This window comes from Chiloscyllium punctatum, chromosome 3 (genome assembly GCF_047496795.1).
Source record: "Chiloscyllium punctatum isolate Juve2018m chromosome 3, sChiPun1.3, whole genome shotgun sequence".
In the NCBI taxonomy this organism is placed as follows: Eukaryota; Metazoa; Chordata; class Chondrichthyes; order Orectolobiformes; family Hemiscylliidae; genus Chiloscyllium; species Chiloscyllium punctatum.
This window is the reverse complement of record NC_092741.1, coordinates 27,480,426-27,552,514: the sequence shown is the minus strand read 5'-3', so window position 1 is coordinate 27,552,514 and position 72,089 is coordinate 27,480,426. Positions and strand designations below refer to the sequence as shown.

The window sequence follows — 72,089 nt, the reverse complement described above, 5'->3', positions numbered from 1 at the left end:
GTCGATTTTACTGCTCCTCGGATGCTGCCTGAACTGCTGTGCTTTTCCAGCACCACTAATCCAGGCCTGTAATACAGCCCCAACAATGTAACTGCACCCTTCTTGTTTCTCAGCTCCACCCATAATGCCTCACTACTCAAGCCCTCCATAGTGTCCTCTTTAGCACATCCACCCTTGGCCAGCAATGCAACTCCTCCCCTCTTTTACTTCCCTCCCTGAACTGTCTGAAGTGTCTATATCCTGAAACATTTAGTTGCCAGTCAAGCCCTTCCTTAAACCAAGTCTCTGTGATTGCAATAATGTCATACTCCCAGGCACCAATCCAAGCCCTAAGTTCATCTGCCTTACCCACTATATTCCTTGCATTAAAGTATATGCACTTCAGGCCACCAGTTCTTTTGCGTGTTCTTACAGTCTCCAGTTTCCACCTTGCTGCCTACTTGTCTTCTCTTCTGGTTCCCAGTCCCCTGCCACATTAGTTTAAAACCTTCCCAACAGCAGTAGCAAAAACTCTCCCAAGGACATTAATTCCAGTCTCGTTCAGGTGTAGACCATCCAATTTGTAATAGCCCCACCTTCCCCAAAACCGGTCCCAATGTCCAACAAATCTGAACCCCTCCCTCCTACACCATCCCTCAAGCCACGTGTTCATCCTGCCTGTTCTTTCATTTCTACACTGGCTAGCACGTGGCACTGGTAGGAACCCTGAGATCACTATCTTTGAGGCCCTCCTTTTTAACTTCTCTCCTAGTTCCCTGAATTCTGCTTTCAGGACCTCATCTCATTTTTATTTATATCGTTGGTGCCCATATGCACCAAGACAACTGGCTGTTCACCCTCCCCCTTTTAGAATGCTCTGTAGTCGATCAGTGAAATCTCTGACCTGAGAACCTGGGAGGCAACATATCATCCGGGAGTCCCGTTTTCAGCCACAAAACTGCCTATCTACTCCCCTCACAATAGAATCCCCTATGACTACGGCCGATCGAGTCTTTTTCCCACCCTTCTGAACAGCAGTGCCTGCCACGGTGCCATGATCTTGGCAACTGCTGCCCTCCCTGGGTATCTTCCCTCTCAGTATCCAAAGCCACATACTTGTTTTGGAGGGAGGTGACCACAGGGGACACCTGCACTGCCTTCCTACTCTTTTTCTGCCTTTTGGTCACCTATTCACTGTCTCCCTCAGCAAATCTAAACTGTGGTGTGACCAGTTCGCAAAACATGCTCTCCACGACCTCCTCAGCATTGCGGATGCTCCACAGTGAGTCCATCTGCAGCTCCAGAGTCGTCATGCAGTCAAACAAGAGCTGCAGCTGGATACACTTCTTGCAAGTGCGAGAGTCAGGAAAAGCAGCCAAATTGTGAGGCGAGTGGTGTGCCAATAGGTTTTGCATCTTTACCGGTTGGAGGGGAAGGTATTGGGGTGTGGGTGGGGGCAGGGGAGGGAGATGTTGGGGAAAGTGGTGTAAAACAACAATCTGCTCTCCCAGTGTTTCCAGTACAATGACACACTCTGGTGTTGCACTGTTTCAGATAAAAATTAATTCCAGTCACAAGAACCAGACATTAACCACAGCTTGTATCTCAAGACCTTGACCTTATTAACATTGAACCCTTTTGTCAAAGGGAACAATCCCTGTGGAAGGCAGAGAGGAAGGGGGAGGGGAAGATATTCTTGGTGATGGGGTCCAGTTGAAGCTGGCAGAAGTGTTTAAGGATGATGTGTAGATGCAGAGACTGGGTAGGTGGTTTCGAGCAGTGTAGTGGGGAATGTGGGTGGTGTGGTGGAGGGCTGTCTGGATGACAGAAGGAGGAAAGGCACCGGGTTTGGAAGAGGTGGACATCTGGGATGTTCGTGAGTGGAATGTCTCCTCGTCTGAGCAGATGCAGTGGAGGCAGAGGAATTGGGAGAATGGGATGGAGTTCTTGCAGGATACTGGGTGGGAGGAGGTGTAGTCCAGGTAGTTATGGGAGTGTGTGGGTTTGTAGTAAACGTCTCTCTGGAGACTGTCACCGGAGATGGAAATGGTTGGGTCAAAAATGGAGAGGGAGGTGTCCGAGATGGACCAAGTGAATTTGAGAGCGGGGTGGAAGTTGTGGGTGAAGTCGGTGAACTGTTCCAGTTCAGCCTGGGAGCAGGACGCAACACCAATTCAGTCATCAGTCGTAATGGCGGAAGAGTTAGAGCACAGTGCCTGTGTACGTTCTGAGGATAGACTGTTCAACATAGCCAACAAAAAGGCAGGCATAGCTGGGGCCCATCTGGGTACCCATGGCCAACCCCTGGAGTTTGGAGGAAATGGGAGAATTGACGGAAAAGTTGTTGAGGGTGAGGCGGAGCAGGGTGTTGGTGGAGGGAGACTGGATGAGTCTGTGGGAGAGGAAGAAGAAGAGGGCCTCAAGGCCATTCTCGTGGGGAATGGAAGCGTATAAGGACTTGAGTGGTCTGGTGTAGTCCATAACAGATTAGGGGCTCTTTCTCAAATTTTAAACAGCGAGCATTCGACGCTAGTGTCTTTATTCCTGGTGGTGGTTTGGTTGGGGAGACACAGCTTGGGATAGTAATGGCTCTTTCAGTCGCCAAAGGTTTTCTGGATGTGGATGTGGGGACTTTGGAAGTTTTGCGAAAGGTGAATAAGACCAAGCCGCAGGAATTTGCAGACAAGAAAATACAATTGTGAACCAGTACGAATTCTGAAAGTTCAGAGGGGAGGGGAATAAGGAAATAACTGAAGCGAAGAGGAATTATAAGAAGACCAGTAACTAACATGAAGGAGAATCCCAAAGTATTCTGTAGACATATAAATAATAACTGAGTGATTCAAGGAGGAGCAGGACTGATTAGGGACCGACAAGGGGATGTACACGGAAACATCTGTCTTTACAAACGAGGAGGATGCTGCCCAGGCCCTGGTGACAGAGGAGGGAACACGGTCACAAATGGGTTCAATGTTAATAAGGTCATGGTCTTGAGATACAAGCTGTGGTTAATGTCTGGTTCTTGTGATTGGAATTTTTATCTGAAGCAGTACAAACACCAGAGGGTGCCATTGTATTGGAAAGACTGGGAGAGCAGATTAAACCATCGAGAAGTGCTGCATTAAAGTGAGATTGACAGGGACAGAGTTTGCTTTACAGAAACAGTGAGAACCCTGTGGGTACAAAAGGAGTTATTTTTAATTCACTCCAAGGATGTGGGTTTGGCTGGCTGGGAGAGCATTTATTGCCCTTTCCTTGTTGCCGTTGAGAAGGTGAACTTCCTTCTTAAAGTGTTTGTAACCTAAAATGGCTGATCAGGGAAGTTTCTGATGCATGCTGGGAAGGAGAATGGCCAACTGAAGCAAACTCAAAACAACTGAAAGAAATCTGAACTGGTTCCGTTGTAAACAGTTCACAACAACAGAACTCTGTAAAGAGATCAGCCATTCAAGGCAGTCGACAGGTTCGAAGGCAATGGACGTGATAAACAGTTTATCCTGCTTCCCACAGAACTCATATCTTGTGAAAACACAGCATTAAATTGCTCAAAGACAGTCAGATCAGTGACAAAAATACTAGTGAGCCCCATGGATGACTTCACAGCTGGAGGGGACACTATTACAGTCACAGAGGTGTACAGTGTGGAAATAGACCCTTCCGTCCAACTCTTCCATGCCAGCCAGATATCCTAAACTAATATCATCCCATTTGCCAACATTTGGCCCATTTCCCTTGTCACAAAGCAGGTTCCTTTTTCCTAAAAGCTGTTCCTTTTCTCAAGGATTCTATGTCCTTGGTTTTTTAAAGAGGGGCCGTAAATGCTCCTGGTGCTGATTAGACTGGTTTGGTACAGAGATTAAATGGTATTGAAAGGCCTTTTTGTTTATATACAAACAGGTGAGACTTCAGGCCAAAGGGGTCATGTTTCAGAAGTGACCTGTATAATGGAAGGAGAGTGGTCAGCTCTGTAACTGAGCAGAGTCAAGAGTGTGGTGCTGGAAAAGCACAGTAGGCCCTCAGGCAGCATCTGAGGAGCAGGAAAATCGACATTTTGGGCAAACGCTCTTAATCAGGAATGGGCTTCCTCTCACTGAGCAGTTGAGATCAGTCCAGAACTAGTTGGGATCTCAGCAGGGGACTGTGTGAACAGGCTGTCTCTTTTTCTGCCCTTCGAACTTCAACCTGTAAGTATCTGTTCCTTTCTTGAACTGTGTTTTAAAGGGGTTTGCTTATTGGGACTGTTGTGTATATTGGGAGCCGCATAATTAAGTCTAGTTTGGATAGACTGAGTTCTGTAGGGGTTCTTTATTCTAATTTTTGTGAATCTTGTGATAAATTTTTGGCTGTATTAAAACCTGATAGTCAACCGAGCTACCTCACACTGGGTAACTTTCACTATACACCTACCAAAACAAATTGCAAAGTTATGGTCTGGGCTGCCTGCTTCAGAATGTTTTGAGTGGTCTGGTGTAGTCCATAATAGATTAGGGGCACTTTGTGGGATTTTAAACAGCGAGCAGTCGACGCTAGTGTCTTTATTCCTGGTGGTGGTTTAGTTGGGGAGACACAGCTTGGGATAGTAATGGCTCTTTCAGTCGCCAAAGGTTTTCTGGATGTGAATGTGGGGACTTTGGAAGTTTTGCAAAAGGTGAATAAGACCAAGCCGCAGGAATTCGCAGACAAGCTGGAATTGGAACTGCCTGCTTCTGTGAGGAAAGGAGAGAGAATTACAGCAGTAGCTCAGAACTTAAACTTGCTGGAGGAACCATCAGAATCTATAGAGATGGCCAGAATTCAATTGCAAATGAAGCAGATTGAGCAAGAGGCAAGAGATAAGGAAAGGGCAGCAGATATGGGACAGTTTGAGTTATGATTAACAGCAGAACAGAGAGAAAAAGAGAGAGCAGCAGAAGAGAGGGAAAAAGAGAGAGCAGAGACAGAAAAAGAGAGAGCTTTTGAACTTCAAAAATTGATACTTAAAAAGTAAAGTCAGCTTAAAAGGCTGGAGATAAAGGCTGAGGGTAGGCTCAGTGAGGAAGAGAGTGAGGAGGAACAAGCCCCTGGTGGTCAGAAGCCCAGTAAGAAAACATTTAAGTCTGTTCAAGCATTGGTTAAATTTGATGAGAAGGCTATGGAAAAAGTGCCTAAACAAATGCAGTGGCCAGTGGCAATGTGGGTTTTGTTGATCCAAATGAAACATGTAGGTAGAGGATGTGAGGTATTCACAACACGATCAGAGGAGGTACCTGGGGAGTATAAGGAGGTGAAAAAAGCCATTTTAACTGCATCTGTGCTTGTACCAGAAGCCTATAGACAACGTTTCAGGAATCTAAGGAGGGACCCTGGTCAAACCTATATTGAGTTTGAAAGGATCAAACAGAGTAATTTTAATAGATGGATAAGACCTTTAAATATCGAGCAAACCGATGGTACCCTGAGGGAGGTAATTATTTTGAAGTATGCAAACTCATGTGGAAGAGCAGAGAGTTAAAATGGTAAGGTTAGCAGCTGAAGTGGCTGATGATTATGAGCTGCTTCATAAAACTCAGTTTGGCTTCCAGAATCAATTTCAGTCCATGATGGATAGAAACTGGGACAAAAAGAAATCCACATGTGGAAAGGGAAAGGTAGATCTCCGTGAAGATCATAAGGATAACTTACCACAGGGTAAAAAAGAAATCCTTGAAGGGGACAAAGAAGTATAAAAGCTCTGGTGTTTTCATTGTAATGAAGTGGGCCGCACAAAATCACAGAGTTGGTGGGCGAGGAGAAAGCCAGATGTAGGAAAACCAGACAAGCCTGGGAGTTTTGTTGGACTAGTAACAAAAAGCACAAGGGAAGTTAGACAACTGCCTCAGAGTGGACAAGATGATCAGAGGAGAATTAAGGAGGAAGTGCCAGCTCTGCTTAAAAAATATACATGCAAGGGTAAAGTTTATTCACATAGGACAGGAGCAGTAGGTTAGGAGGTGACAATATTAAGGAACACAGGATCCTCTCAGTCTGACCCATCACAACCCAGTAATGCTCTCCTACAACCTCTTCTACAGGCAGAAGGTACAGAAGCTTAAATACAGGCACCAGCCGGATCAGGAGCAGCATCTGCACTGCCGTTATTAGACTGATGAACGGATTCTCTCACTTCAAATGATGCAGAACTTGCTAATGTTAATCTTGCCTGGCGCACACCCTGTGTCATGTAACCTGTATACTTCTATCCAAGATTTTTTTCACCCAATGATCTGTATGTCCTTGCTTATTATGATCTGTCTGTATGGCTCGTAAACAAAACATTTCACTGTACTCAGGTACATGTGATAATAAATAAGTCAAATCAAATTCAAATGCTCCCCCACTGACACCTCAGTCACCTGCCCTGCCTTATTTCCCAAAATAAGGTCAAGTTTTGCTCCTTCTCTAGTGGATTCATTCACGTACTGAATCAGAAATTTTTCTTGTTCACACTCAACAAATTCCTCTCCATTCAAACTCTCATCACTCTGGCAGTCCCAGTCTACGTTTGGAAAGTTAAAATCCCCTACTATTACCACTCCAATATTCTTACAGATAACTGATATCTCCTTACAAATTTGTTCCTCAATTTTCCGCTAATTATTGGAGGGTCTAAGGAGATCATCCCTTTCTTATTTCTCAGTTCCACCCAAATAACTTCCCTGGACGTATACCTAGGAATATCCTCCCAAAGGACAGCGTAATATTATCCCGAATCAAAAATGCCACTCCCCCTCCTCTCTTGGCCCCCCCTTTCTATCCTTCCCAAAGATTTGTATCCTGGAACATTAAGCTGCCAGTCCTATCCATCCCTCAGCCACGTCTCTGTAATTGCTATGATATCCCAGTCCCATGATTCTAACCACGCCCTGAGTTCATCAGCCTTAGGCCACTTGCATTGAAATAAATGCTGTTTAATTTATCAGTCCTACCTCATTTTCTGTTTTGTTCCTGCCTGTCCTGTCTGTTTGACTCACTCCTTTGCCCAACTGCACCAATCTGCTTTCTCACGATCTCCCTTGGTTCCATGTGACCCCACTTTACTCCTCCCGAGCAGCTCTAGCAAGTCTCCCCCCAATATATTAGTCTCCTTCTAATTCAGGTGCAATCTGTCCTTCCGACACTCTATCCCAGAAAAAATTACAATGATCCAAAAATATGAACCCTTCTCCCCTGCACCAGTTCCTCAGCCATGCTATTCCTTCTCTCACTAGGGTGTGGCACCAGGAGTATCCAGATATTACTACCCTCAAGGCCCTATGTTTTAAATTCCTGCCTAATTTCCTATATTCTCTCCTCAGAATCTCGACTATTTGTCTTCCTATGTTGTTAGTTCCAATGTGTACAATGACCCCCTGCTGGTCTCTCTCTCTCTCTCCTTTGAGAATATCCTGCCCCTTCTCTGAGATATCCTTGATCCTGGCACCAGGGAGGCAACTGATGTCTCTATCTTGGCCACAGAAATGTCTGGCTATGCCTCTGACTGGAGAGTCCCCGATCACAATCGATCATTTGGAACCTGACGTACCCCTCATTACATGCGAGCCAGTCTCGGTACCAGAAACCTGGCTGTTCATGCTACATTCTACTGTGAGTCTGTCACCCCTGACTTTTTCAACAACAGCATTTGTGTTTGAGATGGAACTAGCTACAGGAGACTTCTGCACTACCTGCCTTCCTCTCCTACCTTTCCTGGAGGTAACCCATCTACGTAACTGTATCTGTGATTTTTTTCTCCCTTCCTATAACTACTATCCATCCCACCTCCGAGCTCCTGTAAATTCCTCATTGCCTCTAACTGCTGCTCCAGTTGATCCATGTGATCTGATAGGATTTGTAACCAAACACATTTCCTGCAGACATAACCATGGAACTGGGGAAGATATTTCTGAAAAATCATCCAGTGAAATTATATGAGTAGAAATTGAAAATAAAAATGGAAAGATCACTTTGATGGGATTGTACTGTAGGCTCCCCCAATATTAAAACAGAAATTGAAAAATGAATATGTAGGGAGATCTCAGATAAATGTATGCATCATAAGGTTGCAATAATGGGGAGTTTTAATTTTCCAAATATTGATGGGGTCTACCACGGTGTTAAAGGACTGGATGGTGAAGAATTTTCTTCATAAATATGCAGTTGCTCCTACGAGAGAAGGAGCAAAATTGGAGCTTCTTTTGGGCAATACGGCTGGGCAGGAAACTGAAGTAAAAGTGGGGGAACACTTTGGGTCGAGCCATCACAATTCTATTAGTTTCAAAATGGTTATGGAGAAGGCTAAGCCTTCCATAAAGGTTAAAGTTTTGAATTGGAGTGAGGCAAATTTTAATGCTAAGAGATAAGAACTTTCAAAAGTTGATTGGAATAGACTGTTGACAGGTGAAAGGATGACTGACAAGTGACAGGCATTCAAGAGGGTGATGATGAAAGTTTAGAGACATTTTGTACCTGTGAGAGTGAAGAGTAAGGCGGGTAAGATGAAGGAACAATGTACGAATAAAGGTATTGAGGTTCTCGTCAAGAATAAAAGAGAATCTTATTTTAGATAAGGACAACTTGGTTCAACTGAATCTCTTAATCAATATAAAGAGTCATGGGGCATTCTTAAGAGAGAAGTCAGGAAGGCAAAGAGAGGATATGAGATAACATTAGCAGATAAGGTTAAGGATTGTCCGAAGAGATTCTACAAATACATTAAGAGCAAGAGGGTAACTGCAGAGAGGGTCCGGCTTCTTAAAGATCAAGGAGGTTTTCTTTGTGCTGAATCCCAGGAAATAGGAAGGATAATAAATGAATATTTTGCATCAGTTTTTGCTGTGGAGAAAGAAATAGAGATTGCAGAGAAATAAACTTTGACGCTTTTAAAACTGCAGAATTTCTCTGCATTCTCTAGATTCCATTTCTTCAGTTCCTGGAGGTAGTTAGAGAGGTCACGAGGTCACCAGGGAGCAGCGGAGCCTGTTGGGATACGTGAGTGTACAGTTTAAATTTCTTTATCGTTTCGGTTTTCTTCAGTTCCTGGAGGCAGTCAGGGAGGTCACGAGGTTACATATTTGGGCTGTTGCTTTACCCGAAACACTACCTGGGTAGTGTCTCCGACCCATCCTTCTCCTCTAACCAAAATAATAGTTCTGTGTGTCAGTGTGTACGGTGGTAAGTGTTTTTGATCATGTTACATGTTTTTTTTCAGCGGTCTATTTGGGAATTTAGAATATCGGGAATGGAGGTTTGGGCAGTTGAATGTTCCTCCTGCAGTATGTGGGAGGTAAGGGTCACCTCTAGTGTCTCCGCTGACTTCAATTGTGGGAAGTGCACCCAACACCAGCTCCTCGCGAACCATGTTAGGGAACTGGAGCTGGAGAAACTTCGGATCATTCGCAAAGAGGGTTATTGAGAGTTGTTACAGGGAGATAGTTACTCCACAGCCACGAGAAGAAGGTAAATGGGTTACTATCAGGGATAGGAAAGGGAACTGGCAGCCATCCTGTGGTGGTTCCCCTCAACAACAAGTATACCATTTTGGATACTGTTGAGGGGGGACTACTTACCATGGATGAACAATGGGGTACAGGTCTCTGGCACAAAGTCTGTCCCTGTTGCTCAGAGGGGAAGGGGGAACAAGAGCAGAGCCTTAGTCATTAGGGACTCCATAGTTAGGGGGACAGAGAAGAGGTTTTGTGGGAACAAGAGCGATTCCCGATTGGTGTGTCGCTTCCCAGGTCCCAGGGTTTGTGATGTCTCTGATCGTGTTTTCAGGATTCTTGAGGGGGAGAGGGCACAGCCCCAAGTTGTGGTCCACACAGGCACTAGTGACATAGGTAGGAGGAAAGGTGGGGATCGAAGGTAGAAATTCAGGGAGTTAGGGTGGAAGCTCAGAGCTAGAACAAACAGAGTTGTTAGCTCTGATTTGTTGCCTATACCCACGTGCTAGTGAAGGGAGGAACAGGGAGAGCGCGGAGCTGAACACTTGGCTGCATGAATGGTGCAGGAGGGAGGGTTTTGGATTCTTGGATAATTGGAGCTCTTTCTGGGGAAGGTGGGACCTCTACACACATGATGGTCTCCACCTAATATCCTAGGGGAGGGAAATTTGCTAATGCTCTCCGGGGGTGGAGGGTGGAGGGGCAGGGAATTAAACTAACGGAGCAGAGGGATGGGAACCTGAATTGTAGTTCCAGTGTACAGGAGGTTGAGGGTAGTGAGGTCACGGGCAGGTTTACAAGATCGCAAGAGGGTGCCAGCAAGCAGTATGTTGGTTTGAAATGTGTGTGCTTCAATGCCAGGAGCATCCGGAATAAGGTGGGTGACCTTGCAACATGGGTTGGTACCTGGGATTTCGACGTTGTGGCCATTTCAGAGACATGGTAGAGGAGGACCAGGAATGGTTGTTGCAGAGTCCAGGATTTAGATGTTTCAGCAAGATCAAAGAAGATGGTAAAAGAGGCGGGGGTGTGGCATTGTTAATCAAGGGTAGTATTACAGCAGCTGAGATAACGTTTGAGGACTCATCCACTGAGGTAGTTTGGGCTGAGGTTAGAAACAGGAAAGGAGGTCACCCTGTTGGGAGTTTTCTACAGGCCTCCAAATTGTTCCAGGGATGTAGAGGAAAGGATAGCAAAGATGATTCTCAATAGGAGCGAGAGTTACAGGGTAGTTGTTTTGGGGGGTCTTTAACTTCCCCAATATTGACTGGGAATACTATAGCTGAAAATGCGTTGCTGGAAAAGCGCAGCAGGTCAGGCAGCATCCAAGGAGCAGGAGAATCGACGTTTCAGGAATGAGGAAAGTGTGTCAAGCAGGCTAAGATAAAAGGTAGGGAGGAGGGACCTGGGGGAGGGGCGTTGGAAACGCAATAGGTGGAAGGAGGTCAAGGTGAGGGTGATAGGCCGGAGTGGGGGAGGGGGCGGAGAGGTCAGGAAGAAGATTGCAGGTTAGGAAGGCGGTGCTGATTTCAAGGGATTTGACTGAGACAAGGTGGGGGGAGGGGAAATGAGGAAACTGGAGAAATCTGAGTTCATCCCTTGTGGTTGGAGGGTTCCCAGGCGGAAGATGAGGTGCTCTTCCTCCAGCCGTCGTGTTGCTATGGTCTGGCGATGGAGGAGTCCAAGGACCTGCATGTCCTTGGTGGAGTGGGAGGGGGAGTTGAAGTGTTGAGCCACGGGGTGGTTGGGTTGGTTGGCCTGGGTGTCCCACAGGTGATCTCTGAAATGTTCCGCAAGTAGGCGGCCTGTCTCCCCAATATAGAGGAGGCCACATCGGGTGCAGCGTATGCAATAAATGATGTGTGTGGAGGTGCAGGTGAATTTGTGGTGGATATGAAAGGATCCCTTGGAACCTTGGAGGGACGTTCGGGACACCACCCACGCCCTCCACCTCCTCCATGATTTTCGCTTCCCCGGTCCCCAACGCCTTATCTTCACCATGGACATCCAGTCCCTGTACACCTCCATCCTCCATTACGAAGGACTCAAAGCCCTCCGCTTCTTCCTTTCCCGCCGGACCAACCAGTACCCTTCCACTGACACCCTCCTTCGACTGACTGAACTGGTCCTCACCCTGAACAACTTCTCTTTCCAATCCTCCCACTTCCTCCAAACCAAAGGAGTAGCCATGGGCACCCGCATGGGCCCCAGCTATGCCTGCCTCTTCGTAGGATATGTGGAACAGTCCATCTTCTGCAGCTACATTGACACCACCCCCACCCGCCTTTTCCCCCGCTACATCAATGACTGTATCGGCGCTGCCTCGTGCTCCCACGAGGAGGTTGAACAGTTTATCCACTTTACCAACACCTTCCACCCCGACCTTAAATTTACCGGGACTGTCTCAGACTCCTCCCTCCCCTTCCTAGACCTTTCCATTTCTATCTCGGGCGACCAAATCGACACGGACATTTATGATAAACCGACCGGCTCCCACAGCTACCTAGACTACACCTCCTCCCACCCTGCCATCCTATTCTCCCAATTCCTTCGTCCCCGCCGCAACTGTGCCCAGGAGGACCAGTTCCAATACCGCACAACCCAGATGGCCTCCTTCTTCAAAGACCGCAATTTTCCCCCAGACGTGATTGACGATGCTCTCCACCGCATCTCCTCCACTTCCCGCTCCTCCGCCCTTGAGCCCCGCCCATCCAATCGCCACCAGGACAGAACCCCACTGGTCCTCACCTACCACCCCACCAATCTCCGTATACATCGTATCATCCGTTGTCATTTCCGCCACCTCCAAACGGACCCCACCACCAGGGATATATTTCCCTCCCCTCCCCTATCAGTGTTCTGAAAAGACCACTTCCTCCGTGACTCCCTCATCAGGTCCACACCCCCCACCAACCCAACCTCCACTCCCGGCACCTTCCCCTGCAACCGCAAGAAATGCAAAACTTGCGCCCACACTTCCCCCCTTTACTTCCCTCCAAGGCCCCAAGGGATCCTTCCATATCTGCCACAAATTCACCTGCACCTCCACACACATCATTTACTGCATCCGCTGCACCCGATGTGGCCTCCTCTATATTGGGGGAGACAGGATGCCTCCTTGCGGAATGTTTCAGAGAACACCTCTGGGACACTCCGACCAGCCAACCCAACCACCCCTTGGCTCAACACTTCAACTCCCCCTCCCACTGCACCAAGGACATGCAGGTCCTTGGACTCCTCCATCGCCAGACCATAGCAACACGACGGCTGGAGGAAGAGCACCTCATCTTCCGCCTAGGAACCCTCCAACCACAAGGGATGAACTCAGATTTCTCCAGTTTCCTCATTTCCCCTCCCCCGACCTTGTCTCAGTCCCAACCCTCGAACTCAGCACCACCTTCTTGACCTGCAATCTTTTTCCTGACCTCTCCACCCCCACCCCCACCCACACTCCGGCCTATCACCCTCACCTTAACCTCCTTCTACCTATCGCATTTCCAACGCCCCTCCCCCAAGTCCATCCTCCCTACCTTTTATCTTAGCCTGCTGGGCACACTTCCCTCATTCCTGAAGAAGTGCTCATGCCCAAAATGTTGATTCTCCTGTTCCTTTGATGCTGCCTGACCTGCTGCGCTTTTCCAGCAACACATTTTCTGCCCTCAAAGATCAGCAAAGTGGCCTTTGCATGGAGCCGCAGGAGATGGGGGTGATACTAAATGAGTATTTTGCATCAGTATTTACTATGGAGAAGGAGAAGAAAGATATAGAATGTGAGGAAATAGATGGTGACATCTTGAAAAATGTCAACTTAAAGAGTGAAAGTGCTGGACGTCTTGAAATTCATCAAGGTAGTTAAATCCCCAGGACCTGATCAGGTGTACCCAAGAACTCTGTGGAAAGCTAGGGAAGTGATTGCTGGCATATTTGTTTCATCGATAGTCACAAGTGAGGTGCCAGAAGACTGGAGGTTGGCTAACGTGGTGCCACTATTAAGAAGGGTGGTAAGGACAAGCCAGGGAACTATAGACCAGCGAGCCTGACGTCAGTGGTGGGCACATTGTTGGAGGAAATCCTGAGGGACAGGATGTACATGTATTTGGAAAGGCAAGGACTGATTAGGGATAGTCAACATGACTCTGTGCATAGGAAATCATGTCTCACGACTGTCATTGAGTTTCCTGAAAAGGTAGCCAAGAGGATTGATGAGGGCAGAGAGGTAGACGTGATTGATATGTACTTCAATAAGGCATTCAACAAGGTTCCCATGGGAGACTGGTTAGCAAGGTGAGATCTCATGGAATACAGTGAGAACTAGCCATTTGGATACAGAACTGGCTCAAAGGTAGAAGACAGAGGGTGAGGTGGTGCTGGAGGGTTGTTTTTTAGGTGGGAGGCTTGTGACCAGTGGAGTGTCATAAGGATCAGTGCTGGGTCCATTACTTTTCATCATTTATATAAATGATTTGGATGTGAGCATAAGTGGTATAGTTAGTAAGTTTGCAGATGACACCAAAATTGGAGGTGTAGCGGACAGCGAAGAAGGTTACCTCAGATTACTATGGGATTTTGATCAGATGGGCCAATGGGCTGAGAAGTGGCAGATGGAGTTTAATTCAGACAAATGTGAGGTGCTGCATTTTGGGAAAGCAATCTTAGCAGGACTTATACACTTAACGGTAAGGTCCTAGGGAGTGTTGCTGAACAAAGAGACCTTGGAGTGCAGGTTCATAGCTCCTTGAAAGTGGAGTCACAGGTAAATAGGATAGTGAAGAAGGCGTTTGGTATGCTTTCCTTTATTGGTCAGAGTATTGAGTACTGGAGTTGAGAGATAACGTTGTGGCTGGACAGGACATTGTTTAGGCACGTTTGGAATATTGTGCAATTCTGGTCTCCTTCCTATCGGAAGGATGTTGTGAAACTTGAAAGGGTTCAGAAAAGATTTACAAGGATGTTGCCAGGGTTGGAGGATTTGAGCTACTGGGAGAGGCTGAATAGGCTTGGGATGTTTTCCCTGGAGTGTCGGAGACTGAGGGGTGACCACATTGAGGTTTATAAAACCATGAGGGGCCTGGATAGGATAAATAGACATAGTCTTTTCCCCGGGGTTGGAGAATCCAGAACTAGAGGGTATAGGTTACGGGTGAAAGAGGAAAGATATAAAAGAGACTTAAGGGGCAACGTTTTCACGCAGAGGGTGGTCCGTGTATGGAATGAGCTGCCAGAGGAAGTGGTGGAGGTGAGGCATCTGGATGGGTATGTGAATAGGAAGGGTTTAGAGGGATATGGGCCTGGCAAGTGGGACTAGATTAGGTTGGAATATCTGGTCTGCATGGGCGAGTTAGACTGAAGGGTCTGTTTCTGTGTTGTACATCTCTATGTCTCTGTGACTACCAGTTCTTCAATTTCCTTGTTTACAATGAGGAATCACAGGTTTCTAAAGATCAATTGGTACATTTGTTCAGACATTTCATTTTTAAAATATTCCAAATTCAAATATGTTCCCTTTGATACTTGTCAGCACTCTGGAATTCCCACTGTGTGGAATCATTTGAGCTCTGAACAAAATATTTGATACTTAATGAATTTCTCAGCAGCCCCCTTCCCTGTTTAGTCAATTTACAAACACTTTGTCTCTGAAGATAACACATGTCTTGGCTGGATAAGGTCAGGTCTCAAAAATGCAAATCCTGATGGGATGTCTTAAATATGCAAAACCGCACAGCTCAAGGTTCGATTTGACTTATTGTTGTCACATGTACCTAAGTACAGTGAAAAGTTTTGTTTTGCTGAGGAATAAGAGGTGATATTGTGCCTTCTTAACCGTCACATCTACGTGGGAGGTCCAGGACAGATTGTTGCTTATTGTCACTCCAAGGGACTTGCTGCTCTCGACCCTCTCCACCTCAGCTCTGTCGAGGTCGATAGGGCATGTCCGCCTCCTTTCTTCCTGAAGTCAAGAATCAGTTCTTCTGTTTTGCCGACGTTGAGAGAGAGGCTGTTATCATTGCACCACAACACAAAGCACTCTATCTCCTTCCTATATTCCCACTTATCATTGTTTGATATCTGATCTATCTGGTAGTGTTGTCAGCAAACCTGTCGAGGGTGTTTATTTGGAATTTGGCCACACAGTGGTGGGTGTACAGAGTGTACAGCAGGGGACTGAGTATGCATCCTGACTGGGCACCAGTGTTGAGGATTAGTGTGGAGGAGGTGCTGTTGTCTATCTTCACTGATTGCGGTCTCTGGGTCAGGAAGCTGAGTATCCAGTTGCAGCGGGCCGAGCAGAGACCTAGGACTTGGGGTTTTGAGATTAGTTTGGTTGGGATTATAGTGTTGAAGGCAGAGCTGTATTGGATAAGTAGGAGCCTGATGTAGGCCATCACTAACCTCTCAAAGCTCTTCATGATTGTGGAGGTCAGAGCCACCAGGCGGTAATCATTCGGGCATATTGCTTGTGTTTTCGCTGGTACTGGGGTCATGCTGGTGGGGACTTCAGATTGTAGCAAGGAGAGATTACAACTGTCAGTGAATACTTCCACCAGCTGGTCTGCACAGGATCTGAGTTCACAGCCGAGGACGCCGTCTGGGCCAGTTGCTTTCCTCGGGTTTACTCTGAAGAAAGCCAACCTAACATCTGCAGTGGTGACTGAGGGGACAGGTGCATCCAGGGCTGTCGGGACAGGTGACACTGCACCATGAGCATTCTGTTTGAACCGAGTACAGAAAGCATTAAGTGCATCACGAGGTATGGGTTTTATCTCCTATTTTGTTCTGCTTCATTTTGTATTCCGTTCTGTCATGTAGGCCTTGCCACAGGTGGTGAGTGTCTGGTTGGTTAGTTTGGGCTCATAGCGTGGTCTGGTACTATCTCTTGACATCTCTAATAAATTGAATTGAGTTGAATTGAATTAAATTGAAATGACTGTCACATGTACCGAGGCACAGTGAAAAGCTTTGTCTTGCAAGTAATACAGGCAGATCACAGAGTTAAGTAGCATAGATAAGTAAATCATAGGTATACAGCGGTAAGAACAAAAACACAGGTACAGGCGAACGTTAAGAGTTTGTGAGTCCATTCAGTATTTGAACAACAGTAGGGATAAAAATGTTTCGAAACCGGCTGGTGCGTATGTTTAGGCTTTTGTATCTTCTCCCCGGTGGTCGAGGTTGTAGAAAAACATTGCCAGGGCAGGATGGATCTTTGAGAATGCTGTGGGCCTTTCCTTGACAGCAGGCCAGGTAGATGGATTCTGTAGTTGGGAGGTTGGCCTTTGTGATTATCTGGGCTGAATTCACCACTCTCTGTAACCGTCTCTGATCTTGAATGGTACAGTTGCCTAACCAGGTAGTGATACATCCAGACAGAATGTTCTCGATGGCACACCTATAAAAGTTGGCAGGGATATTCACCATCATGCCAAATTTCCTCAGCTACCTGAGGAAGAAGAGACGTTGTTGGGCCTTTGTAATCAGTGCGTCTACATGAATGGCCTTGTGGAGGTCACATCTGGATTTCCTGTAAAGTTCTGGATCGCCTGAATTGAATGCCGCATGCCTGGTCTTCAGGAGGCAGTGGATCTCCTGGTTCATGCAAGGTTCCTGGTTGGGAAACACCTGGATTGGCTTCTTTGACACGCAGTCCAACACGCACTTGCTAATGAAGCCTGCGATGGTGATGGTGTGCTGGTCTAGGTTGTCTGCTGAATTCTTGAACATGGCCCAGTCCACTGATTTCAAGCAGTCTCAGGAAAGTTCTTCTGCTGCCTCAGAACGTCACTCTAATCCTTTCTGTGATGAGTCCTCTCGTTTCTACTTCTGCTTGTGTGCTGGGAGGAGGAACACGGCGCTGTGAACAGATTTTACAAAGTGTGGATGGCGGGGTGGGGGGGAGCGATAGGCATTTTTGATGGTTGTGTCTCAGTGATCAATGATATTCGGTCCTCCGGTTGGGGCAGGGGATGTGATGGGATTTTTAGGTCGTGCCATTTTGAGGGTTGGCCTGGTTGAAGTCACTGGCCACAATGAATAAGGCTTCGGGGAATTTCATCTGGAGTGCATTTGTAAACTTCATCCAGAGCATTCTTCACATCTGAAAGGGGGAGTATGTAGACTGATTAGATTAGATTACTTACAGTGTGGAAACAGGCCCTTCGGCCCAACAAGTCCACACTGACCCGTCGAAGCGCAACCCACCCGGACCCATTCCCCTACATTTACCCCTTCACCTAACACTACGGGCAATTTAGCATGGCCAATTCACCTAACCCACACTGTCCAAAGATGTGCAGGTTAGGTGAATTAGACATGCCAAATTGCCCGTAGTGTTAGGTGAAGGGGTAAATGTAGGGGAATGTGTCTGGGTGGGTTGCGCTTCAGCAGGTCGGTGTGGACTTGTTGGGCCAAAGGGCCTGTTTCCACACTATAAGTAATCTAATCTAATCACACATTTTTGGACTGTGGGAGGAAACCCACCCAGACACGGGGAGAATGTGAAAACTCCACACAGTCAGTCGCCTGAGGCGGGAATTGAACCCGGGTCTCTGGTACTGTGAGGCAGCAGTGCTAACCACTGTGCCACCGTGCCGCCCACTGCTGTCAGGATGGTGGAGGTAAACTCACGCAGCAGGTAGTAGGGACAGCATTTCACTGTGAAATATTCTAGGTCTGGGGAGCAGTATCTTGCTGGGGTCACTACATCTAAGCACCAAGGAGGTGTTGGTGAGAAAGCAATCCCCTCCATCCCTTGACTTACTCGAGAATGCTGTGTGGTCCATACGATGCATGGAGAAACCGTTCAGCTGCCAAGGCACAGTCAGGTGGAGCAGGAGTAGGCCATGTCTCTGTAAAGCAGAGCACACAGCAGTCTCTCAGTTCCCCAAGATGGATCTGAGTTCATCCATTTTGTTTTCAATAGCTTGGAGTCTTCTGGAGAGGGGGGACTTGAAACCGCATAATTTCAGTCTCACCTGCAGGCCGGTACCACTTCCATGTTGATATAGAATGATAAATATATAACAATATGGAAGGTGTCTGGGGAAATTAGAAGGAAGCTGCTAGCAGAAAGAGTTAACTCACCGTGAGTCTGAGACAGGGGGTGGTGGGGCCCAAGTCACTGAGTGATTTTGTTGTAATTTTACTTTGTTCAGGAAAACTGCTGAAATCTGCTGTTCATTTTCAAACTGACCTTATGGATTTGATAATCCTTTCTTTAGTTTTACAATTTGCCTTCAATTGTCTCCAATCCCTTTTACATTTTTAAGATCACCTTCACAGGAGACGCATTTATTTCTCACCTTTACATTTTCTATGTTTCTCTTAAACATTTTTCAAAAGCTGAGTTCAGTTTGAAATTTGCCAAATGACAGTTTATTTAGATTGTGAGACAATGCAGAGGGTGTATAGCACAAAAATGTGATTTTAATTAGAATTTAAAAAAACAGTTCACTCCACTCCCAAAGATTTGAAATTCATTATTAATCCAATTTTGAATCTTTGATGTTGTGTCTGAACAACACCCTAATTTTCAGTGAGCCCTCTTTAACTATGGGGTGAGTTCCCACCTTCGTGCAGTGTAGTGAGGTACACAGCTGTGATTCAGTATACGGGGTGTCCCTGTCTACTGCCCATTTTTCAGCTGTTTCTACCTTATCCTCATCGACACCTGCTGCAGCCACTGACTCACCGTTTCTTCTTGTATTAGTATTAACTCATCTACACAACTGTAAATATAAAATGGCAATGATCACTTCCCCTTTCTGACCTTTATCATTCTTCAAACCAACCTTGAACATTTTCCCCTGGGGATGTGGTGCCCTGTGGGTTGAGCCTATCTCTCAGCATTCCCTTCGTCAATTTTGACTGTTGTTCTGCTGTAAACCCGGTGATGGAGCCCTCTGACATTTAATCAAAGTTTACAGCCTTTCCCTCATTCCCCTCCCTGACTTCATTTTTACACATTCTATAATGATACTTTTCCCCTTCAGATGTGATTTTAACCATTGGAAGAGGCACTGAGACTGTGACTCCTCTTGTGAGATCTGTCAGCACAAACCTGACGTGGTTTTGCATTTTGTTTAGAAGAAGCCCAGTTAAATATAAGGCTGTAATGTTTTGAAATATTTTTTCTGGGTAAAAATAGCAGAATAGAGTATTCAACCCCTCGAGACTGTCCCTCCATTCCCATCCTGTGGTCTTAGCTATTTGAAAATGGAGTCACAGGTAGATAGGACAGCGAAGAAGGCGTTAGGTATGCTTTCCTTTATTGGTCAGAGTATTGAGTACAGGAGTTGGGAGGTCATGTTGCAGCTGTTGCACGCAATTCTGGTCTCCTTCCCATCAGAAAGATGTTGTGGAACTTGAAAGGGTTCAGAATAGATTTACAAGGATGTTGCCAGGATTGGAGGATTTGAGCTCTGTAGAGCGGCTGAACAGGCTGGAGCTGTTTTCCCTGGAGCGTCGAAGGCTGAGGTGTGACCTTACAGAGGTTTACAAACTTATTAGAGGTATGGAGAGGATAAATAGACAAAGTCTTTTCCCAGGAGTCGGGGAGTCCAGAACTAGAGAGCATAGATTTAGGGTGAGAGGGTAAAGATATAAAAGAGACCTAAGGGGCAACTTTTTCACTCAGAGGGTGGTATGTGTATGGAATGAGCTGCCAGAGGAAGTGGTGGAGGCTGGTACAATTGCAACATTTAAAATGGCACAGTGGCTCTGTGGTTAGAACTGCTGCCTCACAGCGCCAGGGACCTGGGTTCACTCCCTGACTCGGGCAACTGTCTGTGTGGAGTTTGCACATTCTCCCCATGTCTGTATGGGTTTCCTCTGGGTGCTCTGGTTTCCTCCCACAGTCCAAAGACGTGCAGGTTAGGTGAATTGGCCATGCTAAGTTCCCAGTAGTGTTGAGCACATTAGTAATGGGGTGAATGTAGGGGGGTGGGTTGCTCTTCGGAGGGTCGGTGTGGACTTGTTGGGCCGAAGAGCCTGTTTCCAAACTGTAGGTAATTTAATCTCATCTAAAAAGGCATTTGGATGGGTATATGAACAAGAAGGGTTGGAGGGATATGGGCCAGGTGCTGGCAGGTGGGACGAGATTGGGTTGGGATACCTGGTCAGCATGGACTGGTTGGACCGAAGGGTCTGTTTCCGTGCTGTACATCTCTATGACTCTATGATCATGACACTCCAGCTCCCACTCCCATCTCTTCACCACTCCCGACTCCAGGCTTCTCTTCCACACCCCCAGTGGCAATCTATTCCAGACCTTTTCCTGGACCACTTTCCCGATGCCAGGGATCATTCCCTCCAGTCTCAGGTGGTGTCCCCATGCTGTGTGGTATCACTCTCCCACCCACCACCCACCTCCTATTTCCTGCTTGGTTCAGGTTTTACCACAAAGTTTGTCACTGTTCCAGGGAGTAAAGAGCCTGGGGGAATTGCAGGTACATTTTGTGTCTCATGTTGTAAAATCTGCATTTAGTCAAATTCAGGGATTTGGATGGTCCAGGTGTGGGTGAAGTCAGTTTAGGGCTCGGAATTATGTTTTTCTGCATTGCTCATGATTCAACATTAAAATGTTCGATCACCATGGAGACGTTAATGAGAAACTTGGCCAAATGGTGACTTGCGTGTCTCGTTAGGCAAAGTAATAAAGTTAGCTCAGTATCTCGCTCATGAACAGCAATGGTGTAAATGTTGGTCAAATCTGAACCACCCAATATTCACTGAAGTAAAGTCAAACTCAAAAGGCAGACCTGAAGCTAAATTCCACACGTCCATCAGACATTTACAGGGTCTGCATTTCAGAGCAATGGCTGGAGCTGATGTTCATCTTTAGAAGTAGGTCAGGTGTTCTTCATTTACATCAAAAAAATGAAGCTGGAAAACACTTGAACTAAAACATGATTGGTTTAGGAATTTCACATTGCAGACACACAGTGTTGTTTGTTCCTTCTTGGGGTGTGGGAGATTCTGACAAGATTGTTGTTTATTGCCCATTCCTTGATGCCCAAAGATGGTGGTCAGTCCTCTGTTTGAATTGCTGTCGTCCAACTGGGACTGCCACAGTGTTAACTCGGATGGTATCTCACCTCTAAGATGTTTCTGATCCCACTGGAAGTGATGAGCTGTTTAAACATCACTGTCCTCACTCAGCACCAATGCAGCAGAGCTCACTGGCTATTCCCCTCAACTGGAACGATGCTAGTCACCTTCCTGACACCAGGAGGTTAAACCTCCTGTTGTGACCTTCCTGCCACCTGGGTGAGATTGTCTAACCCAGCACAGACTGTACATTACACCAGCCGTTTAAATACCCTGGAGTGTGACTTCCTTAATGGGAGCATTGAGAGCAAGGGAAGGTTGTTGAGTGAAGTTGATTTATCTCATCTACTCTGACAAACTACTCTGACAACACTGTACTTTCTGTATTACCAGGGAATCTCTCAGCCTGACACTGTGGGAGCTGAAAGCAAAATGCTGCTGGGGACCTTCAGACTTCCCTGGAGCCAGCACTCAGTGAGTTAATCATTTCAAAATCCATCTCAAAGTTGGAATGAAGGAAACTGTTCCAGAAGCAAATTGCTGCTATTTGCCTCCTGTGTTTCATGTTTGAGTAATTTATTCCAAAAACAGGTCCAAAAACAGTATGTAAATATCTGAGCTCACTGCTCAAACTGCAGATCCACCTGAAGATGCTCAGAATCTAGCCGTGAATTCACCGATTCGAGGATACATCGATATTTTGAGTTTTTGCTTCATTCTGTCTGTCGTCCTCAGGATGATTATTGTAGGAACAGGAACTGATCGAGAGGCAGCTGATTTCTGTCATGGAGTTTTCTGCCTTCAGTCTTTGGGGCACATTTCATTCAAATTCAGTCTCATCAGGAGCTCACTGTTTGCTGCCCTGTTTTGGGCCAATTCATTTTCACTCGTCTCAGAGAGACAGCTTGTCAGGGTTTGTTTGATGATGATTCTTTCCAGAATCAATTGTTCAGACATTCGGAGGGCAGCAGATAATCTCAGGAAAATGCTGAGGCTGCTTTCCCACCATCTCTCACAGATGGAAGGATGACAATCAGTTTGATGGTCATGTTTGTTTCTGAGTCTTGTGGGAAAATGTGAAGCATGTTTTCCACAGAGGGAGAATTCCTACTTTAAGAAATTACATTAAAATTTAATCCCTTTTCCAAGAGGGATGTTTCAGCTGATGATTCAATTGCTGTTTATCCATCAAAGGAGAGATTTGGGACAGATTCAACAGTAAGTTAGCGAGACATAATTATTAATATGGATAAAAGTTCATATTTAATTCATCAGGACACAATATTCATTGGGTTTCTTGACATAATACACCAAGCCCAATAGAACATAGAACAGTATAACACACTACAGATCCTTCAGCCCTTGATGTTGTGCCAACCTTTTATCTTACTCTGAGATCAAACTAATCCACATACCCCTCATTTTTAAAAATCACACAACACCAGGTTATAGTCCCACAGGTTTAATTGGAAGCACTAGCTTTCGGAGCACCACTCCTTCATCAGGTGGTTGTGGAGGATACAATTGGAAGACACAGAATTCAGAGCAAAAGTTTACAGTGTGATGTAACTGAAATTATACATCGAAAAATACTTTGACAGTTTGTTGAATCTTTCATCTGTTAGAATGACCATGATAGTTTCACTTCTTTCATCTGTGAATCACAAAACTTTTTTTTAAAGTTACATTCTCAGGTTAACTGTAACAATTGGTGTTGGCCAGATACTATGTTGAAGGTGTTAGCCCCCTGTGTTCTCAGTCTGTGCCATAATGTTTAGACTGATTTTAACCTAAAAAATGAGTTAACAGAGTCTTATATGAATTTATGCAGTTTTTGAGCAAAGTACAATGTAACGCTGCAATTATAAATTCACCTAACACCTTTCAACCTTTTGCCTACATCTCAAATCCTCCAACCCTGGCAACATCCTTGTAAATCTTTTCTGAACCCTTTTAAGTTTCACAACATCCTTCCGATAGGAAGGAGACCAGAATTACAGGCAGTATTCCAAAAGTGGCCTAACCAAAATCCTGTACAGTTGCAACATGACCTCCCAACTCCTGTACTCAAAACTCTGACCAATAAAGGAAAGCATACCAAATGCCTTCTTCACTATCCTATCTTCCTGCGACTCTACTTTCAAGGAGCTATGAACCTGCACTCCAAGGTCTCTTTGTTTAGCAACACTCCCTTAACACACCTTATCATTAAGTGTATAAGTCCTGCTAAGATTTGCTTTCCCAAAATGTAGCACCTTGCATTCTCCGGTACACCGATCAGGTCCTGGGGATTTATCCACCTTGATGTGTTTCAAGACATCCAGCACTTCCTCCTCTGTAATATTAACATTTTTCAAGATGTCACCATCTATTTCCCCACATTCTACATCTTCCATGTCCTTCTCCACAGTAAACACTGCTGCAAAATACTCCTTTAGTATCTCCCCCAATCTCCTATGGCTCCACACAAAGGCCACCTTGCTGATCTTCGAGGCGCCCTATTCTCTCCCGAGTTACCCTTTTGTCCTTAACTTTTTTGTAAAATCCCTTTGGATTCTCTTTAGCCCTATTTGCCAAAGCTATCTCATATCCCCTTTTTGTCCTCCTGATTTCCAACGTTAAGTATACCCTTACTGCCTTTATACAATTCTAAGGATTCACTCAATCTTTCCTGTCGATACCTGATATGCTTCCTTCATCCTCAAATAATTCAATAAGGCTTATGTGGCATAATCTGACCCTCACAAAGCCATGCTGACTATCTCTAATCAAATTCGGCTTTTCCAAATAATCATAAATCCTGCCTCTCAGAATCCTCTCCAATAATTTGCCCACCACTGACACAAGACTGACTGCCCTGCAATTCCCAGGGTTATCCCTATTCCCTTTCTTGCATAAGGGAACAACTTTTGCCATCCTCCAACCATCTGGAAGTACTCCAGTGGACAGTGAGGACGCAAAGATCATCACCAAAGTTGCAGCAATCTCTTCCCTCGCTTCGCGTAGCAACCTTGCATATATTCCGTTTGGGCCCAGGGGACTTATCATTCCTCATGTTTTTCAAAATGTCCAGCACATCCTCTTTCTCAACATCAATCTGTTTGAGCATATCAGCCAATTTCATGCTGTATTCACAATTGACAAAGTCCCTCTCACAGATGAATACTGAAGCGAAGTATTCCTTAAGCAATGTATACAACCCTCCTGGTGCTCACCTTCCACCCGACCAACCTTCCCATAAACCAAATCATCCGCCGACATATCCGCCACCTCCAAACAAACCCCACCACCAGGGATATATTTCCCTCCCCACCCCATTCCGCTTTTCACAAAGACCGTTCCCTCCATGACTACCTGGTCAGGTCCATGCCCCCCTACGACCCACCCTCCCATCCTAGCACCTTCTCCTGCCACCGCAGGAATTGCAAAACCTGCGCCCACACCTCCTCCCTCACCTCCATCCAAGGCCCTAAAGGAGCCTTCCACATCCATCAAAGTTTTACCTGCACATCCACCAATATCATTTATTGTATCCGTTGCTCCCAATGCAGTCTCCTCTATATTGGGAAGACTGGACACCTCCTAGCAGAGCGCTTTAGGGAACATCTCTGGGACACCCGCATCAATCCACCACACCACCCTGTGGCCCAACATTTCAACTCCTCCTCCCACTCTGCAGAGGACATGGAGGTCCTGGGCCTCCTTCACCGCTGCTCCCTCACCACCAGATGCCTGGAGGAAGAACGCCTTATCTTCCGCCTCGGGGCATCAATGTGGACTTCAACAGTTTCCTCATTTCCCCTTCCCCCACCTCACCCCAGTTCCAAACTTCCAGCTCAGTACTGTCCCCATGACTTGTCCTACTTGCCTATCTTCTTTTCCATCTATCCACTCCACCCCCCCCCCTTCCTGACCTATCACCTTCATCTCCTCCCCCACTCACCTATTGTACTCTATGCTACTTTCTCCCCACCCCCACCCTCCTCTCATTTATCTCTCCACCCTTCAGGCTCTCTGCCTGTATTCCTGATGAAGGGTTTCTGCCTGAAACATTGATTTTACTGCTCCTCGGATACTGCCTAAATTACTGTGCTTTTCCGGCACCCTTCCAATCTAGACTCTGGTTTCCAGCATCTGCAGTCATTGTTTTTACTTTGAATTTTAGTTTGGCCACATTTGGAATATTGAATTTAGTTCTGATCACCACAAAACTAGGTTTACCAGGATATCACCTGGTTTGGATGGTATTAGCTATGAGTAGAGATTGGACAAACTTGGTTTATTTACCACCCTCAAGGATAGTAATCTCTGGGTTATTACCAATGCCACGTGCTAGTGAGGCAAGGAATAGAAAGGTCGGAGAGATGAATGCGTGGCTAAGTAGCTGGTGCAGGTGGCAGGGTTTCAGGTTCTTGGATCAATGGGATCTCTTCTGAAGAAGGGGTGACCTGTACATGAGGGACAGTTTGCATCTAAACTGGAGGGGAACTGATATCCTCGTAGGAAGGTTTGCTGGTGCTACTCGGTTAGGTTAAACTAGAGTGGCAGGAGGATGGAAACCAGAGCAGCAGGTCACCAAGTGGAAGGATTAATGGGAAGATACATGTTAGGACCAGTAAATCAGAAAGAAAAGAAAGGCAGAGACAGGTAAATATACGTGATGGTACTAATGGGTTGAAGTGTGTTTATTTCAATGCAAGAGGTATTAAAGGTAAGGCAGATGAGTATACAGCCTGGACCTACATGGGACTATGACATTGCAGCAATTACAGAGTTGATTGAGAGAGGGACAGGACTGGCTGCTTAACATTCCAGGGTTTCATTGTTTTTGACGAGATGGAGAGGAAGGTAAAAGCGGTGGAGGAGTTGCATTACATCTGTACTCAGGGAGGACAAACTGGAGGGCTTATCTACGAGGGCAATATGGGTAAAGCTCAAAAAAAAGATGGGTGTAATCACGCTGATAGGATTATACTGTAGGCCTCATAACAGCCACCGAGACACCGAGAAACAAATATGAGGCAGATTATGGAAATATGCAATAAAAAGTGTTTTCACACTGGGTGACTTTAACTTCCCCCAATATCAACAGGGATTCCCTTGCAGCAAAAGGTTTAGATCGGGCAGAATTTGTTAAGTGCATCAGAGAGGGCTTCTTGAAATAGCTCCTGGATAGTCCAATTAGAGGATGGGGGGGGGGGGGGGGGGCGGTGGCGATACTGGAGCTTGTACAGGCAAATGACCCTGGCAAAGTGACTGACCTTTCAATGGGAGAGCAGTTTGGAAACAGTGATCATAACTTCTTCAGTTTTAAGATAACAATGAGTAAGGATAAGTCAGGATCTTGTGGCAAGCTGATAAATTGGAGATGGGCAAATTATGTCAGTATTAGGCAGGAGCTAGAAAGTGCTAATTGGAAGGACTGTTATCAGGCAGGTCCACATTTGACATGTGAGAATTGTTTAAAGACCTGCTGACGAGAGTTCAGGACCTGCATGTTCTCGTAAGGAAGAAGGACAAGGATGGCAAGGTCAGGGACCGTTGAATAACAATGAAGGTTATGAATTTAGTCAAAAGCAAAAAAGAAGCATATGTAAAGTTTAGGAAGCTAAAATCGGACAGGGCCTGTGAGGAATGTTAAAAAAGCAGGAAAGAACTCAAGCAGGGAATGAGGACAGCAAGAAGAGGACATGAAATGACCTTGGCAAGTCGGGTTAAAGACAATATTAAGGCATTCTATACATACATTACAAACAAGAGGCTAACTAGGGAGAAAGTAGGACCACTCAAGGAAGGAGGGAACTTGTGCTTGGAGACTGAGGATGTGGGTGAGATCCTAAATGAGTACTTTGTATCAGTATTCACCCAGGAGAAGGATATGGAGGATCGTGAGATTTGGGTGGAGCATGCTAACATACTGCGGTATTTTGAGATCAAGAAAGAAGTGGTGTTGGGTCTCTTAAAGAGCATTAAGATGGATAAGTCCTCAGGGCATGATGCTATCCACCCCAGGTTATTGAGAGAGGCAGGGGAAGAGACTGTTTGGGTCTTGATCAAAATGTTTGTGTCCTCATTAGCCACCAGAGAGGTCCTGGAGGACTGGCGAGTAGCTAATGTTATTCCTCTGTTCAAGAAGGGAAATAGGGATAATCCAGGAAACTATAGATCAGTAAGTATCACACTGGTAGTTGGGATAGGGAATAGGATAGGATTTACATGCATTTGAGAAAGCCAGGCCTAATTAGTGACGGTCAGCATGGCTTTGTGAAGCACGGATCATGCCTGACTAAAGTGATTGCATTTTTAAAAAAGGTGACAATGGTGACTGATGAGGGTAGAGCAGCGGATGTTGGCTACATGAGTTTTTGTAAGGCTTTCAGTAATGTTCCTCATGGTAGGCTCATCCAGAAGATTAAGATCTCAGTAGGATGGGATCCCCGGTGACTTGGCCACGTGGATTCAGAATTGGCTTGCCCATAGAAGACAGAGGGTAGTGGCAGAAGAATGTTTTCAAGCTGGTGGTCCGTGACTTAATGGTGTTCCACAGGGATCTGTACTGGGATCTCTGCTGGTTGTGATATTTATAAAAACGACTTGGATGAAAATGTAGATTTGTGGTTTAGTAAGTCTGCAGATGATACAAGGATCTGTGGAGTTGTGGATAGTGTAGAAGGTTGTCTAAGGATTCAGCAGGATATAGATCAGTGCAGATATGGGTGGAGAGATGATTGATGGAGTTTAATCTGGGTAAGTGTGAGGTGCTGCATTTGGGAATTCAAATGTTAAGGAAATGTATACAGTTAATAGCAGGACCCTGAACAGTATTGCTGTACAAAGAGATTTTGGTGTTCAATTTGATAGCTTCCCTAAAGTGGCCACACCAGTAGATAGGATGGTGAAGAAGGTGTATGGCATGCTTGCTTTATTGGTTGAGGAATTAAGTACAAGAGTCAGGATTTCACGTTGCAGCTTTATAAGACTTTGGTCTGGCCACACTGAGGGTATTGCGTTCAGTTTTGGTCTCCACTTTACAAGAAAGATGTGGAGGCTTTGCAGAGATTGTAAAAGTGGTTTCCCAGGATGTTGCCTGGATTAGAGGGTATGAGCTATAAGAGGAGATGACAAAAATTAGGGTTGTTTTCTCTGGGGGTGTGGGAGGAGGCTGAAGGGAGATTTGATAGAAGTTTATAAAATTGTGAGATGCATAGGTAGGGTTTTTCCTCGAGATGAAATATCTAAAGTTCGGGAGAATGCATTTTCTTTACACAGAGAGTGGTAGGAGTCTGGCATGCACTGCCAAGGATGGTGGATGAGGGAGATACAACAGGGGCATTTAAGAGATTTTTAGATAAGCACATGGATATTCAAGGGATGGAGGGATATGGACAAGGGGCAGGCAGAAGGGATTCATTTCAATTGGTGCCATTTTCACCACAACATCGTGAGCCAAAGTGCCCGTTCCTGAGCTGTACTCTTCTCGGTTCTATTTTCAACTCATGTCAGAGGCTGAGGGGCTACCTGATAGAAATTTTCAAAATTATGTGAGGCATGGAGAGAATGTACAGATGGAATCTTTTCCTCAGGATAAAAATGTCACTCACTAGAGGAGATAGATTTCAGGTGAAAAGGTGAATTTTTAAAGCAGATGTGAGAGGGAAGATTTTTACCCAGAGGGTGGTAAATGCCCAGAATGTGCTGTCAGAGAATACAACAGCAACATTTAAGCAGCAAATTGTCAGAAACATGAATAGATGGGAAAAAGGGGCATGGACTGCACAGAGACAAAAGGCTTTTAGTTTAGAAATGTATCATGTGTTGGCACAGGCTTGGTGGGCCAAAGGGCTACTTCCTGTGATGTCCTGGTCTTTGTTGTTCCTATCTTATTAACATTGAAATATTGAAGCATCAACTTGCTGATCATCGCCATTGACCACTCAAAGGATAAGGGCAGCATGTGGATGGGAACGCCATCACCTCAGAGTCCCCTCTCCATTGTGTGACCATCACTGTTTTCAAATCCTGGAACTGCCCACTGAATAATGCTGGGATACTGACACCACATTGTAGCAGGGAGGAGAAAGTGACGACTGCGGATCCTGGAGATCAGAGTCAAAGAGTGTGGTGCTGGAAAAGCTCAGCCGGTCAGGCAGCATCCCAGGAGCAGGAGAATCAACATTTTTGGCATAAGCCCTTCATCAGGATTGAGGCTTGTGGCCCAAGGGGGCTGAGAGATAAATGGGAGTGGGATGAGGTGGGGGGGAAGATGGCTGGGATTGTGATAGGTGGATGAAGGTGGGGGTGAAGGTAATAGGGCAGAGAGGAGGGTGGAGCAGACATGGAGGAAGGAAGATAGACAGGGAGGACAGTTCAAGAGGGTGGTGCCAAGTTGGAAGGTTGAATCTGGGATAAGGTGGGGGGAGGGGAAATGAGGAAGCTGATGAAGTTCACATTGGTCACGTGTGATTGGAGGGTTCCAAGGTGAAAGATGAGGCCTTCTTTCTCCAGGCGTCGGGTGACCAGGGTTTGGCGTTGGAGCATTGTAAATGCCTGCGACTGCTCAGGCGAAATAAAAACCATTAAGAAGGGAGGGCAGAAATACAGGAACAGCAAATGAAAGAAACAGGGCACAAAAATTGGCCAAAAAGCAAAGCATGCTGGGAATCCTGAGCCACGACAGACACACAAGAGACAATTCTGCCCAGGGACAAGTCCTTAAAAGATTTACGCCCAGACAATTGAAAACTGGAGAGGCACCAGAGCACATCACAAAGTGTGTCAAACAAACATCACAAAATGCATGGGACATGCCTCAGTAAGGCAGAAGACCAGGTGTGTATTCGGGGACAAAACCAGACTTCCAGGACCAAGGCAGACACATCGACCGGCTCACTGTTAGCAAGCCATTGAGAACCATGAGCAGCATTTCAAGGTGATAAAACCAATTAGTTTGATTGCCCTGATTAGCCAAGTCCTTGGAAGGTTCCAGAAGGTAGCCAGGAAGATATAAGAACCTGGCCTGGCAGGACTTGACCGGACCCCACTCTCCAGCCAACCTACAGGCATGGCAGGATACAGCAGTGAGCAGAGCAGCTCACCCTCCGACCAGAGACAGAATCAACTCATGAAGAGAGGTACAGACGGAACAATTCAACAGAGTAGCAAAAGGTCTGGGACATGTCTTAATATTCAAAAGAATTGGATCATTAGAAATAGAGTTGATAAAATTGTCGAGTGTAATTTTTCCCTTTGTTGTCTCAAATAAAGTTGGGACTTGGCTGACTAACTGCAGTCTCATGCTGTGTTGTCCTTACCTGATACACGCTAAGGAGCCTGGGTAAATAAATATTGTGTACACTGGTCAAGGTGTCTGCAGGCTCTTAGAAACACTCATTACTAGGTAAAAGACATGGACTGTAGCAACTCAAAGACAGGGCTCACCACAATCTTCGGGCAAGAGGGAATGAGCAATAAAAACCAACCTTGTCAGAATCTCCTACACCCCGGGAGGCAACAGGAAATACTATGTGTCGACAAAGTGAAATGACTGAACTGAAGTCCTGTTGCGGGTTCAGGTTTTTTTTGACATTTTTCATTTCTTCGATGTGAATGAAGAGCGCTTGAACCACTCATATAAAGATAAATGTCAGCTCCAACCATTGCTCTGAAATACAGACCCTGTAAATGTACAGATGGATCATTAAAATTTAGCCTCATGTCTGCCGTTTGGGTCTGTCTTTCTTTCAGTGAACGTTGTGTGGTTCAGGTTTGACCAACATTTGCACCATTTATGTTCACGAGCGAGATACTAAGCCAATTTTATTACTTTGCATAAAGAGGCACGCAAGTCACCATTTGGCTCATTTTCTCAATGTCTCCATGGCGATACATTTTAACGTTGAACCATGAGACATGCAAAGAAATATTGTTACGAAACATAAAGTGACTTCACCCACACCAGGACCATCCAAATCCCTGAATTTGACCAACTGCAAATTTTACAACATGAGACACAAAGTGTACCTGCAATTCCCCCAGGCTCTTTACTCCCTGGAACAGTGACAAATCTTGTGGGAAAACCTGAACCAAGCAGGAACGAGGAGGTGGGTGGTGGGTGGGAGACTGATACCACACGGCATGGGGGACACCACCTGAGACTGGAGGGAATGATCCGTGGCATCGGGAAAGTGGTCCAGGAAAAGGTCTGGGAGAGATTACAACTGGGAAAGGGGAAGAGAAGCCTGGAGCAGGGAGTGGTGAAGAGATGGGAGTGGGAGCTGGAATGACACTTGGATAGACCAGAGGGTGGGAATGGAGGGACAGTCTCGAGGGGTTGAATACCCTATTCTGCCACCTTTACTCAGAAAAAAACTTACAAAATATTAAATCCTTACATTTAGCTGGGCTTCACCAACCAAAATGTGAAAGTACACCAGGTTTGAGCTGACAGATCTCACAAGAGGAGTCACAGTCTTGCTGCCTGTGTCAGTGGTTATAATCACATCTGTTGGGCGGAAAAACGTTTCGTTGTCGGAGTTTGGAAAATGCAGTCGGGGGGAAAGAGGAAAAGTGTGTAAAATTGGATTGAATGTCAGAGGGCTCCAGCACCAGGTTTCCAGCAGAACAACAGTCAAAATTGATGAAGGGAATGTTGAGAGATGGGTTCAACCCATCGGGCCACCCCCACCCCAGGGGAAAATATTCATGGATGGTTCTGAAGAAAGATAAACATCAGAAAGAGGGAGTGATCCTCACCACGTTATGTTTACAGTTGTGCAGATGAGTCTTTTCCCCAGGGTGGGGGGAGTCGAGAACTCGAGGGGAGAGGTTGAGGATGAGAGGGGGACAGATATAAAAGGGATCTAAGGGGCAATTTTTTCATGCCAAGGGTGGTGTGTCTATGGAATAAGCTGCCAGAGAAAGTGGTGGAGGCTGGTAAAAGGCATTTGGATGGGTATGTGAATAGGAAGGGTTTAGAGGGATACGGGCCAAGTGTTGGTAAATGGGACCTGACTAGATTGGGATATCTGGTCGGCATGGACTAGTTGGACCGAAGGGTCTGTTTCCGTGCTGTCCATCTCTATGACAGTGAAAGAGTGACCCCACCAGAGTCAATGCCATGTGAACACTAATGCAGTGATAAACAGTGCCAGGGGAAGTGTACCCCAGTGACAGGCTGTGTCAGGAGTTGGATATCAGTGGGAGTAGTTTTGAAGGGGGGGGGGGGCGGGGGGGGGGTGGGAATCATTCAGCCAGTCTCAGGATATCTCAGGGAAGGAGGGAAAGACACAAACAGGATCTTTGTGAGATGCTCCAATCATTGGACAGTGAACACCCCACCGGCCTTACCCTGCTACTGTGAGTAAACAGTGGTCTGTCCATGGTCAGGGAGCAGAATAGTCCCCGTGTTCAAACTGACTGCAGGGAAAGCTGCAGGAAACCCAGGAAATGAAGATGTACAAAACTGAACCCCAAAGGTGAAATCGTTTTCTCCTCATCACCAGTGACTGGGAAATCAATCTTCCATCCAATGGATTCCCAAACCGGGAAGAGTGACAACCCTGACCATGTGAGTGGGTAGCAATTACAAAAACAGCTTTCCCAAGTGTTCAGTGTTCCCAGGAGCCAGCACACAGAGGGTTAAGGATTTCTGAATCCATTGTAAAGTCAGAGCTAAGAGAAATTTCCATAATTAATCAGCTGGAATGTTCTTCCACCATGACGTTCCTACCTAAGGATAAACTATATTCAAAACCATCTTCATCAAATAGTATATAAAGAGTGTAGCTCAGTGTTCAAACTGCAGATCCACCTGAAGGTGCTGAGAGTCAGTCAGTGCATTCACCAGTGATCTGAGAGAACACCAAGATGCTGAGAATCTTCTTGACTGTGTCTGTCCTCTTTGGACATCAAATTGCTGCACGGGAAACAGAGCAGGAGGTGATCAAATTCTGTAATCAAGTTGACTGTCTCAAGCCGGATCAAGTCATTGAGGGCAAGGTCAGTATAGCTGAGAGTTTCCTCTGTTCTGTCATGTTTGTACCAGTGGAAATTATTCCATGTTATTTTTAGTCCCTAACCTGCAGTGCACCGACAGTGCACATCCCAACCCTGAACCATGAGGCTGGACTGAAATTACTCCTCGGGCCTCATTAACACTTTCTACATGAGCTGCCATCCCCTGCCTGGCTCCCACTGCCAGCTTGTGCAGTAAGAAGAATATCAGGGCTTCCATCTCCAGCAGCAGGTGAAGGGAGGTGTCAGTCTGCTCACAGAGAGGGTGATGATGGGGGACAACACAAGGACTGTAGAGTCAGGGAGCTCTCCTACTGCTCCTGTCTTCACTCAATCTAACCCTGTTTCTGAAAGGCAGTTCTGTCCTTTTTGGAAGAGGCCAAGTCTGGTCTTGAGGGAAATCCTCTGATTTCCAAGCCTGGATAGACCCCTAATTCGAGGTTTTTTTAACTGAATTCAAATTCTATCATCTACCCTCGTGGGGTTCACTCCAGGTCCCCAGAACATAACCTGGCACACTGGATTAATAGTGTCTCAATTAGAGAGGTGCTGGAAAAGCACGGCAGGTCAGGCAGCATCAAGGAGCAGGAAAATTGACGTTTCGGGCAAAAGCCCTTCCTGATCAAGGGCTTTTGCCTGAAACATTGATTTTCCTGCTTCTCGGATCCTGCCTGACGTGCTGTGCCTTTCCAGCACCACTCTAATCTAGACACTGATTTCCAGCATCTGCAGTCCTCACTTTTGCCTCTCTGGATTGTGCCTTGTGATCAATCCCATGAGGCCATCACCTGCCCCAATTCAGCAGGGTGTAAGTAATGGTGTTTTTATCCTTTCATTCAGTGAAGGTGTCGCTGGCATGGCTGATATTTGTTGCCCATCCCTCATTCCCAAAGGCATTTCTCTGTTTAAATAATGGTTAAAACACACAGAGAGATACACAACATAGGGACATGTCGTCATTGACATTGGCTCAATGTAGAAGGATTTCAATAACATTCTCTAAATGTTGTTATTGCAAACCCAAAGGGAAGCAGCAAGGTGAGTCTAACACGACAACATGAAAGATGAAAGAGTGAGAGAGAAAGGGAATGAATCAGGAAATGCTGCTGTCAGGAATCCCATTAAAAACTTCAAACCCCTGTTTCAGGTTCAGTTGCTCCAGAACATGAAGACTCTTGCACACCTGAACACCTGGTCCAGTTCTTTCAGCATTGACATACTTTGGTAGAAGTTCAGTTATATTAAACAGTAATACATATTTTACTCTCATTTTAGGATTATGATGAAATAGAATTTCCACACATTCAATGGGCTGAAACAGCAGTTCATGTTTCGGTTTTGAAGACAGATTTGGAGAGAGAAATGGAAATCAGCCTGGATAAGCTGTTCAATTATGCATTTTTCGGCAATGCTGATGGTATGTCAGATATTCCATCAAAGTAACGACAGAATATGAAATGACTTTTTACTCTTTCGCATTTCTTGCTTGATACGTTCTGCATTGACAAAAAATTCCACAAGGTTGTCACTATTCATCAAATTTTAAAATATATTTATTTCATAAAAGAATTTTTTAAATATTTGAAAAGATATTATTATAAATAGCGAGATGAATGATTCAAGCCTTTTCCCAGCAATATCCTTGCAATATTGACACTCAAACTCAGTAAAGTGTCACTCACATCTTCACTCTTTAATGTTTACTCAATCGATAAGGACACAAACTTTTGCAGGTGTCAACTTTCTGCACATCCACTAATTGTGATTCCCTCCATCTCTCCCAAAAACACACAGACTAACTTATCGATTTCTCTTTGACATTGAATACTTTGAGGCAGTTGGCCACCAAATTGCCTAAAACTAAGCTGCTATTTTGCTATTTAAACAGACTCAGAAGTGACATGACACCAGGGTATAGCCCAGCAGGTTTATTTGAAATCACAAACTTTCAGAAAGTTGCTTCTTCGTCAGGCTCACCTGACATGTGATTCTGTCCTTGTCCAACCCTAGTCCAACATCAGCACCTTCATGTCTTTTGAATAGAACCTCCTTATGGCCCCTGCCCTCATTCTATAGATCATTACACAATCTAAATTTTGTAAATTCTCCATTTAGAGTAGGTCAAGTTCTTTCATGAAAAACTACAACACCACCAAGTTGAAAAATAATGCATATCCGACCGTTAAGTGAGCAAGTTACCTTCAAAGAACTAAAAATGATAAAACAAATTCAAGTTGGAATCCAAGTTTTTAAATCAGGTAAATCATGTATTATAAACTTTATTTGCAGATATTGCTGGACTGTTAGGTTTGGACAGATGGTCAGTGGAAGGAATTTCTGCCGTTCAAAAGACAAATCATGTTTAATTGACTTCATCTAGACATTAGATTAGATTACTTACAGTGTGGAAACAGGCCCTTTGGCCCAACAAGTCCACACTGACCCGCCCAGACCCATTCCCCAACCTTTTACCCCTTCACCTAACACTACAGGCAATTTAGCACGGCCAATTCACCTAACCTGCACATTTTTGGACTGTGGGAGGAAACCAGAGCACCCAGAGGAAACCCACACAGACACGGGGAGAATGTGCAAATTCCACAGTCAATCGCCTGAGGCGGGAATTGAACCCAGGTCTCTGGCACTGTGAGGCAACAGTTCTAACCACTGTGCCACTGTGCCTGCCTCTGACTATTACCATTAGCTGCTAATGGTCAGAGGAATGAAACACATTTGATGTTTTATGTATCAACATTTAAAAGGTGTATTACAAATTATTATGGAAAACACTGAGCAAAACTACAGATGTTGGTATTGAAGAGATTGGCAGCATTGATACTCAATTGTTTGATGGAGAGAAAGCAAAAAGTAGTGTTAAGCAGCTATTTCTCATACTGGAGGCAAGTATCATCCTCGGGCTCTATGATGCAGTGGTAGTGTCTGCACCTCTCAGCTTGGAGATCCATCTTCAAGATCCTCTTGAGCCAGAGGTATATGATGACATCTCTGAATAGGTTGATTTGAAAATACCTAAAGCACCATTCCCCAGAGATCAATATTGCACTTTCACAGAATGTTAATAATCTGGACTTGAGTGTATAAGGTGTAATTTCAACATTTGCAAGTGATACGAAATAGTTGGGAAGTGAATATTTTTGTCAGTTATCAATGGGATGTTGACATCACTGGCTAGACCCAGTATTAATTTGCCTGTAAGGTCATTGCTGTAAGTCCAAATTTACATGTAAGCCAGGCCAGATATGGATGAAGGACATTATTGAACCAGTTAAGTTTTTTTATATACTGATCAATGGAATTCATATGGTGATCATTAGGACAACTTTTTAAATCCAAACTTTACTGAATTCAAAATTCCTGGGTCTCTCGTAAAGGGGTTTGAGCCAATGTTACCATAACCATAGCCTGTGTTGATTATTAGCCCAGTGATAACACCACATGCCCTTAACAGTAAGGAGGATTCCAACATGAAAGTCAATTCAAGTTACGTGGTGCAATATTAACCAGGGGTGCAAGAACTAAGGCCGGGGATATTTGTGCTCAAGTCTTTGACTTTGTCATTTCACATTCAATTGAAATTCCACTGTTACTCAGTCAACCCCATTATCCAGATAGCTATTCTCACACACCTTTACAGGTTCGCCCAGAAGATACAACTGTTACCCTTTACCTCCTCCCATCTTAGTTTCCAAAACCCCTACATTGCTGTCAGGTAAAGGGGAAGCATTTCTTGCGTTGTCATATTCCCTTTTCACCATGTGATCAACTCCACATTGGAGAAATTCAACACTGAGAAATCCATTGAATATTAAAATGGTAACAGCATTATAAGAGCCCATTCAGCCCATCATGCCGGGGCCAGCTCTCTGAAGGAACAATTCACTAAATGCTAATTCTGCACTTTCTACTCATAGATCTGCACATTCTCCTGTTTCCAATTATAATCCAATTTCTGCATATATATCTTTTTATCCACATTGGGAAACCTGTATGAGTGAAGACAGTAAGCAGTTATGTGTTATGCTATAGTTTAGAGAATCAGGGATTGATTTTGATAAATAATGATAACATATGTAGTTTAATGAAAAAGGAATTGGTTTAGCTGAGCGGATTTTCTGAAGTGTTCTTGGCTGAGGCCAGATGTATAAGTTGATTTCTTCCGAAAGAAGGAGAAGATAAAATTTAATGAAGCCCAGTGTGGAGTGGGGGGGAATAAAGAAAGGGATTCTCTCTGGTGCAAGTATCGTGCAGGGTGCTTTTGGAATAGGAAAATATTTTTGCCATATGTTTTGAAATCATCAAATGTATATTCTATGAAAATAATTTACTTTAACCTGCCTTAGTTTCAACTCTTCTGTATAATAATCTTCTGTTTTCTTTTAAAGGCAAATCTGCAAAATTCAATGTTTGCATTTCTGTGAAAGACCAGCTCACGAAAACCAGAAACAATTCACAACATGATCTATCAACACATAATGCCACCTGAGATTTGACTTGTCCAGTCATAACATCAGCTGGCATCATAATATTTGGCTTTTTTGCAATATTTTTGAAATTGCTGGACTTAAGCGAGATCAATCTCTTTCTTTTAAAGTAACAACTCAGGGGTGGTTCAGGACATAAAACAGCTCCATTATGGTGACATTCATTTAATATAACTTGAAGATGGATTTGAATGTTGCTAAGAGCTTTTTTGAAATGAAAGCTCTAACAGTGGATTATTTGATTAGGGCTAAAATTAGAGTTATAATTAGAAAAGTAAGATGTTCTCAAGATGAGATGGTTCAAGTTATTATTCAACAGTTAGCATTGTTTTTTCATTCATTTATGAGAATGTGGGTATTGCTGGCTATGCCAATTTTTATTGCTGGCTATGCCAGTTTTTATTGCTCATGTCGTATTGACCAGAGGGCAGTTAAGAGTCAACCACTATTCTGTCAATCTAGAATTGCATATAGACCAGATTAGGTAAGGACAGCAGTTTTCTTTTCAAAAGGGGAATTCTGAATGAGATGGGTATTTCCCACCAATGGCATAGTCATCATTAGAATTTGAATTCCATTCATTTTTTCCACCATGAACTCACACTCTACCACAGGCATGGCGGGATTTGAACCTTGGTCCCCAGGATATTACCTCGCTGTCTGGATTAATACAAGAGCAATAATTCCATTAGACCATCACATCCCCTATTAAAAGAAAGAAAAATGAAAATATAATGTCATAGGTGAAATTAGCAAAGCTCAAGTTAGAAATGATTGGCCTTCAGTTTGAAGACCAACAGAAATAAGGGAAAGAGAATAAGAAAAATTGAAATGGAATGGGAGGAATTCTTAAAAGAAAATTAGAATGGAGAAGGTGATAAAACGTGCAAGTTAGAACGAGGAAAACTTGGATCCCCAATGATACAGGGAACTTGGACAACTGGATTTAGTCAAAGAAAAGCCTCAATGAAAAATGAAGAAAGAAGGAGGGAGCAGCTTGGAGGATGATTCTGGTCCCAAAGAGGGATTTGATTTAATCAAGAATCTCCACATAGTGCTGAAATTTACTGAAGGTAGAGTCAAAAGCTCTTTTACCCCATTTGAAAAGGTTGTTGAACAGAAGATGTGACTCTGAGAGGTCCAGACCTTAATGGGACAAAGTAATTTGGAAGGTACAGCTCTGACTGTGTATGCCAGATTGTCAGAAGAACAAGTGGAGTAGAACTGCAGAGTACAGCACAGTCAATGACGCAATGCTCAATATTTAGAAGCTTGTGCCTGAAGCTTATTAATTAAAATTTAGGATTGCAAGAAAGAAACCTAAATAGATATTTGTTAAATTTTCAAAAAACAATGCAATGCTGTGGTATCAGTGGTTTAGCTGTGAGGGGTTGAGCGACTGTCTCCTGTTCCCAGTTTGTATGTTTATGTGCACATATGTTCATACATGACATAGAATTCACTGCCTGAAATAGTGGTGTAAGCAACTTCAGCAACAATATTGAAAGATAAACATGTAAATAACAGTGTTTTCTTTATCTGCAGAAACAATTGTTCCTTTAACTGCACCTTGGGTATGTGCTGGATACGTGGTAAATCAAACATTTTCAGAGACAGTCTATGTCGGTGTTGGCATTGTTCCTGAAGTCAGAAGTATGCCTGAACCTACAGATCAAACGATTAAATTAAAAGAATTAACTCCAGGTCACTACTTTGTCAAGTGAGTTTTGTTGCTGAAATATTGTGATTAATGTTTCTTTATGTCACCATCATTCCAGTCTGGGTCAGATTGAGATTAACAGGTCCATCAAGTCACACTGGGACAATGTGAATACAGTTGTGGATTGGTTCATTTCTCACAATCTGCAACTCCACCTCCTGAGAACACAGCCAGTCCTCCACATTCACATTACTCCAGCTCACAAGAAGCTGGCTCCTGGATTCTAAAAGTCTCATCTGCAACATGCTTAACATTTTTCACAGAACACTTCCACTTCATTTCAACAAAGGGACTTTGGAGTAGAAGTAAGTCATTCAGATCCTTTAGACTGCTTCACCCTTCTAGGTAATGGCAGATCATCCACTTCAGTGGAATTTTAACCACAATATTCCCATATGCCTTGATGTCATTACTATCTTGAAGTGCATCAATATCTGTCCAGATCATACTCAGTGACTGAGCTTCCACAGTTCAGAAGGCAGCATTCCAGAATCAATAGTACTTTGAAGATTTGAGAATAAAAACCAATATCTCCACATCTCTCTATCCACCTTCACCTCTATCAACACACTGGGATGTGAATAATCAGAGTCCCAGGGAATTTCAAATGTCATCCAATCAATTTTTCCAACATCATATCTTTACTATGACATTTTCCTTTCAACTTCTCATTCTCACTGGCCTCTATATCTCAGTCATTTTCGAGACATTTTTTTTGTCTTGCTTTGTGTCAAACACAAGATGATAATTTCGCTTCGGTGGATTACTTCTTTGAGATTGAGCAAGAGATTGTTGCCTTAACACCATGCCACAAAGCTCTTAGGGTCATCGAGTCATAGAGATGTACAGCATGGAAACAAAACCTTCGGTCCAACCCATACATGCCAACCAGATATTCCAACCCAATCTAGTCCCACCTGCCAGCACTAGCCCATGTCCCTCCAAACCCTTCCTATTCATATATCCATCCAAATGCCTCTTAAATGTTGCAATTGTACCAGCCTCCACCACTTCCTCTGGCAGCTCATTCCATACACGTACCACCCTCTGCGTGAAAAATTGTCCCTTAGGTCTCTTTTATATCTTCCCCCTCTCACCCTGAACCTATGCCCTCTAGTTCTGGACTCCCCCACCCCAGGGAAAAGACTTTGCATATTTACCCTATCCATGCCCCTCATAATTTTGTAAACCTCTATAAGGTCACCCCTCAGCCTCTGACGCTCCAGGGAAAACAGTCCCAGTCTGCTCAGCCTCTCCCATAGCTCAAATCCTTCAACCCTGGCAACATCCTTGTAAATCTTTTCTGAACCCTTTCAAGTTTCACAACATCTTTCCAATAGGAAGGAGACCAGAATTGCGCGCAATATTCCAACAGTGGCCTAACCAATGTCCTGTACAGCCGCAACATGACCTCCCAACCCCTGTACTCAATACTCTGACCAATAAAGGAAAGCATACCAAACGCCTTCTTCACTATCTTATCTACTTGCGACTCCACTTTCAAGGAGCTATGAACCTGAACTCCAAGGTCTCTTTGTTCAGCAACACTCCCTAGGACCTTACCATTAAGTGTTCAAATCCTGCTAAGATTTGCTTTCCCAAAATGCAGCACCTCGCATTTATCTGAATTAAACTCCATCTGCCACTTCTCAGCTCATTGGCCTATCTGGTCAAGATCCTGTTGTAATTTGAGCTAACCCTCTTCGTTGTCCACTATACCTCTAATTTTGGTGTCATCTGCAAACTTACGAACTGTACCTCTTATGCTCGCATCCAAATCATTTATGTAAATGACAAAAAGTAGAGGACCCAGCACTAATCTTTGTGGCACTCCACTCCAGTCACAGGCCTCCAGTCTGAAAAACAACCCTCCACCACCACCTTTGAGCCAGTTCTGTATCCAAATGGCTAGGTCACCCCGTACTCCATGAGATCTAACCTTGCTCATCAGTTTCCCATGGGGAACCTTGTCAAATGCCTTACTGAGGAAGTCCATATAGATCACGTCTACTGCTCTGCCCTCATCAATCCTCTTTGTTACTTCTTCAAAAAACTCAATCAAGTTTGTGAGACATGATTTCCCCCGCACAAGGCCATGTTAACTATCCTAATCAGTCCTTGCCTTTCCAAATACATGTACATCCTGTCCCTCAGGATTCCCTCCAACAACTTGCCCACCACCGAGGTCAGGCTTACTGGTCTATAGTTCCCTGGCTTGTCCTTACCACCCTTCTTAAACAGTGGCACCACGTTTGGCAACGTCCAGTCTTCCGGCACCTCACCTGTGACTATCAATGATACCAATACCTCAGCAAGAGGCCCAGCAATCACTTCTCTGGCTTCCCACAGAGTTCTCGGTACACCTGATCAGGTCCTGGGGATATATCCACCTTTAACCATTTCAAGATATACAGCACTGCCTCCTCTGTAATCTGGACATTTTGCAAGATGTCACCATCTATTTCCCTACAGTCTATATCTTCCATATCCTTTTCCACAGGATACACTGATACAAAATATTCATTTAGTATCTCCCACATTTTGTGTGGCTCCACACAAAGGCTGACTTGCTGATCTTTGAGGGGCCCTATTCTCTCCCTAGCTACCCTTTTGTCCTTAATGTATTTGTAAAAACCCTTTGGATTCTCCTTAACTCTATTTGCCGAAGCTATCTCATGTTGTCTTCCTTGGGAAATGTACCTATCAAAACAAAAGAGTGTGATGTTGAAGGTTCTGAGATGTCAGGGTGGGCATGAGCCATTCTTGACGTGGGTTGGCAGAAGGTGGCAACATTCTTAGGGCAGGAAACTGTCCGCAGCAATTTCAGCACAGCAAGATTCCACGAGCAGTCCCATGAGTAACATTCGCACAGTACCGACAAAGTATTAAACTCTCCCTATAGCCTGAGAGGAAGACAGGCACTCCTTCAGGAATTTTCAGTGATTTGAAAATCACTGTCTGACAAGATCCTTTTGTGCATCAGACCTTGTAGCAGAAAGGATATTTTTGATGGATTTGTTTTTCAAAGGATGCAGTTCTAATAGATGCAGTTGTAAATCATTAGCTCACAATTGAATGGAGGTGATCAATGTATCGCGCACTGACTGGAGAGCTGATAAGAGCCCCACATCAGCTCTCTCAGGGAAAGCTTGCTGCATTCAGTGACCCTCAAGCACTGCTGGCTCCTGACTGCTGAGGCACTGTACCTGAGAGGCCGAGCATCAGCACTGACTCCCAGACTGATAGGTCTGTGATAGCAGGTAGAGGATCACAGGACGGTGTCATGGGGGTGTGGAGTGGGTGAGGTGGGTCAGCAGAAAGGGCAGGTGTCGGGGTCTCTCTAACGGCCAGATCCTGATGGTGGTTTATTTTTTATTCATTCCTGGGATGTGGCTTGTCCTATCTCTAGTTGCCCTGGAGATGGCGGTGGTGAGTTGTCCTCTTGAACTGTTGCAGTCCTGTTGTCAGGAACGCAGTTCCAGATACTTGATCCACTGACACTGACGGCACGATGATGTATTACCAAATCAGGATTGAGTGTGGTTTGGAGGGGATCTTGCGGGCGGTGATATTTTCATGTCCTTACTGCCCCTGACCTTCTCGATGGTAGACGGCAGAGTTTTAGGCCATAAGACCAGAAGACATAGGAGCAGAAATTAGGCCATTTGGCCCATAGCTCAGCCATTCAACCATGGCTGCTAAGTTTCTCAACTCCATTATTCTGCTTTCTCATGATAACCTTTTATCCCCTTGGCAATCAAGAACCTATTGATCTCAGTCTCAAATATACTCAATGGCCTGGCCTCCACAGCCTTCGGTGACAATGAATTCCATAGATTCACCATGCTCTCGCTGAAGACGTTTCTCCTCATCTCTGTTCTAAAGGATCTTCCCTTTACTCTAAAGCTATGCCTTTGGATCCTAGTCTCTCCTGCTCATGGAAGCAACTTCCCTACATCCACATTGTCCAGGCCGTTCAGTATTCTGTAAGTTTCAATTAGATCCCCCTTCATCCTTCTAAATTCCATCGAGTATCGACCCAGGGTAATAAAACATTTTTCATATGTTATGCTTTTCATTCCTGGGACCATTCTCATTAACCTCCTCAGGACCCCTCCAAGGCCAACACATTCTTCCTGAGGTATGGGGGCCAAAGCAGCTCACATTACTCTAAATGTGGTCTGACATTTAGAGCCTCAGAAGTATATCCCTGCTTTTATATTCTAGTCCTTTCCAAATAAATGGCAACATTATATTTGCCTTCCTAACAACCTGCAAATTTACCTTCAGAGAATCCTGGACGAGAACTCCCAAGTCCCTATGCACTTCAGATTTTTTAATCTTCTCCCCATTTAGAAAATAGTTTATGTCTCTGTTCTTCCGGCCAATGTGCATGATCTCACACTTTTCCAAGCTGTACACAATCTGCCACTTTTTTTGCCCACTCTCTTAACCTGTCTAGATCAGTCTGCAGTCTCCCTGCCTTCTCAATGATGCCTGTCCCTCCACCTATCATTATATCATCTGCAAATTCAGCCAGAATACCTCAGTTCCTTCATCTAGATCATTAATGTATAAAGTGAAAAGTTGTAGTCCCAACACAGTGCCTTGAGGAACACTACTAGTCACTGGCTGACATCCTGAGAAGAACTCTTTTTATCCCCACTCTCTGCTTTCTGCCAGACAGCCAATCTTCTATCCATGCTAGCACCTTGCCTCTGACACCACAGGCCCTTGTCTTACTCAGTAGCCTCCTGTGTGGCACCTTGTCAAAGGCCTTCTGGAAGTCCAAGCAGATAACATCCATTGGCTCCCCTTGGTCTAAATCGTGCATTACCTCCTCAAAGAATTCAAACAGATTTGTCAGGTGTGACCTTCTCTTGATGCAACCTTGCTGATTTTGCCCTATTTCATCATACACTTCCAAATATTGAGAAATTTCATCCTTCACAATGGATTCCATAATCTTAACAACGATCAAGATCAGGCTAATCAGCCTGTAATTTCCCCTCTTTTGTCATACTCCTTTTTTAAATAAGGGAGTACATTAGCAATTTTCCAGTCCTCTGCGACCCTCCCTGACTCCAGTGATTCCTGGAAGATCACCATTAATGTCTCCACTATCTCTTCAGCTGTCTCTTTCTGGGGTGTGGTCCATCTGGTCCAGATTATTTCTCCCCAATCAAACCTTTCAAATTTCCCAGCACCTTCTCCTTGGTGATGGCCACCATACTCACCTCTGACTCTCTGCAATTTTTGGGATGTTACTCGTGTCTTCCACCATGAAGACTGATGCAAAATACTTATTCAGTTCCTCCACCATTTCTTTGTTCCCCATTACCACTTCTCCAGCATTGTTTTCCAGCAACCCAATGTCTATTTTGCCTCTCTTTTGCCCTTTAGGTATCTGAAGAAACTCTTGCAATCTTCTTTTATATTACTGGCTAGCTTATGGTCATATTCGATATTCTCCTTCCTTATTTCTTTTATCGTTGTCCTCTGTTGGTTTTTGTAAGCTTCCCAATTCTCTGAGTTCCCACTGCTGTTCACCGCATTGTATGCTTCCTCTTTTGCTTTTATGCTGTCCCTGACTTCTCTTGTCAGCCATGGTTGCCTCATCCTCCCTTTAGTATGCTTCTTTCTCCTCGGGATGAATTTTACTGTATCCCAGAAACTCTTGCTATTGCTGTGCCACTGCCTTTCCTGCTAGGCTCCTCTTCTAGTCCATTCTGGTCAGTTCCTCTCCACGCCTCTGTAGTTGCCTTTATTGAGCTGTAATACCGTTTCATCTGATTCCACCTTCTCCCTCTCTAATTGCAGAGTAATTTCTATCATATTATGGTCACTCCCTCCTAAGGGTTCCTTCACCTTAAGCTCCCTTATCAAGTCTGCCTCATTGCGCATCACTAAATTCAGAATTAGCTGTTCTCTAGTGGGCTCCACCACAAGCTGCTCCAAAAAGCCATCTCATAAACATTGCTCAAATTCCCTCTTTTGCAATCCACTACCAACTGATTTTCCCAGTCCACCTGCATATTGAAGTCCCCCATGATCATTGTAACCTTGCCTTTCTTATATGCCTTTTCTATCTCCTAGTGTATCGTGCGATCCACATCCTGACTACTGTTTGGAGGCCTGTACATAAGTCCCATTCTGGTCATTTTACCTTTGTGGTTTCTCAATTCTAGACATATTATACATCATCTGACCCTACATGGTTTCTTGCTATTTAATTTCATTTCTTATTCATCGGGCAACACCACCCCCTCTGTCCATTTGCCTGTCTTTTCAATAGGATGCATATCCTTGGATATATAGCTCCCAGTCCTGATCCCTTTGCAGCCACGTCTCCGTGATGCCCACCACAGCATACCTGACAATTGTGATCTGCAACACAAGCTTATTTACCTTATTCAGTATACTGTGTGCATTTAGATATACCTTCAGTCCTGTATTTACCATCCCTCTTCTCATTGTTATTCACTTATTTAGTGTGTTTGAAGTTTGATTCCTAACCCTTTCCGAACACTCTGTCCTATTTTGTGTTCTGGAGACTTTAATAATTGCTTCTGAGTTCTCCTTACTTGTCATTTTTTTCATACTTTTCCATGCAGTTGAATCCACCTCCAGTGATGTTAACCTGCTGCTTTGTTTCCCACTGGCCTGGATACTTCTTTGAGTTTTACCCTTCGCTTTCCCCCAACTTTCTAATTTAATGCTCTGTTGACCACCCTATTTACCTTTCTCTAGGGAATATTAGTCCCAGCTTGGTTCAGGTAGAGAGCATCCCCATGGTACAGATCCCTCCTGTTCCAATACCGATGCCAGCGCCCATGAAAAGGAACCCCTCTTTCCCGCATCACTCTTTTAGCCACATGATTACTTCCTTTGTTCCTGTTTCCCTATGCCAATCTGCACGAGGCTCAGGTAGTAATCCAGAGATTATAACCCTTGAGGACCTGTTCTTTAATTTGGATCCTACTTTCTAATAATCCCTAAACTGATCCTCTTTCCTCATCGAGACAATGTTGATTGTCCCAACGTGGACCACAAAAATTGGATCCTTCTCCTCCCTCTCCAATATCCTTTCAAGCCGGTCAGAGGTGGCCCTTACAGTGGCACCAGGGAGGCAACATACCATGCAGTTTTCTCTATCCTGCTTACAAAGGATGCTATCTATTCCCCTAATTCTCGAATCCCCTACAACTACCACTGCTCTTTTTGCTCCCCCCTCTTGAATGGCCTCCTCTATCACAGTGCCATGGTCAGCTGGCTCACCCTCCCCACAGCCCTGTTCCTCATCTACACAGACAGCAAGTACCTCATGCACCTTGGACAAAGTCAAGAGCTGAGGCTCATCTGTCTGAATACAGGATCCCCCTATCTGCCTCATTTGCAGTCACACACGGTTGTCCCTGTCCCTGACCAAATTTGTGATACTTAATCTACCAGGTGTGACTGCCTCCTGAAACACAACGTCCAGGTAACTCTCCCCCTCCCTGAAGTGCCGCAGTGTTTGAAGCTCACATTTCAGCTCATTAATTCTGAGCCAAAGTTCCTTGAGCAACCAACATTTGCTGCAGATGTGGTCAATGCAGCTCGCAAAGGGATCAGCCAACTCCCACATCATACAGCTACAGCACATCACCTGCCCAGCCAGCTCGACTTAATTAATTTATTAGTTAGTTATGCCATGTTATTTTTTCAAATTTGGGACAGATTCCCTACCCGCCAATCAGGTCACAGCCCTCCTGTGATATCCCTTTTTCAGTTTAATTTCAGTTACTCCATGGGTTCCTCCTGGAAGTTAATGCCAAAGGAGCAAGGTGATTCGTGACATGGTAGATGGTACACACTGTGCCACTATGCATTGGTGAAGGGAGCGAATATTGAAGGTGGTGGAAAAGGTGCCAGTCAAGTGGGCTGCAATGTCCTGGATGGTGGTGAGATTCTTGAGTGATTTTGCAGCTTTACCTATCCAAACAGGTGGTGTGTAGTCTATCACATTCCTGACCTATGCCTTGTCGGTGTGGACAGGCTTCAGTGAGTTATTACATTGTACCTTGTAGATGGTACACATTGCTACCATAGTGTGTCAGTGTTAGAGGGAGACACAGCCAAAGCAGCTGAATTCTAGGCCTGAGCTAAGAGTGACTGCACTTGCCAATAAGGCTGTGTAGGAACAAATGTGGCTTTAAGGAGTTCGAGCAAAACTGGAATCAATGGGAACTGGGAAGAATCTCCACTGGTTGGAGACATACCTGACACGTGCTCATGAATGACCTCTCTCTTTAACAGGACTTGCTCAAACTGTGACAAATGACTTTCACACCACATAAGTGTCAGGCAATTGTAACACAGAATCTAACCATCACCCTCTGATATTCAATGGTATAATCAGTGAATGCACCATGTCAGTGACTGCAGACACAGCATAAACATTCAACTCTTCTGCCATTTCTCAGTTCATCATTATCAATTCTCCTAAATCTGCCTGCAATTGAATCACTTTTGATATGGCCAAAATGTCATTTTGACTTATCTTTCAAGTTTTTGCAATTCATTTATGTGTTGTTGATGAATTACAGATATATTCAATTCTCCTCTTCCTGATGACTTTCTTATTTGTCCTTTATGGAAATTTCTAGAAAGAGCTCTCTCTGCAACTTTTCAAGGGCATTCATGTATTTGCTAAAATGGCCACAATGCTCAAATTGGGGCCGTTCCAAGTTTTCACGGAGGCTCGGTCGCATGGTGGCTCAGTGGTTAGCACTACTGCCTCACAACGCCAGGCACCCGGGTTTGATTCCAGCCTCAGGTGACTGTCTGCGTGGAGTTTGCATATTCTCCCAGTGTCTGCATGGGCTTCCTCTGGGTACTCTGGTTTCCTCCCACAGTCCAGAAATATGAAGATTAGGTGAAATGGTCATGCTAAATTTCCAATAGTGTTCAGGGATGTGTAGGTTGGGCGCATTAGTCAGGGGTAAATGTAGGATAATAGGTTAGGGGAATGGATCTGGGTAAGTTACTTTTCAGAGGGGTCGGTGTGGACTTGTAAGGCCAAACGGCCTGTTTCCACAATATAGGGATTCTATAAAAATGAAAGGCTTCTCTGATTCAGTGATCAATCATCTAGTTATAGGATTCCGTTTTCTTTGTTAGTCACTCTCTCACTAAAAATCTGCGCACCAAGATTTCTCCGACTGCACCCCATGTAATGTTCAGAACACTTTACCTGCTATGGGACTGTCTATACTGATCATCGATTGATTCTGTTCCTGTAATCACAATGGAGGGTTCTCAATGGGTTGAAAGACTGACTCCTATTCGTATTGTCCTGTTAATCTACTCTGATCTAGACAGGTTTTGTCATGAGGAATGAGAATTAAATGCCTATACTCTTAATTCTGTTGCAGGACATTTCATGAGAAATTTGAATGGGAAGAATATAAAGAACTGGTGCTGGACTTCTTGAAGGAACTGGAAGAAGAAAAAGGAACATTTGAATGGAGATATATTATCGTTTGGTATAAAAAAGGTGGACTAACGCAAATATGGTTCAGACTGAAATCAGAATGAAATTTTTCTGGTCGATTCTGTTACCATTATAATACTGAACAGTGAGATGCTGAATTCTAAAATCTATTTTATCTTCCCCAAACTACACATTGAATTAATCTAGAGTACAGTGCATAACTTGGTTCTCCTTACCTAGAGAAAGATACACCCTTATACTTACCTTCCAGTGAATGCAGTGACTGGTCATTAGACACATTATGTACGTGCTTACATTGGGAATTTGACCAATTCCACCAGTTACATCTCTGAAATCCTGGGATCCTATTTATCAACACTGCTGTCTACTGGCAGTCAGCATTTTTATCTCAAACTAAAATTATGGCATTTGTTCTTCATTCAAAATTATTTAGCTATTTTAGCATCAACAAGGAGCATTTCATTTCCCACTTACACTTGTTGTTGCCGCTGGTTCTTTAGTCCAATGATTCCCATCAATGGCTTTATCCAAGTTGCTCACTTCATTGGCTCTGAAATTCCAATCAGGAGTCAGTCGCTGTCAGCAACACCAACTCCCCCATTCCCCCTACCTTGACAACACCTCCGTTATGACCCTGTCAGACTGGAGAAACCCCACTCAACCTGACACCCTTGTACTGGCTTGTCCTGAAACTTCCTCACCTCCCCACCAATCCCAGGAGTCTGCAGATCCCTCATCACTGACCCACTCGTCCCCTTCTCTCCTATCATCACCCTGTTGGAACTGTCACCTCCCGCTACCCTGCTATCAGCAAAACGACTTTTCCCTTATCTCAGACTTGACATCCCATTTGACCCAACTCCACTAGACCCAAAAGCTGCCCTTGAACAGACACTCCCAAGTGGTGACAACTGGCTTGGAACTGACAACCATCTGCAGCCCCCAACACCTGACAAGCCCTCGCCTCACTGACCTGAAACCCCACCCAAAGTGACCCAGTTGGAACTGACCCCTCCTTCCAGACCTGGTAGGACCACACCCCCATCCCTAAAACTCTGGACCTGACACTGCCCCTTCAATATATCCCCACCCTCCACTCAACCCCAGAAGATCCACCCGCCCATTCCCCTCCAGTCTGGTCCCAGCAGAAATGACACTCCCCTCACCCCAGCCCAACGTCTTGACAGATCCCAAGCTTTCTCTCACTGACCTGACAATATACCCCTCCATTCCTGGCACTATTCTCCCCCACTGCCCTGGTCCCCCACCTTCCTCACCCTCTGCTAACCCACATTCCACTGAATGGCCTCACCCACCTGCCACCCTGCACATCCGCCTTCTCACCTTCTCACCAACTACAGCCCCTCCCCCTCCTGCCCATCATCCTCCCTCCTCAATTCCTTCCACTCTCACCTTCATGTGATGGTTCTCAACTGTCCTGGGACAGAGAGATCTCACTGGGGACTGTACCATCTTGTCTTTCCCCTGGGTCATAAAAATGCAGGTCCACCATTCAGTGAGATCATTGCTGATTTACCCCTTCAAGTCAACTTTCCCACACTGTCCCTCGATTGGGTAATCTGTCCAATGATGTCATTGCATTCACTCTAATTCACTCTTGGGTACGGAGATCAAAACTACTGATGTCATCCACTGCTACAACTGAAGTGAGATTTTTGTACTCTTCACTCGCTTTGTAATAAAGATAAGATACTATTTGTTTCTCTAATAGCTTGCTCAAACTGCCTATTAATATTCTGTGCTGATGTAGAAGGACATCCAGGTTACTCTGAATACCACCATTTCCCAACAATTCACCAATACAAAATGTTCCCCTGTTATACTATTTTCATATTTGGCTACCATCATGTTTCCCCAAATTCCATTCCATCTGGCTGCTCGTGTTCCTTTTAATATTCTTTATAATCGGGATTTCTTGTCAAATCTAAACTTTCAGCCAGTGTTTCAGATTCATTTCTAACTAACCACCTCTGTGGGGCATTGGTGACATCGGTTTAAGGTCATTTTATGGCATGTACAAAGGTTTAAATTCAATTGTATATGGGGAGCTGGATCCTTCACTGGGAAGCAGGGATTTAATTTCCTTTTCTCTCATCTTATTTGAAATGAATGCATTTTTCACGGCCTGAGACAGGGATGGTCCTGGTGATGGATTATGCTTCTGTTTAATCTCAATCATGCTGGGTCAGAAGGTTTCATGTTGATGTGGTAAGAGCACATTGACAGTGGGAGGGATGACAGAGCCTGGTTGTTTGAGATTGGTCAGTGCTGGAACTGCCCTTTGGAGTATTCCTACATGAATTGGATTTGTAAACCATCAATACTCATTGTTGTGATCCTTTTGTAATCATGTCCCACCTTCATCTGAAAGTTAGTGACACCTAAGGATCAGTCAGCTTTGTGCTGTGGTGTCTGAGGTCAGAGGTTTCACTTGTGGAACTCTGCAGCACAAGGGGAGGGGGCAGGATAGTGGGAGCTTGCATTGAGGCTCAGAACCAGCAAGGGTCAGTGAGAGGAGGAAGAGGGATGTGGACCGGAGTCTGGAGGAGGGTGAGGGCCTTGCAAACAGTAACATCGGACACACAGAGTATTCTAAATACATGAGGAATGCATCCCCAGTTACATTGTGGGTACTTTACATTTGAACTGGAACCAACAAGAATGAAGAGAGTGGAAGTGGGGGACACTGTGGTTACTGCCATCAGAAACACCAGGTCAGGGTGAAAATTCCACCCTGTGTGGGCAGTAGAATATTCCCTTTTCCTGCCATTCCTGATGGTCAGACACTGGACATTGTGCTGGAAATGAGGAGAAAGGTTGTTTCTTAATCCAGTTCAGCTTTATTCAGGTCAGTGCAGGTTCAGAAAACAGCTGGATCCAGGTGAGGAAGGACAAGTGGAAGATTTTGGGAACCAGGAATGAAGCAGCTTCAAACTGGTCCCTAAAATGGAGAAAGAATCCTAACGTGAAATCAGAGTCCAGAGTCTGACATTAGAATAAAATTCAGCTTCAGATCTGGTCCCACCCACCCTGAGAGCTCCCACTCACAATACAGACTGATTAAATGTGTGATTGGAGAAATTATCTATCCCAATATGATTCCTGTTAACAGGCCGTTCATTCACAGGCTTCTCGTGTGGAGGGAAGAGGCCATAGTCTTCGAGTTTGTGTTTGTCTGTGTTTTTCTGTCTGCTGGAAATGTATTCTCACTGTGAAGTAAAGAGGGTGATGCATCATAACTCTCAGTCTCCTGTTCTATTCTCACTCTGAGGGAAATCTGGGCCACTGCTCACATCACAATGTTAACATTGTATACAGCTTTCCATATTTCAGTGAAATGAATATGTTGAAGTATTGAAGATTAAAAGTAATAATTCTCCAATTTCAGAGAATGATCCCACACTAACAGAGGGCATTTGACCCACTATGTACATGAGCTACAGGCAAAGTGACATTGGGGATAATAAAGTCAAGGACTAACATGTGTGGCTCAAGATAGATGCGTGTGGAATAGCTATCAGTTTAGCAACACTCCAGGAGCAGTCTAACTTACACCTTGTACATAGGCCAAATGTAGGAAGAATGATCCAGGTGTTGGAGAAATCCAAAACTAGGGGGTCTAAGGATAATGGGTAAGCCATTCAGGACAGAGATAAGGAAGACTTTCTTCACTTAGAATAATATGAATCTGTGGAATTCTCTCCCACTGGAAGCTGCTGAGGCCAGTTTATTAGATATATTCAAGAGGCAGCTGGATGCGGTCCTTGTGGCTGAGGAGATCAAGGAGTATGTGGAAAGGGTGGGAATGGGACATTGAGATCGCATGATCAGCCAAGATTGGATTGAACAGTGGGCCAGGCTTGAAAGGCTGAATGGCCTACTCTTGCACCTATTTTCTATGTTTCTGTGTTTCTATTTACAGCATTCTTCCCAACTTTTATTCTGCATTTCTTTCATAATAAATGCTAAAATTCCATAAACTGTCGCTGCACATGAATTTCCTGAAATTCGTGCATAAGGATGCCCGGACCTCTTTGCACAAAAGCACTCTTGAAATTTAGCTCCTGTTTGAAAATAAGTTACCTTTCTGTTCCTCCAATTAAGGTCAAAAAGTGTGGTGCCAGAAAAGCACAGCAGGTCAGGCAGCACCCGAGCAGCAGGAGAATTGATATTTCAGATAGAAGCCCTTCATCAGGAATGTTAGGAGGGAGGCAAGGGGAGGCTGAGAAATAAATAGGAGGGTGGGGATGGGGCTGGGGAGAAGGTAGCTAGGAAGGCCAGAGGTGGATGCAGCTGGGGTTGATTGGGATAGGTTGGTGAGGAATTTGGAGAGGATGGAAGGAGAAGGAAGAAGAGTGGTGCAGAGTTGGATCTGGGTTAAGGTGTGGGGAGAGGAGATTTGGAAAACGAGTGAAGTCAATGTTGATGCCATGTGGTTGAAGGGTCCCAAGGCAGAAGATAAGGCATTCTTCCTCCAGTTGGTGGTTGGCTTTGATGTGGTGGTGGAGGAGGCCCAGGACTTGCATGTGTTTGGTGGAGTGGGAGGGGGAAGTTGAAGTAGTCAGCCACAAGGCTGTGGGGGTATTTGGTGTGTGTCCCCCAGTGTTGTTTCCTAAAATGCTGCATAAGGTGGCATCCTATCTCCCCAATGTAAAGGAGACCACATCGAGAGCAACAGACACAGTCAATGAGGCGGGTGGACGTGCAGGAAAATCTCTTATCAGATGTGAAAAGATCCTCTGGGGTCTTGGACAGAGGTGAGGGGGGTGGTGTGGGCACAGGTTTTACACCTCGTGCAGTAGCAAGGGAATGAGCTGGGTGGGGAGGGTGGCTTGGTGGGAGGCGTGAACCTAACAAGGGAGTCATGGAGGGAACAGTCTCTGCAAAATGCAGATAGGGGTGGGGAGGGAAATTTAACACTGGTAATGGGGTCTGATTGTGAAAACAGAACTGGCAGAAGATAATGCGCTGTTTCCAAAAATTAGTGGGGTGGAAGGTGAGGATCAGGGAGGTTCTATCATTGTTGTGGACGGAGGAGTGGAGTTGAAGGTGGAGGCACACCAAGTGGAGGAGGTGCGCTGGAGGGTATCATTGGCACGTGGGAAGGAAAATTGCTGTCCTTGAAATAGGAGGACATCTGGGATGTCTGGGATTGGGACTGCTCCTCCTAGGAGCAGATACATTGAAGGTGGATGAATTGGGAGTAAGGGATCACATTTTTACAGGACAGGGAGGGGGCGGGGTGAAGAGGGAGGAGGCATAGTCAATATAGCTTAAGTTGGTGGTTTGAACAGATATCTGTGTTGAGTCAGTTGCCGGAGATAGAGATGGAGAGGTCCAGGAAGGGAAGGAGCTGTCAGAGATGGTCCATTTGACCTTAGGGTCAGGATGGAAGGTGTTTGTGAAGTTGATGAACTATTCAACCTCTTTGTGGGGGTATGGGGCGGCATCAATATAGTCATCAATGTAGCAGATGGAAAAGGTGTTAGTGTAACTGTGGAAGATGGACTGCTCCACCTATCCTCTGGAGAGGTAGGCAGAGCTGGGGCCTATGCAGGTACTCATGGATACACCTTTGGTCTGAAGGAAGTGGGAGGATTCGAAGGAGAACTGGTTGGGTCAGCATGATGGCTTAGTGGTTAGCACTACTGCCTCACACTGCCAGGGGCCTGGGTTCAATTCTTGCCTCGGGTAACTGTCTGTATGGAGTTTGCACATTCTGCCAGTGTCTGCGTGTGTTTCCTCTGGGTGCTCCGGTTTCCTCTCACAGTCGAAAGATGTGCAGGTCAGGTGAATTGGCTATGCTAAATTGCCCACAGTGTTAGGTGCATTAGTCAGAGGGAAATACAGGGTGGAGAATGGGTGTGGGTAGGTTACTCTTTGGAGGGTTCGGTATGGACTTGTTCGGCTGAAGGGCCTGTTTCCATACTGTAGAGAATCTAATCTAATCTTGTTGAGGGTGAGGACCAGTTCCGCCAATTGAAAGTGCGTCAGTGGAAGGGTACTAATTGAGTCAGTGGGACAGGAAGAAATGGAGTGCTTGGAGGCTTTTTCCATGGCAGACCCTGTGCAGGCCTTTTAACCTCCCTCGACCTCAACCAGCCAAAGGACTTAGAAGTCTCTAAAACCAGCAGCAGACAAACTGAAAAGCAATAAGAGGGGAGAAGATGAAAAACGAAGGTAAGCTAGCTACTAATATAAATGATTTGGAGATGCCAGTGTTGGACTGGGGTGTACAAAGTTAAAAATCACAACACAGGTTATAGTCCTACAGGCTTAATTAGAAGCACGAGCTTTCGGACACTGCTCTTTCATCAGGTGGTTGTGGAGGACACAATTGTGAGACAGAATTTTGGCAAAAATTTACAGTGTGATGTAACCGAAATTATACATTGAAAAATACCTTGATTGTTTGTTAAATCTCTCATCTGTTAGAATGACCATGATAGTTTCACTTCTTTCATATGTAAATCCCAAAACTTTTTTTTAAGTTACATCCTCAGGTGAACTGCAACAATTGGTGCCAGCCCAGATAAGATGTTAAGATGTTGAAGGTATGAGCCCCGTGTTCTGTTGTCTGTGCCCTAATGTTTCAACTGCTTCTAATCTAAAAAGTTAGTTAACAGAGTCTCACATGGATTCATGCAGTTTTTGAGCAAAGTACAATGCAAATTCACCCCACATACGTATATGTGTATGTGGGTTTGTGTGTGTATATATATCGTGTACGTGTGTGTGTGCGCGTAAAGGGGTCCAAGTCTGTGGGATGTTGCATTTTGCAAATGCAAATCAGGGCAGGATTTATACACTCAATGGTAGGGTCCTGGGGAATGTTGCCGAACAAAGAGACGTTGGGATGCCAGTTCATAATCCCTTGAAGGTGGAGTCACAAGTGAACAGGGTAGTGAAGAAGGCATTTGGTACACTTACCTTTATTGGTCAGTGCATTGAGTACAGGAGTTGGGATGCCCTGTTCTTGCTGCACAGGGCGTTAGTTCGGCTACTTTTGGAATACTGTATTCAATTCCAGTCTCCCTGTTATTGGGAAAATGTTGTTAGGCTTGAAAGGGTGCAGAGAAAATTCACAAGATTGTTGCTGGGGTTAGAGGGTTTGAGCTATAGGAATTTGCTGAATAGGCTGAGGCTATTTTTCCTGCAGCGACAGAAGCTGAGGGGTGACCTTATAGAGGTTTATTAGAGGGACATGGGTACAGCGAATAGCCAAGGTCATTTTCTCATGATTGGGGAGTCTAAAACTTGAGGGCATAGATTTAAGGCAAGAGGGGAACGATATAAAAGGGACCTTGAGACAGCTTTGTCATGCAGAGGGTGGTGCGTGTATGGAATGAGCTGCCAGAGGAAGTGGTGGAGACTAGTACAATTATAACATTTAAAAGGCATCTGGGTGATACAGGAATAGGAAGGGTTCAGACGGATATGGGTTAAAATGGGACTAGATTAATTTGGGATACCTGGTTGGCATGGACGCATTGAGCTGAAGAGTTTTCTTCTGGGCTGTACAACTCTGATTCTATGAATAGGCTGCTTTATCTTGATGGTGTCAAGCCTAATAAGTGCTCTTGGAACTGCACCCATCCAGGTAATGGGGAGTATTCTGAGAGTGAGAGAGAGAGTGAGAGAAAAGCAGCAAGGTGTTATCTTGATTGGATATTGGCTTTTATATTCTGTGACTACACGGGGAGTGACAGAAGACTCTAGTGGGTTTATAAATAGGTTCTACTTCAGTTTGTCAGAGAATATATGAGCTCTAGTTTGTTAAAAAGCATACAAGAAATACGTGCAATATTTAATACTTTATTAAAGTATCTCGTGAAGTTAAGAAGATTGACTCTACAGCAACCAGCGATTGTTGGACTAAAACAGCAGCTGATTGCCAGATTCAAACAGGCATCAGCATATCACCCGCCTGACCTGTGCCTGGTGGTTGGTGGCCAGCTTTTGGGATGTCAAGAGGTGAGTTATTCATTGCAGTACTGCAGAGTCTCTAGCCTGCTCTTGCAGTCACTGTTTGCGTGGTGAGTCCAGTTGAGTTTCTGTTTAATGATAACCCCTGGTACATTCATAATGGGGGATATAGTGATTATATTACCACTGATTGTCAGGGGGCGTTGGATCGATTTTCTCTTCGTGGAGATGGTCATTGCTTGGCATTTCTGTGGTGTAAATATTACTTGACATTCATCAGCCCAAGCCTCAAAATCTCGTTGTGTTTTAACATGGACAGCTTCAGTAAGATCAGATTAGATTACTTACAGTGTAGAAACAGGTCCTGCAATCCAACAAGTCCACACCGACCCTCCGAAGAGCAACCCACCCAGACCCATTCCTCCTAGATTTACCCTTTCACCTAACCCTATGGGCAATTTAGCATGGCCAATTCACCTGTACATGTTTTGGATTGTGGGAGGAAACCAGAGCAAACCCACGCAATAACGGGGAGCAAATGCAAACTCCACATAGACAGTTGTCTGAGACAGGAATTGAACCTGGGTCTCTGGCGCTGTGAGGCAACAGTGCTAACCACTGTACCACCATGCCATCCACCCAGTAACTAGGAGAAAATGAAGACTGCAGATGCAGGACAGTCAGCGTTGAAAAGCGTGGTGCTGGAAAAGCACAGCAAGTCAGGCAGCATCTGAGGAGAGTTGAAGTTTTGGGCATAATCCCTTCATCAGGAATGTCTGATATAGCTTCAGTATCTGAAGAGTGCTCAATCGGTGCTGAACATTGCTCAATCGGTGAGCATCCCCACTTCTGACTGAAGCAGCTCAATTTGGTGGGATGTAGGATACTACCCTGATAAACTCCTGCAGAGATGTGCCAGAGCTGACACGATTGATCTCAACAACCACAGCCATCTTCCTAAGTTCCAGGTAAGGCTCCAACTAGTCAAGCGTTTGCCCTGATACCAAAGCATTCCATAGAACATAGAACATAGAACATAGAAGAATACAGCGCAGTACAGGCCCTTCAGCCCTCGATGTTGCACCGATCAAAGCCCACCTAACCTACACTAACCCACGATCCTCCATATACCTATCCAATGCCCGCTTAAATACCCATAAAGAGGGAGAGTCCACTACTGCTACTGGCAGGGCATTCCATGAACTTACGACTCGCTGAGTGAAGAACCTACCCCTAACATCAGTCCTATACCTACCCCCCCTTAATTTAAAGCTATGCCCCCTTGTAATAGCTGACTCCATACATGGAAAAAGGTTCTCACTGTCAACCCTATCTAACCCCCTAATCATCTTGTACACCTCTATCAAATCACCCCTAAACCTTCTTTTCTCCAATGAAAACAACCCCAAGTGCCTCAGCCTTTCCTCATAGGATTTTCCTACCATACCAGGCAACATCCTGGTAAACTTCCTCTGCACCCGTTCCAGTGCCTCCACATCCTTCCTATAGTATGGCGACCAAAACTGCACACAATATTCCAGATGCGGCCGCACCAGAGTCTTATACAACTGCAGCATGACCTCAGGACTCCGGAACTCAATTCCTCTACCAATAAAAGCCAGTACGCCATATGCCTTCTTCACTGCCTATTTACCTGGGTGGCAACTTTCAGAGATCTGTGTACATGGACACCAAGATCCCTCTGCTCTTCCACACTACCAAGTAGTCTACCATTAGCCCAGTAATCCATCTTTTTATTACTCTTACCAAAGTGAATCACTTCACACTTAGCTACATTGAACTCCATTTGCCACCTTTCTGCCCAGCTCTGCAGCTTCTCTATATCCCGCTGTAACCTGCCATATCCTTCCTCACTGTCTACAACTCCTCCGACTTTCGTATCATCCGCAAACTTGCTCACCCAACCTTCTAACCCTTCCTCCAGGTCATTTATAAAAATGACAAACAGCAATGGTCCCAAAACAGATCCTTGCGGAACACCGCTAGTGACGGCACTCCAAGATGAACCTTTGCCATCAACTACTACCCTCTGTCTTCTTCCAGAGAGCCAATTCCTAATCCAAACCTCCAACTCACCCTCTATGCCATATCTCTGTATTTTCTGCAGTAGCCTACCATGGGGGACCTTATCAAACGCCTTACTAAAATCCATATATACCACATCTACCGCTTTCCCCTCATCTACCTCCTTAGTCACCTTCTCAAAGAATTCAATAAGGTTTGTGAGGCACGACCTGCCCTTCACAAAACCATGCTGACTATCCTTGATCACATCATTCTTATCCAGATGTGCATAAATCCTATCCCTTACAATTCTCTCTAAGACTTTGCCCACAACAGAAGTGAGACTCACTGGCCTATAGTTACTAGGATTATCCCTACTCCCCTTCTTGAACAAGGGAACCACGTTTGCTAGCCTCCAGTCCTCTGGCACTACTCCTGTCGACAAAGAGGACACAAAAATCAAGGCCAATGGCTCTGCAATCTCCTCCCTTGCTTCCCAGAGAATCCTAGGATAAATGCCATCAGGCCCAGGGGACTTATCTATTTTCACCCTTGCCAGAATTTCCAACACCTCTTCTCTACATATCTCAAAGCCATCCATTCTACTTATTCGTGCCTCAGTATTCATATCGACAACAATGTCCTGTTCCTGAGTGAATACTGACGAAAAATATTCATTCAGCGCCTCCCCAATCTCTTCAGCCTCCACACGCAACTTCCCATTACTATCCTTGATTGGACCTATTCCTTCCCTAGTCATTCTTTTATTCCTAACATACCTATAGAAAGCCTTAGGGTTTTCCCTAATCCTACCAACTAAGGACTTTTCATGTCCCCTCCTTGCTGCTCTTAGCTCTCTCTTCAGGTCCTTCCGGGCTACCTTATAACTCTCAATTGCCCCTATTGAACCTTCACGCCTCATCTTTACAAAGGCCGCCCTCTTCCATTTAACAAGGGATTCCAACTCCTTATTAAACCACGGCTCCCTCACACGACCCTTTCCTCCCTGCCTGATAGGTACGTACTTATCAAGGACACTCAATAGTTGCTCCTTGAACAAGTTCCACATATCAATTACGCTCTTGCCTTGGAATCTACTTTTCCAATCCACACATCCTAAGTCATGCCTCAACGCATCATAATTTCCCTGCCCCCAGCTATAACTCTTGCCCTGTAGTACACACTTATCCCTCTCCATCACTAGAGTAAAAATCACCGAATTGTGGTCACTGTCCCCAAAGTGCTCACCTACCTCTAGTTCTAATACCTGGCCTGGTTCGTTACCCAGAACCAAATCCAGTATGGCCTCACCTCTTGTTGGCTTATCTACATATTGTGTCAGGAAACTCTCCTGCACACATTGCACAAACACTGACCCATCTAACGAACTTGAGCTATAGCTTTCCCAATCAATATCAGGAAAGTTAAAGTCTCCCATAACAATCACCCTATTACTGTCACTCTTCTCCTGAATCATCTTCGCAATCCTTTCTTCAACGATTCTAGGACTATTAGGAGGCCTGTAAAAGACTCCTAACAGGGTGACCTCACCTCTCCTATTCCTAACCTCAACCCAAACTACCTCAGATGGCAAATCTTCGTCCATCTTCCTTTCCACCGCTGTAATACTATCTTTGACAAGCAAAGCCACACCCCCCCCCTCTTTTGCCCCCACCTCTGACCCTACTAAAACATTTAAACCCTGGAACCTGCAACAGCCAATCCTGTCCCTGATCTAGCCATGTCTCCGTAATAGCCACAACATCGAAGTCCCAGGTACCAACCCACGCTGCGAGTTCACCTACCTTATTTCGTATACTTCTGGCATTAAAGTATACACACTTCAAGCCACTCTTCTGTTTACAGGCACCCTCCTTTAAGATTGATGCCATATTCCTAACCTCCCTACACTCCAGGTCCTGCACCCTAAAGCTACAGTCTGGGTTCCCATGCCCCTGCAGAGTTAGTTTAAACCCCCCCCAAGAGCACTAGCAAACCTCCCCCCAAGGATACAGGTGCCCCTCAGGTTCAGGTGCAGACCATCCTGTTTATAGAGGTCCCACCTTCCCCAGAAAGAACCCCAGTTATCCAAGTACCGAAATCCCTCCCTCCTGCACCATCCCTGTAGCCACGCATTTAACTCTTCTCTCTCCCTATTCCTCGACTCTCTATCACGTGGCACGGGTAACAAACCAGAGACAACAACTCTGTTCGTTCTAACTCTGAGCTTCCAACCTAGCTCCCTAAAATCCTGTCTAACATCCTCAGCACTCCTCCTACCTATGTCATTGGTGCCAATATGGACCACGACTTCAGCTGCGCGCTTTTAAAGGGGAAACAAACCTACCCAGGTAAGCTTACGCTCTACGTGCTTCCGGGTCTCGGCTGCCTCTCTGGTCGTCGTCACTTCCCCCTGCTGCTCCCGCTCTGTGAAGAGAGTGAAAAAAACACCGCTGCCCGCTACCGGTAAGTACTTTTAAAACAAACAGTCTTACCTTAGCTGCTGCTCGCAATCAAAATCCAGTTTGACACGTGCTCCTTGATGCCACACTTGGTTGAATGCAGCCTTGAGTCTGTTTGATTTATTGTTATCACGTACTGAGATACAGTGAAGAGTGTTGTTCTGCATGCTATAGAGACAGATCATGCCATACAAGTACATGAGGGTAACAGAACAGAGTGTACAATACAGTGTTCTACAGATGGAGTCAATGGATGGAAGGCTGGTTTGCGTGATGGTCTGGGCTATGTTCACGAGTCTCTGTAGTTTCTTGCAGTGTTAGGAAGAGCAGTAGCCATACAATGTTGTGATGCATCACTCTCACCTCACATGTGGTGAGTTAGCTATTACTGAGTAGGTGCTGCTTGATTGCATTGTTGATGACACTGATGATTGAGATCAGACTGATGGGACTGTAATAGGCTGGTTTGGATTTGTCCTGCTTTTTCTTTTGTACAGAACATACCTGGGCAATTTTCCACACTGTTTTGAACAGATTCTAGTATTGTATTGCATTAAAAGAGCTTGCCGAGGGGAGTGGCAAGTTATGGTGCACAAGCCTTCAGAAATATTGCCACAATGTTATCAGGGCCCACAGCATTTGCAGCATCTGATGCCTCCAACCATTTCTTGATATCACGTGGAGTGAATCGAATTGACTGAAGGCTGGTATCTTGGGACCATAGGTGGAGGCCAAGATGGATGATCCATGTGCACTTCTGGTTGAAGTCTGCTGCAAATATTTCAGCTTTATCTTTTGCACTGAAGTATTGGGTTATTCCACCATTGAGGATGGGGCACTTCTGCAGCCTCTTCCTTCAGTGAACTGTTTAATTGTTCAATACAATTCATGACTGAATGTGGCAGGACAGCAGATCTTAAACCTGATCTGTTTGCTATGGAATTGCTATATTCTATCAATCACGTGCAGCTTATGCTGTTTGACACACAAGTAGTCCTGTTTAGGAGCTTCACCAGGTTGAGACCTCATTTTTCAGTATGTCCTGATGCTGCTCCTGGCATGCCCTCTTGCACTCTACGTTGAACCAGGGTTGATTCCCTGGCTTGATGGGGAATAAGCTGGACTATGAGGTTGTAGATTATGCTGGAGTCCAACTCGACTGCTGCTGATGCCGCATGGATACCCAGACTTAAGTTGCTAGATCTATTTGAAGTTCGTCCTATTTAGCACGGTGATAGGCAGGACTTCATCTCTGCAAGGACTGCGTGGTGGTCACTCTTACTGATACTGTCATTGACTGACGCAAATTGGCAAGGAGGTGGTCAAGTATGTTTTTTTTGTTCTTGTTGGTTGCCTCATCACCTGCTGCAGACCCAGTCTAGCAGATATATCCTCTGGACACAACCAACTCGATCCATAGTGCTGCTGCTGAGCCACTGCTGATGATGGATACTGAAATCCCTACACAGAGGACATTTTGCAACTTTGCCACCCTCATAACTTCCCCAAGTGTTGTTCAACGTGGAAGAGCACTGATTCATCATCTGATGTGATAATCCACATGAGATTGCCTTATTCCATCCACATTATTCTAAGATGTGGCAGAGTAGGACCTTTCAGCAGGAGCCCATCCACTCGGTCTATTTCTAGCTCATATCTTTCTTCTTTTTGATTCCTGTCTTGGCGTTTCCTTTCTTCATCCCTGGTCTCAGCATGGACCTGGCGAAGTGCCTGTGGTGATGCCTTGGCAGCAAATGCCAGGTTTCTCAGCAGCCCCTAGCATCCTCTAAGCCAGGCACTGTCTCAGCTGGGTCTCTTGGCGGTGCATAGTGGTATCTTGGCCTGATGTGGCGATATCTCAGTGTAGGAGTGGGTCCTGACCGGGCATGTTCTGGAGCCACTGAGGGAGATCAAGAAGTCTGCAGCTTCAGCAGCAGTAGAGACGACATAGCAATGATGGAGATGCGCCAGTATGTGTGGTGGCGACATTGAGATCAGGCAGCTAAGATCTCCTGGAAAGCAAGATACATGGAGGACTCAAGAAAGACCGCTGAAGCTTTAACATATTTCCTTTATTAAGAAGGACTTTAATGCCACTACTACCTTATTTCTTTATTTTTCTACTTATTTTATGAAGGTAATGTTTTACTTTTCAAGTGCTTCTCTTACTACTTTGTACCTAGATACCTTTGCACCTAAGATGGCACCGTCTGGCGACATTACACACATTTCACTATACTCCTGGAATACACATGACAACAAAGTCTAAATTTTGCTATTTTAATCTGAAGCCATGAGACTTCATGGGGTCTAGAATCAATGTTGAGCACTCCCAAGGCAACTTGCTCCTGACTGTATGTGACTGTGCTGCCATTTCTGCTGGGTCTACCCTGCCGGTGGTACAGCATATACCCAGGGATGGTGATGTCTGGGACATTGTCTGAGAGGTATGATTCAGTGAGTATGACTACGTCAGGTTGTTGCTTTCCATGAGATAGCTCTCTCAATTTTGACACAAACTGCCAGATGTTAGTAAGATGTTGCAGGTTGATAGGTCTATTTTGCGGTTGCTGTTTTGACGTGGTCCATCTAATTTTATTTCATTTCTGAGACTTTGCAGCGATTTATACAACGGAGTAGCTTGCTGGGTCATTCCAGAAGGTTGAGAGACTGAACCACATTGCTGACAGTCTGGACTCACATCCAGGCCAGACCAGGTGAGGATGGCAGATTTCCTTTCCTGAAGGACATAGGTAAGCCAGATAGGTCACAGGATCGTTCAGTTATTCCCTTTTCCTTATAGAAGTAAAAGGTTTCAGATTTCAATTGATTCCACAGCTGGAATGCTGATATATAAACACATAGTTCAGGCAGCTGGCTGAATTGACAGTAACCAGAGTAGTTTAAATGCCTAGTAATCTTGTACACAGAGTTGAATTCAACAACATGATGCAGGAGGCTAACCTCATGAAGCTACAAGATTAATCACAAGAACAAGCAGACTCTAGAGGAGAGGTTCAGGCAACATCTAGAGAGAGGGGAGGTAAATATGACGAGTACCAGTCAATCTCTCTCTTAGGAATCTACAGCAGACGTATTTTACTTTAAGTATTACCAGTACTGCCTGTGTGCATTTCAACAAATAAATGTATGATGATTTCTTGACTGGGAAGAGTTCTGCTTCAGAAATCTGAGTTATAACTCTCAATGCTTTAGCAACATAAATGATCGTAACATGTGCCTGAGAATCCTGAGATTGTTCCATACAATAGTCAACTACAACATTTAGCCTGCGAACAGGATACTCTGTATCAGAATGTTGGAAGCACTCTGCAAAAGCCAGAAAATATTTCATTTCCCACCTGAAGTTTGTTCCCAGGATTCCTGCGCTATCTAGTTACACGTCAAAAGAATCATAAAGGAGTACTTAGGACAGGAGGTACTAGGGAAGCCCACAGAGGCTACTCCACATTTGACAAAAAAAAGGCACTAGGGCCAGGAAAGTGAAGGATGATCACAGGGTACACCAAATCTGCGCTGGAAAAGCCACACAAGACCCAAAAGTTCAGGAGCCAGATTCCATAAGACAGTAATCATGCTGGAAATGACCATCTGTGCTGGATGAAGCTGCGCAGGGGCTGTCAATGAGACAAAATCCATGCTGGAAGAATGTGTGTAGGGGCTGAAGAAGGACCATGCTGGTGGGGTCCGCACTGAGAATGAAGTGAACTTTTAAAAACGCAGTCAGTGAGGGGAATAAGTAAGAGGCTGTAAAATTTGATTGAATGGCAGAGGGTCCCATCACCAGGTTTATAGTAGAACAGTGAAAATTGATGAAAGGAACGTTGAGAGAATCAGTTAGTTCAGAAGAAGAATAGAAGAGAAAGTGACCATGACCACTTTATGTTTACAGTTGTGTATATGAGTCAATAATACAACAAGAAACAGAGTCAGGGGCTGCAGCACATGTTGATAAGGATAAGGTAGAAACAGCTGAAAAAATGGGCAGTCCACAATGAAACACAACCTACACTGCATGAAGGTGGGAACTCAGCCGATAGTTAAAAAAGGACTTCTTGAAAATTATGGCGTTTTTCACACGACACAGATGCAAAGTTGGTTGAACAATGAATTTCAAACTTTTGGAAATGGAGTGAACTGTATTTTTGAATCTAATTTGTAAACAAGTGTTTATGCTTTACAATCTCATTTTGTTCTCAAAGTATCTCCTCCTCACCAGGGGGTGGTTGGGAAGGTAAATTCATCCTTTAATAACATACCTCATGGAATCAATGGGCAGGAGTGGTGACAACAAGGACCAGGACGACTGGGAAGGTAAATTTAAGGATTAATTTACCTTCGCGGCAGCCGCAGTCCTTGCTCTCACCACTCCCGCTGTAAAGAAAAGGAGGTTGCTGATCCCACGAGGTATTTTTTAAAGAATTAAAACTTATCTTGTGAATAGGTGGAGTGCACACTAAGCAGTAGCAGTCATGGGACTGCTGAGTAAGTGAGGTGGGTGGTTGCTTCGTATCTCCCATCCATCCTCCTCCTCTAACCAAAATATGGTTAGATAACTAGGAATTTTTTGAAAAGTCTCTTTGGGAATTCAGAACAGTGGGAATGGACATTAGGCCAGTTGCATGTGCTTCCTGTAGGATGTGGGAGCTAAGGGACACCACTACTGTCCATACTGAAAGTGTACCCAAAGCCACCTCCTTGGAAACTGCATTAGGGAACTGGAGCTGGACGAACTTCAGATCATTCAGGATGCAAAGGAGGAGGTAATAGAGTGGAGTTATAGGGAGGTAGTCCGGCCTCAGGTACAGGAAAAGGTAGATGGGTTTTTACAGTCGGGGACAGAAAGGGAACATGTAGACAGCGCAGGAAACCCCTGTGGCCGTTCCCTCAATAATAAGTGCACCATTTTGGATACTGTTGTTAGGGGAACGACCTACCAGGGAAAGCCATAGTGGCCAGGTATCTGGCACCAAGCATGGGGGTGGGTGGGGGTTGGTGAGATAGAAAAGTGCTAGTGGTAGGAGACTCAATAGTTAGAGGAACAGACAGGACATTCTGTGATCACAGAAGGTACGTAGCCTTCCTGGTCCAAGGTCTGAAGGGGGAGGTTGAGCAACAAGAAATTGTGGTGTACATTGGCAGCAATGATATAGATTCTAGACTAGAGTGGTACTGGAAAAGCACAGCAGTTCAGGCAGCATCTGGAGGAGCAGGGGGGGAAAAAAAACGACGTTTTGGGCAAAAGCCCTTAATAAGGAATAGAGGCAGTGTGCCTGCAGGGTGGAGAGATATATGAGAAGAGGGTGGGGGTGGGGAGAAAGCAGATGATTTAGGGAACACCTCTGGGACACCTGCACCAATCAACCACACCGCCCTGTGGCCCAACATTTCAATTCCCCCTCCCACTCAGCCGAGGACAGGGAGGTCCTGGGCCTCCTTCACCACCACTCCCTCACCACCCAACCCCTGGAGGAAGAACGCCTCATCTTCCACCTCGGAACATTTCAACCCCAGGGCATCAATGTGGACTTCACCAGTTTCCTCATTTCCCCTTCCCCCACCTCACCCCAGTTCCAAACTTCCAGTTCAGCACTGTCCCCATGACTTGTCCTACCTGCCTATCTTCTTTTCCACCTATCCACTCCACCCTCCTCTCTGACCTATCACCGCCATCCCCACCCCCATTCACCTATTGTACTTTATGCTACTTTTTCCCCACCCTCCTCTCACTTATCTCTCCACCCTGCAGGCACTCTATTCCTGATGAAGGGCTTTTGCCTGAAACATCGATTTTCCTGCTCCTCGGATGCTGCCTGTACTGTTGTGCTTTTCCAGCACCACTCTAATCTAGAAGAATCTGGTTTCCAGCACCTGCAGTCTTTGTTTTCACCAATGATATACCCAGGAAGAGGGATGATGATCTAAAAAGTGACTTCAGGGAGTTAGGTTGGAAGTGAAAAAGCAGGACGAGCAAAGTAGTAATCTCAGGATTACTTCTGGTGCCACATGCTAGCAAGGCAAGGAACAGAGAGCGAGTGCAGCACAGGGCTGGGGAAGGAGGGAGGGCTTCAGATGCATAGATCATTGGGGTATTTTATGGAGAAGGTGGAAACTGTACATGAAGGATGGGCTGCACTTAAACTGGAGGGACATCAATTTCATGGTGGGAGGGGTAGGAAGAGGAGATTTACTAGCACTCTTAAGGAGGTTTAAATTAGTTTGGCAGAGAGATAGGAATCAGAGCTATAAATCAGAGAAGAGGGTAGCTGTTTAATGGGCAAAAATAGGATGCAGAGTCTGTCAGCAAGGATACACAGTTGATAAGTCAAAGGTATGCATTAAGTTGTGTTTGTTTCAATGCAAGGAGGTCAGGAATAGGAGTGATGAACTTAGAGCATACATCAGTACTTGAAACTACAATGTTGTGGCCATAACGGAGACATGGATTTCACAGGAGCAGGAATGGTTGCTGGATGTTCCAAGGTTTAGATCTTTTTAAAAGAGCAGGGAGTAAAAGAGGAGGGGGAGTAGCATTATTAATTAGAGGGTACTAGGCAATAAGCCAGGCCTAGTGTCAGATCTCTCTGTGGGAGAGTATTTTAGTAACTGCCTCACCTTTACATAACCACGGAGAGGGATAGCAACAGACCAGATGGGAAGGTATATAATTGGGGGAGGGGAAATTATACCACTATTAGACAGGAACTGTGGAGTAGAAATTGGGAACAATGTTTCTACAGGAAATGAACAACAGAAGTGTGGAAGCTGTTTAAGGAGCACTTGTTGCGAGTGTTGGATAACTTTATCCCCATGAGACAGGGAAGGAAGGGAAGGTGAAGGAGAAGGAGCCTTGGTTGACAAGAGCAGAGGAGCTTCTCATCAAAAGGAAGGAAGCTTACTTACGACTGAGGAAGCATGGATCTGGTACAGCTTTAGAAGAATATAGGGTAGCTAGGGGAAAAAAAAACACAAATGGACTGAGGAGAGTTAGGAGGGGGCACAAGAAAGCCCCGTGCTTGGCAGCACGGTGGCCGAGTGGTTGGCACTGCTGCCTCAGAGCACTACGGACCCGGGTTCAATTCCCACATCAGGCAACTGTCTGTGTGGAGTTTGCACATTCTCAGTGTTTGTGCGAGTTTCCTCCGGGTGCTCCGGTTTCCTCCCACAGTCCAAAGATGTGCAGGTCAAATGAATTGGCCATGCTAAATTGCCTGTAGTGTTAGGTGGGTCGCACTTCAGTGGGTCGGTGTGGACTTGTTGGGCCGAAGGGCCTGTTTCCACACTAAGTATTCTAATATATAGGGGAAAGGGTCTGGGTGGGTTACTGTTTGGACAGTCGTCTGGACTTGTTGGGCCACTTGTAGGGAATCTAATCTAAAAGCCTTGGTGGGAAGGATTAGTGAAAACCCAAAAGGTATTCTACATGTATGTGAGGAATAAGAGAATGATCAGAGAGAAGTAGAGCCGATCGGGGGTAGTGGAGGGAACTTGTGCCTCGAGTCTGAGGAAGTAGGGGAGGCTCTAAATGAGCTTTCTGCTTCCTTATTCACTAGAGGAATCTTGTTGATAATGAGAACACGGTGGACAAATTGATATTAAGGAAGTGCCTATCTGGAAATTCTGGGAAGTGTTGAGATAGATACCTGCCCAGAGATGGACCAGATATATCCAAGGTTACTACAGGAAGTGAGGATTGAGATGGCTGTGCTTCTGGCAATGAACTTTGCATCCTCACTCTCCACAGGATTAGTACTGGCTGACTGGAGGGACAAGAATGTTGTTTCTCTGTTTAAAGGAAGGGAACGGAAATTCCTGGGAATTACAAATTACTCAGATTTATGTCTGCAAGGTACTGGAAAAGATTTAGAAAAACAGTTCACTTAGAGCTAGTCCAGATGGCTTTGAAAGGGGCAGGTCATGTTTCAAAAGCCTGGAGTTCTTGGAGGATGTGACGAGACAAGTTTGAAGGTCGAGCGATGGTTGTGGATTTCAGTAGACATTTGATAAGGTTCCCCACATTAGGCTCATTCAGAAAGTTAGGAGCTATGGGATACAGGGATATTTGGCTGTCTGGATACAGACCTTGCTGGCCGAAAGAAGACAGAATGGTAGTGGATGGGAAGTATTTCACCTGGAGGTCAGTGACCAGTGGTATCCTCCAAGGATTTGTTCTTGGGTCTCTGCTTTTTGCAGTTTTTATAAACGACTTGGATAAAGAGGTGGAAGGGTGGGTTAGCAAGTCTGCCAAAGGTTGGTGGTGTTGTAGATATTGAGGGCTATTACAGGCAACAAGACAATGGCAGGATGCAGAGCTGGGCTGAGAACTGGCAGATGGAGTTCAACCTGGATAAATGCAAAGTGATTCACTTTGGAAGGGTCAAATTTGAATGCTGAACACAGGGTTAAGAGAGGATTCTTGACAGTGTGGAGCAACAGCAGGATCTTGGGGTCCACATACGTAGATCCCTCAAGGTTGCCACCCCAATTGACAGGGTTGAGAAGGTGGTGTAGGATGTTTTGGCTTTCATTAACAGGGGAAATGAGTTTAAGAGCTGCAAGGTTTTGCTGCAACTCTAAAACATTGGTTAGACTACACTTGAATATTTTGTTCAGTTCTAGTCACTTAATCATAGGAAGGATGTGCAGTAGATGCTTTAGAGAGGATGCAGAGGAGGATGCTGCCTGGATTGTGGGGCTTGTCTTATAAAGAGACGTTGACTAAGCTAGGGCTTTTCACACTGGATAGAAGGAAGTGGGGTGACTTGATAGAGGTGTACAAGGTAATAAGAGGCATAGATAGATTAGATAGCCAGAGACTTTTCCCCAAGGCAGAAATGGCTGTCATGAGGGGGTCATAATTTTAAAGTGATTGGAGGAAGGTATAGAGAGATGTCAGAGGTAGATTCTTTACACAGAGTGGTGGGCGCATGGAATGCACTGCCAGTGGTGTGTAGTAGAGTCAGAGACATCAGGGACATTTAACCAACTGCTGGACAAACACATGGATGACAGTAAATTGAGGGGTGTGTAGATTAGGTTGATCTTAGATTAAGATAAATGCTTGGCTATTCAGTCATGGCTGATATGTATTTCGATCTCTTCCTTCTGCGCTTTCCCTACAGCCTTTGATCCTTTTAAATAGTTAGAAACATATGAATTAAGACAATATTTACACCTATACCAGAAACAGTAAACAGTGGAGAGTAAATGTCAGGGCAACAGTGACCAGTAATAACCATTACAAAAACAGCCTCCCCCGGGTGTTGAGTTCCGAGGAGCCAGCACACAGTGTTAAATGATTCCTGAATCCATTACAAAGTCAGAACAAAACAAAATTTGCATATCTGCTAGAATGGTTCTCCAAGACACTGATCCTACCTGAAGCCAAACTGTATTCAGAATAATCAAACAGTACATAAAGATTGTAGCTCTGTGCTTAAACTGTAGATCCACCGGATGTTGAGTCAGTGTAGTTACCAGTGATCTGAGAGAACACCAAGATACTGAGAATCATTCTAATTGTCTGTCCTCTTTGGACATCAAATTGCTGCACAGGATATAGGGAATGAGGCGAATGACTTCTGGGATGGTGTTGACTGTCTCATGTGGGTTCGAGTCATTCAGAAGCAGGTCAGCAAAGCCGAGAGTTTCCTCTGTTCTGTTGTGTTTGTTTCCATGTTGTTTTGAGTCCATAACCTGCAGTGCATTGACAGTGCACATTCCAACCCTGAACCATGAGACTGGACTGAAATTACTCCTTGGGCCTCATTAACACTTTCTACATGAGCTGCTATCACCTGCCTGGCTCCCACTGCCAGCTTGTGCAATAAGAACATCAGGGCTTCCACCTCCAGCAGCAGGTGGAGGGAGGGGTCAGTGTGCTCACAGAGAGGGGTCAACATAGGGACGGTAGAGTCAGGGAGCTCTCCTGTTGCTCCCGTCTTCACTCAATCTAACCCTGTTTCTGAAAGGCAGCTGATCACAGGCTAAAGGTCTCTGTTTTAGATGGAAGAGGGCAAGTTTCAGTGAAACCGCCCCATTCCCCCACCCCTTATCCTGTTCAGCTGCAAAGTCCAATCAATACAACAGGCTGCATACAGAAGGTACAGGCAGCTGTGAGATACTGCTCTCTGGCCATCTTGGGGTCACCGTGGATTAGTTAGTGTATAGGAAAAGGTGTAGACATTGCCAAAAACTTGAAGGATTTTGTATTATTTCCTCATGTGGACATAGTACATCGAGAAACAAATTCCACATGAAAACTGATCGATCCGTGTCTTATCAAATTAATTACGAGATTAAAAAGGGATTTTTCTGACAATTCCAGTAACTGCGTATTTGGAGGAGATATAGACTACAGTAATTGATGACAAAGTATTGAAAAGAAAGAGGAATAATAGTCTACAAGAGCATACCAGACAAGAATTTACCCATTATAAAGCTTCC

At 45.0% G+C, this 72,089-nt stretch overlaps 1 protein-coding gene across 2 annotated transcripts; it reads left to right on the top strand.

Annotated features, from left to right (window-relative positions):
• Window positions 1-21,825: 21,825 nt before the first annotated feature.
• On the top strand, window positions 21,826-52,431 carry LOC140457048 (uncharacterized). 2 transcript variants are annotated; one of them, XM_072550994.1, is made up of 4 exons: window positions 21,826-21,932; window positions 34,746-34,887; window positions 39,518-39,692; window positions 49,109-52,431. In XM_072550994.1, exons 1-4 carry the CDS (start codon window positions 21,891-21,893, stop codon window positions 49,269-49,271), a joined length of 522 nt encoding a protein of 173 aa, XP_072407095.1. In that variant the 5' UTR covers window positions 21,826-21,890; the 3' UTR covers window positions 49,272-52,431. The 2 variants fall into 2 exon arrangements, with proteins under 2 accessions (XP_072407095.1, XP_072407085.1); XM_072550984.1 differs by lacking the exon at window positions 21,826-21,932 and adding an exon at window positions 33,273-33,455.
• The last annotated feature ends 19,658 nt before the right edge of the window (window positions 52,432-72,089 follow it).

Bases quoted from the DNA above. Each gene is read 5' to 3' on its own strand.
- LOC140457048 (XM_072550984.1), top strand. From the start codon at position 33,324: ATGCTGAGAATCTTCTTGACTGTGTCTGTCCTCTTTGGACATCAAATT. The intron at 33,456-34,745 runs GTCAGTATAGCT...CTCTCATTTTAG, and splicing joins ATCAAGTCATTGAGGGCAAG to GATTATGATGAAATAGAATT. The intron at 39,693-49,108 runs GTGAGTTTTGTT...ATTCTGTTGCAG, and splicing joins CCAGGTCACTACTTTGTCAA to GACATTTCATGAGAAATTTG.